This window comes from Rhinoraja longicauda, chromosome 22 (genome assembly GCF_053455715.1).
Source record: "Rhinoraja longicauda isolate Sanriku21f chromosome 22, sRhiLon1.1, whole genome shotgun sequence".
NCBI lineage: Eukaryota > Metazoa > Chordata > Chondrichthyes > Rajiformes > Arhynchobatidae > Rhinoraja > Rhinoraja longicauda.
The window spans coordinates 37,519,999-37,592,087 of NC_135974.1; the positions used below are offsets into that span (position 1 = coordinate 37,519,999).

At 46.6% G+C, this 72,089-nt stretch overlaps 1 protein-coding gene across 1 annotated transcript; it reads right to left on the reverse strand.

The window, feature by feature from the left end:
* Positions 1-26,880: 26,880 nt before the first annotated feature.
* On the reverse strand, positions 26,881-50,405 carry arhgap40 (Rho GTPase activating protein 40). The gene is made up of 15 exons (XM_078419373.1): positions 50,361-50,405; positions 47,222-47,412; positions 46,497-46,717; positions 45,752-45,845; positions 43,657-43,820; positions 41,075-41,240; positions 40,874-40,965; positions 39,296-39,373; positions 39,019-39,178; positions 37,794-37,876; positions 36,238-36,444; positions 34,853-34,978; positions 33,655-33,818; positions 31,207-31,265; positions 26,881-29,648 (listed from the first exon to the last, which is right to left on the reverse strand). The coding sequence occupies exons 2-15, from the start codon at positions 47,388-47,390 to the stop codon at positions 29,542-29,544; spliced, it is 1,890 nt and encodes a 629-aa protein (XP_078275499.1). The 5' UTR covers positions 47,391-47,412; positions 50,361-50,405; the 3' UTR covers positions 26,881-29,541.
* Between the last annotated feature and the right edge of the window lie 21,684 nt (positions 50,406-72,089).

Consider the following 72,089-nt stretch of genomic DNA (forward strand, 5'->3'; position numbering starts at 1 on the left):
GGTGAAACACGACAACACACAGATAAACCTCCTGAGGCTCAGTCTGAAGAAGGGTCTTCACCCAAAATGTCACCTAGTTCTTTTCTCCAGAGATGCTGTCTGACCTGCTAAGTTACTCCAGCATTTTGTGTCTATCTTCGTAATAAACCAACATCTGTAGTTCCCTACAGACAGAGCTAAATCTCCAATAACCAACAATACAATAAATGAGTAACAGTCATACTGAGTAGCCATAAAGCGCAAAAACAACGTGTACAGTGCAACGAAAGACACAGTCCATAGATGATCAGGTTCCGAAGTTAGTGGAAGTATCGGCAAGGCATTGGCAGGAAATTCTCACCAAGTAACGCAGTGTAGGATTCATGCCTGGCAACTGTCCTTAATTTGATTGGGCAGAAATTACAACTCCTTCCTCCAGTAGCTTCGAATCAAATTTGAAAACTAAACTTCATCTGTGGCAGTAACACCTGGCTTCACCTGGCTTCACCTGTGGCAGTCACACCTGCTTCACCTGTGGCAGTCACACCTGTCTTCACTTGTGGTAGTCACACCTGGCTTCAACTGTGACAGTAACACCTGGCTTCACCTGTGGCAGTCATAGCTGGCTGACTGCTGTGGTCCCAGTCACACCTGGCTTCACCTGTGGCAGTAACCCCCGGCTTCACCTGTGGCAGTCATAGCTGGCGGACTGCTGTGGTCCCAGTCACACCTGGCTTCACCTGTGGCAGTTACACCTGGCTGACTGCTGTGGTCACAGTAACACCTGGTTTCACCTGTGGCAGTCACACCTGGCTGGCTGCTGTGGTCAGCAAAGTTCTGCCGTCAATGGTTCACCCAGCTGAAAATCCAGCCTTACTGAAATTGCAGTTGACAGCAAATGGCGGTCGAGAGGAAAGTGCTGGAGGAGATGTGAATCCCTATTAGTTTATGCTTCAATAATGTTGCAAATGTTATCACTCGAAATGCACAGAAAATCTAAACAGAGAGACATCGGAAAAATCAGCCGGAAAATGAAACAAATGACTGAACAATCATTTACAGCAATTATGTTAAAACCATTGCAATTTTTTAAAAGGGTTTGTTTTATATTAAAAGCACTTTACATGATATTTTTGGATGAACTTTCTGAACCTAAAGGCCTGTCGTTGTTCATTTCAAAGGCAATGAAGATTTGGCAATGTCAAAATAAAAGATTGCTGTGTGATCAGGTATTATTTTCCAATTTTGTATATCTTCAATGCATCCATCAAAGGATTACATCTAGTATCTGCCTGTCGTATTCAAGAATATTAAAGTACATCAAAAACAGGGAGAGAGGCAACGAGACTGCCTTACTTCATCAGTTAATCACTAATTATTCAGGGTCCCTGCAAACTCTCTCCCCAGAGGTCTCACTGGAACTCAAGTCAAGAAATATGATCAAGCTAAAGAGCTGCCCCAAGTTTTAGTTTATTGTCCCGTGTACTGAGTGAGGTACAGTGAAATATAAGAAAATAACTGCAGATGCTGGCACAAATCGAAGGTATTTATTCACAAAATGCTGGAGTAACTCAGCAGGTCAGGCAGCATCTCAGGAGAGAAGGAATGGGTGACGTTTCGGGTCGAGACCCTTCTTCAGACACAGTGAAAAGCTTTTGTTGTGTGCTAACTAGTCAGTGGAAAGACAATACATGATTGCAATCGAGCCATTCACAGTGTATATTTGCCTCAATGAGAGTTTGTACGTTCTCCCTCTGACCCACGTGGGTTTTCTCCGGGTGCTCTGGTTTCCTCCAACACTCCAAAGATGTGCAGATTCCAAGAAGTTAATTCGCTTGGTAAAATTGTAAATTGTCCCTAGTGTGTAAGGGAATGCGGGGATCGCTGGTCGGCGCGGAATCGTTGTCCCCAGTGTGTAAGGGAATGCGGGGATCGCTGGTCGGCGCGGACTCAGTGTCCCCAGTGTGTAAGGGAATGCAGGGATCGCTGGTCGGCACGGACTCGGTGGGCCGAAGGGCCCGTTTCCGCACTGTATCCCTAAACAAAACCAAACCAAACATTGTCGGCAGAATCCAGGAAATGAATTAAAGAAACGGGAGAGGTTTTGAAGATTAAATTTAAAGAGGGGAAAATCAGCATTAAAAAGTCAATGTAATATTTTAATGTACACAGATCGTGAATGTGTTTTGCAAGTTTAATGAATTTGCATAAATGAGAAAATATTCATTAACCTTGTCTTCACCATCTCAAAAAATATACCCGGTTCATACCTTTTCTGCTGTCTCATCAATAATGGGTTTTTTTATTATAAGATCGGAATTGGGGATGATCACTGATGAAAAAGGCAGCCAGCATCATCCCTGACCCACACCACCCTGGCCCACACCACCCTGGCCACACGCTCACTGACCCACACCACCCTGACCCACACCACCCTGACCCACACCACCCTGACCCACACTCTCACTGACCCACACCACCCTGGCCACACTCTCACTGACCCATACCACCCTGACCCACGCCACCCTGACCCACACCACCCTGACCCACATCACCCTGACCCACACCACCCTGACCCACACCACCCTGACCCACACCACCCTGGCCACACTCTCATCTCGCTGCTTCCATGGGGAAGAAGGTACAGGAGCCTGAAAACCGTGACCTCAGGGTTCAGGAACAGCTTCTTCCCAGCAACCATCAGGCTGTTGACCCCTGCACAACAACAACACTGACCTCACCCCCACCTCAGCAACGATCATCTACCATAAGTCGCACTAGGGACTGCCGCTTTACACTAGTATGGTCACCTACTGTTACTCATCATTCATTTATAGAGATATTGACATTCATACCACACAACCCGAACCTCAGCAACGATGATCTTCAATGGACCATGCCCTTGGTTGCATCACGGACTTCAGTTTGACACTATTATGGTTACATAGCATTATTGTTATTAATGTATTGTATTTGTGATTACAATCGACAATGGACAATAGACAATAGGTGCAGGAGGAGGCCATTCGGCCCTTCGAGCCAGCACCGCCATTCAATGTGATCATGGCTGATCATTCTCAATCAGTACCCCGTTCCTGCCTTCTCCCCATACCCCCTGACTCCGCTATGTAACTAGTAGAGTGGATAAGGGAGAACCAGTCGATGTGTTATATCTGGACTTTCAGAAGGCCTTCGACAAGGTCCCACATAGGAGATTGGTGTACAAACTTAAAGCACACGGTATTGAGGGTTCAGTGTTGAGGTGGATAGAAAATTGGTTGGCGGACAGGAAGCAAAGAGTAGGAATAAACGGGTCCTTTTCGGAATGGCAGGCAGTGACTAGTGGGGTACCGCAAGGCTCAGTGCTGGGACCCCAGTTATTTACAGTGTATATTAATGATTTGGACGAGGGAATTGAATGCAACATCTCTAAGTTTGCGGATGACACGAAGCTGGGTGGCAGTGTTAGCTGCGAGGAGGATGCTAGGAGGCTGCAGAGTGACTTGGATAGATTAGGCGAGTGGGCAAATGCATGGCAGATGCAATATAATGTGGATAAATGTGAGGTTATCCACTTTGGCGGCAAGAACAGGAAAGCAGAGTATTACCTGAATGGTGACCGATTGGGAGAAGGGGAGATGCAACGTGACCTGGGTGTCATGGTGCAGCAGTCATTGAAAGCAAGCATGCGGATGCAGCAGGCAGTGAAGAAATCGAATGGTATGTTGGCATTCATAGCAAGAGGATTTGAGTTTAGGAGCAGGGAGGTTCTGCTGCAGTTGTACAGGGCCTTGGTGAGACCGCACCTGGAGTATTGTGTGCAGTTTTGGTCTCCTAACCTGAGGAAAGACGTTCTTGCCTTAGAGGGAGTACAGAGAAGGTTCACCAGATTGATCCCTGGGATGGCGGGACTTTCATATGAGGAAAGACTGGATAGACTGGGCTTGACCTCACTGGAATTTAGAAGACTGAGCGGAGATCTTATAGAAACATATAAAATTCTTAAGGGGTTGGAGAGGCTAGATGCGGGAAGATTGTTCCCGATGTTGGGGGAGTCCAGAACCAGGGGTCACAGCTTAAGGATAAGGGGGAAGTTTTTTAGGACCGAGATGAGAAAACATTTCTTCACACAGAGAGTGGTGAGTCTGTGGAATTCTCTGCCACAGAAGGTAGTTGAGGCCAGTTCATTGGCTATATTTAAGAGGGAGTTAGATGTGGCCCTTGTGGCTAAAGGGATCAGGGGGTATGGAGAGAAGGCAGGTATGGGATACTGAGTTGGATGATCAGCCATGATCATATTGAATGGCGGTGCAGGCTCGAAGGGCCGAATGGCCTACTCTTGCACCTATTTTCTATGTTTCTATGTTTCTATCCTTAAGAGCTCTATCTAGCTCTCTCTTGAATGCATTCAGAGAATTGGCCTTCACTGCCTTCTGAGGCAGAGAATTCCACAGATTCACAACTCTCTGACTGAAAATGTTTTTCCTCATCTCAGTTCTAAATGGCCTACCCCTTAAACTGTGGCCCCTTGTTCTGGACTCCCTCAACATTGGGAACATTACCATATGTTATCTACACCGATCAGCCAAAACATTATGACCTGATGAGCCAAAACATTATGACCACCTGCCTAATATGCTGTTGGTCCTCCGTGTGCAGCCCCATACACAGCAGGGTGCGATGCACTGTGTATTGTGACACATTCCTCCCGTGACCACCATTAACATTTTCTGTGACTTGTGCCACAGTCGACCTTCTGTCGGTTCGGACCAGACGGGATAGCCTTCGTTGCCCTCGCGCATCGATGAGCCTTGGGCGCCCAACACCCTGTCTGTCGCCGGTTTGTGGTTTGTCCCTCCTCGGACCACTGTCGGTAGGTACTCACCACTGCTGACCGGGAGCACCCCACAAGCTTTGGCGTTTCAGAGATGCTCTGACCCAGTCGTCTGGCCATAACAATTTGGCCCATGTCAAAGTCACTCAGGTCTTTACTCCTGCCCATTTCTCCTGCATCCAACACATCAACTTCAAGAACTGACTGTTCACTTGCTGCCTAATATATCCCACCCCTTGACAGGTGCCATTGTAACAAGATAATCAATGTTATTCACCGCCTGTCAGTGGTCATAATGTTTTGGCTGATCGGTGTATATGTTACTGCATATATGGGGCTGTTATGCTGCAGCAAGTAAGAATTTCAGTTCTCGGTACATACGACAATTAAACACCCTTGATTGTTGATTTGACAAAGTCCGATTCCATTTGGTGCTGTGCAGAAGATGCAGCAGTCCATGCCTCACTGGGCAATGTTTACATGCAGAGGTCCATGCCTGCACTGGGCAATGTTTACATGCAGAGCTACCTGCATGCACTGGGCAATGTTTACATGCAGAGGTCCCTGCCTGCACTGGGCAATGTTTACATGCAGAGGTCCATGCCTCACTGGGCAATGTTTACATGCAGAGGTCCCTGCTTGCACTGGGCAATGTTTACATGCAGAGGTCCATGCCTGCACTGGGCAATGTTTACATGCAGAGGTCCATGCCTGCACTGGGCAATGTTTAGATGCAGAGGTCCCTGCCTGCACTGGGCAATGTTTAGATGCAGCAGTTCATGCCTGCAGGCAATGTTTAGATGCAGCAGTCCATGCCTCACTGGGCAATGTTTAGGCTTGGGCCGGTAACAGTGAGTACCGTTCTCTCCACACGTGTCCCTGGCATCTGCTGATATTACCAACCCTGAGACACCATTACAAACCAGGGCAAGGGGTTGCTGCAGAGAGTCTAACAAGACCAGACATCCAAACACTGAGTCTAGACAATGGGTGGGAGCAGGAATATCCTGCAGCAACTGCCCCCTCTTCTGAAGCGAAACAGACTAGCAAAAGCGTGGACAGTGGATCAGTAAGTGGAGATCTGATTGCACTAATGATCATTGCTGGAGGCCAGAGTGAAGTTGGACTTTGATTCTCATCTCCAGAAAACAAGCATGCAAATGTTCCAATCTGATGTCTCGATGCAGATTGCCGTTCAGTAGTCCCAGTATCTGGGGGTCTGGTCTGATTCAACTCTCATTCGGGGGCCTGAAGAACTTTACCCAGTTGCAATGCCGAGCGGCAGAGGAAGGGGCAACGGGTGAGGAGAGAAACAAGTCTGGGAGGAGGGAGGGGGTGGAAGAATGAAGGGGGAACTGGCGCGGGGGGTGGGGGGGTTTGTAACTTTGTAAGCTCGCTTTATGGCGACTGTTTGCAAGGTGTGCAAGCAAAGAACTTCATTGAGACTTGTCACAAGTGACAATAAAGTATTCAATTCAATTCAATGATTGGGACAGAAAGATAATGACCTCAACTTTTCCAATTGTTACTTGAAGGAAATTTTTGTTCATCCAGTTGTGGATGTTGGACATTTTAGAGAGGAGGGGTCCAGAAAGTATTAGCAATGGTGGGTTCATGGAACGAGCTGCCGGAAGAGGTAGTTGAGGCAGGAACTATCGCAACGAACAATGAAAGCCTTGGATAGAGTGGATGTAGAGACGATGTTTCGACTATTGGGAGAGTTTGGGACCAGAGGTCATAGACTCAAAATAAAAGGACGTTCCGGTAGGAATGAGATGAGGAAGAATTTCTTTAGTCAGAGGGTGGTGAATCCGTGGAATTCTTTGCCACAGATGTTTGTGGAGGCCATTAGTGGATATTTTTAAGGCAGAGATTGATAGATGCTTGATTAGTATGGGTGTCAGGGGTTATGGGGAGAAGGCAGGTGAATGGGGTTGAGAGGGAGAGACAGATCAGCCATGATAGAATGGTGGAGTAGACTTGATGGGCCGAATGGCCTAATTCTGCTCCTATCACTTTTGAACTTATGAATGTTTAAGAAACATATAGACAGGTACATGGACAGGATAGGTTTAGAGGGATATGGGCCAAATGCAGGCAGGTGGTACTAGTGTAGATGGGACATGTTGGTCGGTGTGGGCAAGTTGGGCCACTGGGCCAGTTTCCATGCTGCGTGACTCTACGCATGAAAAGATTGATATGACGTAGGGCAGCTAGGTTATCTGCTAAAGATAAACATTAAATAGCACATTGACAGTGCTCATAAATCTTCCTGATAGCAGTGGGAATGTTATTAATAACGCCACAGTTTTGGACACAACGTTGGTCAAGATAGAATCAGATTAGCATTTATCATCGATAGAAAATGTGCAAATAATAAAACAAAATGACAATTAACTGTAGCACTGGCTGTGTGTCCCATCCCTACACTGGCCCGTCTCACTGTGTGTCCCATCCCTACACTGGCCCGTCTCACTGTGTGTCCCATCCCTACACTGGCCCGTCTCACTGAGCCTGAGCAACGGAGTGGCTGCTTCACCAAGAAGATTCCCATTGTTTTAATGATGACTAACTTTGGCTGGAATGCTGCGATTGGAGCCAGTCAGACAGTATAACCTGTGGTAGACACAGGGTGCTGGAGTAACTCAGCGGGACAGGCAGTGTCTCTGGGTAGAAGGAATGGGTGACGTTTCGGGTCGAAACCCTTCTTCAGACTGACCCATTCCTTCTCTCCAGAGATGCTGCCTGTCCCGCTGAGTTCCTCCAGCATTTTGTGTCTACCTTCGGTTTAAACCAGCATCTGCAGTTCTTTCCTCGTGCTGGCTCGAAGGGCTGAATAGCCTACTCCTGCACCTATTGTCTATTGTCTATTGTCTATTGTCTAACCTGTAACTCTGCTTGAAGCAGCCCGCAGCAGCTGTACGGGGTGGCGTTGTTGGTGGAGGTGGAGGTGGGTGGTTTGTGGTGCCCATGGGTGGCGGTGGATGTGCCCGCAGGGGCCCTACAGCAGCCGGGAGGGAGGGTGGGCGGGCGGGTGAGCGAGCGGATAGAGCACAGCCTGGGGCAGCCGCGCGGGGTGGCGGTGGAAGGAGCCGACGTCGGGCGTGGCGCTGGGCCGGGCCCACCCTTACTCCACCCACCCAGTGCCCCCACCACACCCGGCCTTAACGGGAGGAAATGAGAACCCGCACATCTCCTTGGGCCAAGATCAGACTCTTCAGAGACGTGGAAGTTGCAAGATGGCGCTGGGACGTGGCGACGATAGAACTTTAATTATCCCAGGAGGGAAATTAATTTGCCAACAGTCATAAAAAAAACAAAATACATGAAACATGAAATTAAAGTGATGAGTGGAAAGACTTTGGGGATGTGGTGGGGGGGAGGGGGGGGGGAGGGGGGGGGGAGGGGGGGGGGAGGGGGGGTGGACTCAGTCTCAGTCTACCCCACGACAGAAGGGGGAGGAGTTATACCGTTTGATAGCCACAGGGAAGAAGGATCTCCTGTGGCATTCTGTGCTGCATCTTGGTGGGACCAGTCTGTTGCTGAAGGTGCTCCTCAGGTTGGCCAGTGTGTCATGGAGGGGGTGAGCTGTATTGTCCAGGATGCTCCACAGTTTGAGGAGCATCCTCCCCTCCAAGACCACCTCCCACGAATCCAACTCCACCCCCAGGACGGAGCCGGCCTTCCTGATGAGTTTGTTGATCTATTGGCGTCCGCGGCCTTCGCCCTGCTGCCCCAGCGCACGGTAATGAAGCAGATGGCACTGGCTACCACCGACTAGTAGAACATCTGCAGCATCTCACTGCAGATGTTGGAGCCTTCTCAAAACGTACAGCCGGCTCTGTCCCTTCTTGTACAGGGCCTCAGCGTTCCTGGACCAGTCCAGTTTACTGTCCAGGTACACTCCAAGGTATTTGTACTCCCTGGTAAACTACACATCCACACCATTGATGGAGACAGGGGACAAGGGTGTTCCTCACCTCCTGAAGTCCTCCATCAACTCCTTAGTCTTGTTGGTGTTGAGCTGCAGGTGATTCAGCCCACACCACTCAACAAAGTGGTTGACTGCACCTCTAGATTCAGCTTCCCAATACCTTGGTACACAAGACAATAAATAAAAATAAACTCAACCTAACAGTGAAGAAACCGAATACCAACAGGAAATGTAAAGTGTTAAGGATATCTTTCTTGCAATCAACGAAGAATTTCTATCCTACATTATCCATTACTTCAGTTTCTTTAGCAGTGACAAGTCTATTAGAAACAGAATTGATTACACAGTGCAAAGCTTTCAATAGCCATGCTAATTTTTCATTTAATGTTACACCTTCAAGATGTTTAATGGAAAAGACTACCTCAGTGATGAAAATGGATGCTGTTGTACATCTGAAAGTAGTGCAGCTTTTATCGCATGCTCAGGGCAACCCTGTAAGTTGGTCTAACTCAGAAAATGAGACAATGATCATTGTTGAGATAGTCATATTTGTCAATGTGATCAGGTGGACCAATGAATCAAAACTTACAAAGAGTTAGAAAGGAAAATATGAAAGTAATCGGTCAAAGCAGACCAAAACAGATGGTAAGAGCTTGTACAGGCACATGTGAAAGAGGGAGGTATGAAGGGGACTTACATACTCGACTCGAGAGAGAGAGAGAGAGAGGGGAAGTCAGGGAACTTATTCAAAGTGGAAATTAACACGTTATTTGCAAATCACTGAACATAAACCTACTACAAACCAACAACTGTTTTAATTCATCATTTAGCTGGAAAAGTGGGCGCAGCGGTAGATTTGCTGCCTTACTGCGCCAGAGACCCGGGTTCAATTCTGACTACGGGTGCTGTCTGTATAGTGTTTGTACGTTCTCCCCCTGACCTGCGTGGGTTTTCTCCAAGATCTACGGTTTCCTCCCACACTCCAAAGACGTGCAGGTTTGTAGGTTAATTGGCTTGGTAAATCCCTAGTGTGTGTGGGATAGTGGTAATGTGCTGGGATCGCTGGTCTGCATGGACTCGGTGGGCCGAATGGCCTGTTTCCGTGTTGTATTCTCAAACTGAAAACTAAAACTAGAAAACTAGAAAGTTTTTTTTTTTAAATGTCTGAAATATTCAAGAGATTTGCAATAAATCAGCTTTGCAAATCATTACTGAATCTACACAGGCGAATACTCTGAGTTTAAATGACAGGTTGTGGTAAAGGCGTGGAATAGATGGAAGGGAGGTTGGTTTGTGTGATGGCGGCGCCTAACGGCAGCGGCTGACTAGCAGTCTGTCCGTCTTTTTTTTTCCTTTTTTTGTTGTGTGTCGGTGTTGGGATGGTTTTTATATATATTTTTTTGGTTGTGTATGTGTGGGAAGGGGTGGTGGTGTGGGTGGGTGGGTGGGTGGGGGGGGGGGGACTTTTCTCTTCCTCACGGCGCGGGGTGCGGCTCGGCTGCGGGGCCTAACATCCCCCGGTGCGGCTCGGCCGCTGGACTTTACATCCCGGTGCGGCTTGGCCGCTGGACTTTACATCCCGGTGCGGCTTGGCCGCTGGACTTAACAGTGCCCGGTGCAGCTCGGCTGCGGGGCTTAACACCGCCCGGTGCAGCTCGGCTGCGGGGCTTAACACCGCCCGGTGCAACTCGGCTGCGGGGCTTTACATCGCTGGTGCGGCTCGACCACGGGACTTTACATCGCCCGGTGCGGCTCGACCACGGGACTTAGCTGCGCAAGGCATGGTCGCGGGCCTTTCATCGCCCGGTTCGGCCGCGAGACGTTTCAGCGCCCGGTGCGGGGACTGTGCGGGTCGGTCGGGGACGAGCTGTCTGTCCGTGGGCGTGGGGAAGAGAGTGGAAGTTTTGTTGCCTCCATCACAGTGAGGGGGTGTTTGGAGTCACTGTGATGGACGTTTGTGTTGGGGTCATGTGTCTTGTGTTCTTTTTTTTCTTTCTATGACTGCTATGTAGTTTCGTTCGGTACTTCGGTACCGAACGACAAATAAAGCTCTGTTATACTGTTATACTGTTATCCATAACTCTCTGCAATTTCCTGCGGTTTTGGATGGAGCTACAACTCTAGACTAATAAATACTTGTCACAAGCATTAAATCGTGCAAATTTTTTATAATTAATTTAATCAATATGAAAGCTTTCAAAATGTACACTTTTCATTTAAAGACCTGCCAGCTATTAAAACAAATGTTCCAATTGTTAGCCCCCTCAGGCATTTCTTAAAATGCATAAAAGATAAAGTAAAGCAAAGTGTTCATGGTAGAGAAAGACCTAATATTCACAAAATAAATGACATGCAATAAAGTTCAAGGTCAGATCATGTGTTTCATGCATGATCTGCCTAAAATTGGTGTAAAATGGTTACTGTGGAAACTCGTCTCTGTAGTCACCCATTCAACATAATGAATCCAATTTGAATAAAATGCCTGCAATCAGACCTGATAATGGCCGGGTGCAGGTGACAGGCTGCTGACGCTGATAGTTGCTGTGGAAACAGGATGATTGGTGAAAACCATAAATGTTAAAAGCCCAATTACTCATCAATTAGGACTTAAGTAGCGAGATCTTCACTGTTGTGAAAGGGTGATTGAAAATGCATTACCTCCAAGTGGCAGAAACAAAACACTTTCACAAGGTGTTTTTGTAAATCTTGGAAAGACGACCACAAGCTGCTCCCACTGAAGTCCAGCATTGTAGACGTGGAGGGACAGTTTACATCAACAATAAAAACCTTGTGCCATGTGCCATGTATTCTATTCATTGCTCTGAATCCTCTAAACCTGCTCGCGTCTTGTTGTACCAGCTGGTAAAATTAACAAAAGGTTGCCTTGCAGGGTCTTCGAGTAAGATTGCACACTGATCCTCAGAAAAACAAATGGTCGCTCGAAGAATGAAGATCACAATCCGCAGATGCTGCAAACCTGAAATAAAAACACTCAGCAGGTCAGACATTGAGAAACACTGATCTGACCAATCCCACTCCTCACCTCCGCTCTGAGACACAAGAAACTGCAGATGCTGGAATCCTGAGCTCAGCACACAGTGCTGGAGGAACTCAGCCTGGCAAGCAGCATATGTATGCTATGTATTTCCGTCGGGCAGCTTACAGCCTAGTGGTATGAAGATTGTTTTCTCTCACTTCAAGCAGCCCAGGCATTCCCTCTCTCTCTCTCTATCCCTCCCCCACCCAAGTCGCACCAGCTTCTCGTTCTCACCCAACAAACAGCCAACAATGGCCTGTTCCCTTTATCATCGTTACTTTTTTGCATATCTTTCATTCATTGTTCTTTATCTCTCTACATCATTGTCTATATCTCTCGTTTCCCTATCTCCTGACTAGTCTGAAGATGGGTCTCGACCTGAAACATCACCCATTACTTCTCTCCAGAGATGCTGCCTGTCCCGCTGAGTTACTCCAGCATCTTGTGTCCATCTTCGGTTTAAACCAGCATCTGCAGTTCCTTCCTACACACTGTGATATGGTACGGGACATTATTTGTCACATGTACTGAGGTACAGTGAAATTCATGTTTGTGTACAGTTCAGTACAAGTATCTCTGTGCATTTAAGGCAGAGATAGATAGATTCTTGATTAGTGCGGGTGTCAGAGGTTATGGGGAGAAGGCAGGAGAATGGGGTTAGGAGGGTGAGATAGATCAGCCATGATTGAATGGTGGAGTAGACTTGATGGGCCAAATGGCCTAATTCTACTCCTATTCCTTATGACCTTATGACCTAAGTAATAGGTGACGTTTGGGGTCGAGACCCTTCTTCAGACATCAGATTACTGGCATGTGAGCTCAGAGAAACGTCCAACATACATCACCAGATGTTGAACAAACATCTAACTCACATTACCAGATGTTGTTGCTTCAATAATTCACATCATTATTCAGATTATTTCCATCTACGGTGAAGAAAGATATGATCTTTGGAGGTAGGCAGAATGAGGTCTTGTTTGCTAAGTCACCTTAGTCATAGTCAGAGAGAGATACAGCATGGAAGCAGGCCCTTCGACCCAACTTGCCCACGCCGGCCAACATGTCCCAGCTACACTAGTCCCACCTGCCTGCGCTTGGTCCATATCCCCCAAACCTGTCCTATCCATGTATCTGTCTAACTGCTTCTTAAACAATGGGATAGTCCCAGCCTCAACTACCTCCTCTGGCAGCTTGTTCCATACACCCACCACCCTCTGTGTGAATGAGAGTTAGTGATGAGAGTGATTATTTCAGACCACAGAATGAGAGTGGTGAACTTTGTTTGATGAGCTCCATGCATACGTTCTACTGTGGTTGAGAAGAACACTCACATTATGAGCTGCTGCAAGAATATTTGGATTATGATATAAATGCTCAAATCTATCTCTTTGTTTAAGTGTCCAGTCAAATTGATTATTTCTGTGGAAATAGTCATTTTTCAATCATTAAGGAATGCATATTACATTCTCATCGAGAGCCTGGCAGCATCCTCCTGCAAACATTTTCAAACCTATCTTCTTTTTATTGAAGAAATAATCGTTTATCAATTGATTCTCCCAAATAAATTCAAATATGGAGAGATTGGAAATTTATAGTAAGTGGCCAATCATACTTATCCAAATACCAGGTGGAGCATGGATTGTATTCTGCTATAAGATGTGTGAAACTAAACCTCACAACAACTACTTATAAGGTAATGAAATTGGAGAAGTGTGAAGACAAGTGTCTATGTGCGTCTGTGTGTCTGTGTGTCTGTCTGTGTGTGTATGTGTTTGTGTGCGTGTGCGTGTCTGTATGTATGTCTATCTATGTCTGAGTGTGTGTGGGTGTGTGTGTGTGTGTCTGTATGTATGTCTATCTGTGTCTGTGTGTGTGTGGGGGTGTGTGTGTGCGTGTGTGTGTGCGTGTCTGTATGTATGTCTATCTGTGTCTGTGTGTGTGTGGGGGTGTGTGTGTGCGTGTCTTTGTGTATGTCTGTGTGTGTGTCTGTGAGGGTGTCCGTGTCTTTGTGTGTGTGCCTATGTGTGTCTATGTGTCTATGTGTATCCGTGTGCGTGTCTGTGTACAAGTTGCGTGTGCGAGAGCGTGTACGAGTGCGAGTGTGTGTGACTGAACCCTCTCAAGATCACTGTTAATGACCCAATGGTCAGTTTACTAATGTCGTTCAAGGGATTGGCTTTGGCCTTGACCCCAGACATGATACCTCCTCTCTTCACTAAAATAGCCCACTGTCGGAGGGATCGACTGGAGGTGCTGCTCAAACAGGCAGCCAGCATCAGCAGATACCCACACCACCCTGACCACACACTTTTCTCACCTTTCCATTTGGAACAAGGTGCAGGAGCCTGAAAACTGCAACGTCCAGGTTCAGGAACAGCTCCTTCCCCACAGCCATCAGGCTGTTAAACATTACAGACTCAAGTAAGCTCTGAACTACATCGACATGGCCTTGGTTTTGTCTTTTGCAGTATTATTGTTTGTTTGTTTGTTTTAGCATCTCTGGAGAACTGGGATAGGTGACATTGTGGGTTGGGACCCTTCTTCAAACGTCGGAGCCTCTCTTTCCCATGTCCCCCAGTTGAGTTGTGGAAACATGTAACTTGGATAACATTGAGACTGCAGCCTGCTTTATCTCTCTCCTAGTTCTCGTTTTGAATGAGGAACTTCATACAGAGTGCTGGAGGATTATCCGTAAAGGATAGGGCAAACAGATGTAACACTGAGTTTTGTGAAAGGATTGCTAGTTGCACCAGTCACTGTGAGTAGTGGCATGATGTCTTCAAGAGAGAGTTGGATTTAGCTCTTAGGGCCAACGGAATCAAGGGATATGGGGAGAAAGCAGGAACGAGGTACTGATTTTAGATGATCAGCCATGATCATATTGAATGGCAGTGCTGGCTCGAAGGGCCGAATGGCCTACTCCTGCACATATTTTTCAATGTTTTAATGTTCTATGTTTCTCTGGTCGACCTCCACAGCCCCTGAAACACTAGTGAGGAGTTGGAACGGACATTTCACCAAGAAACGGATGGACTGAAGCAGCACATTTCCTGGAACAACTCAGAAAGAATTATTGTTAAAAGACAAAGTACATGTGCTACGATACCAGGGTAATGCCAGGGTACCAGAGTAATGCCCGGGTACCAGGGTAATGCCAGGGTACCAGAGTAATGCCAGGGTACCAGAGTAATGCCCGGGTACCAGGGTAATGCCAGGGTACCAGAATAATGCCAGGGTACTAGAGTAATGCCAGGGTACCAGGGTAATGCCAGGGTACCAGAGTAATGCCAGGGTACCAGGGTAATGCCAGGGTACCAGAGTAATGCCAGGGTACCAGAGTAATGCCCGGGTACCAGGGTAATGCCAGGGTACCAGGGTAATGCCAGGGTACCAGGGTAATGCCAGGGTACCAGAGTAATGCCAGGGTACCAGGGTAATGCCAGGGTACCAGGGTAATGCCAGGGTACCAGGGTAATGCCAGGGTACCAGGGTAATGCCAGGGTACCAGGGTAATGCCAGGGTACCAGGGTAATGCCAGGGTACCAGAGTAATGCCAGGGTACTAGAGTAATGCCAGGGTACCAGAGTAATGCCAGGGTACCAGAGTAATGCCAGGGTACTAGAGTAATGCCAGGGTACCAGGGTAATGCCAGAGTACCAGGGTAAGTGCTGAACCAAGCCCAATGCCAAAGTCGTATCTAAACTGTGTAGGAAGGAACTGCAGGAACGGCACGGTGGTGCAGCGGTAGAGTTGCTGCCTTACAGCGAATGCAGCGCCGGAGACTCAGGTTCGATCCTGACTACGGGTGCTGTCTGTACGGAGTTTGTACGTTCTCACCGTGACCTGCGTGGGTTTTCTCCGAGATCTTCGGTTTCCTCCCACACTTTGTAGGTTAATTGATTGGGTACATGTAAAAATTGTCCCTAGTGTGTGTAGGATAGTGTTAATGTGCGGGGATCGCTGGGCGGCGCGGATTCGGTGGGCCGAAGGGCCTGTTTCCGCGCTGTATCTCTAAAAAAATCCTGCAGATGCTGGTTTAAACCGAAGATAGACACAAAGAGCTGGATTAACTCAGCGGGTCAGGCAGCATCTCTGGAGAGAAGGAATGGGTGACGTTTCGGGTCGAGACCCTTCTTCACACCTCGACATGAAACGTCACCCATTCCTTTTCTCCAGAGATGCTGCCTGACCCGCTGAGTTACTCTAGCGCTTTGTGTTAAGTATCTAAACTACCTACGCACTTATGGTAAGAAGAAAAAGTAACTTCATATTCAGTAATAAACTATCTACATGTTAACAAACATGCCAAATGTTTAACCAAGAAACCCAATGCCAAAGCCACATGAGAATGTAAGATGGCTTTACCCAGTTAAACTATGGAAGCCTTTCACTTACTCAAGGCCACTTAACTCTAGGTTTCAGCCATCGCTCTGTTCCCTGAATGGCACCATTAACATATTTCCAATGATCTACACTATGGCTCTACTTCCTGAGGAACTTCAGCACGTCTCCAGTGACTGTCACAAACGTCTATAGATTCACCACAGGAAGCACATTGTCAGCTTGCATCACGGCTTGGTTTGGGAACAGCTCTGACCGCAAGACCACAACACATTGCAGAGAGTTGTGGATGTAGCCCAGTCCATCTCACAGACCAACCGCCCCACCATCAATGCCATCTACATTTCACGCTGCCTCGAAAAGGCAGCCGACATAATCAAAGACTTGTCCTACTACCCCTGTCATTCCTTCCTTTCCCTGCCACTGTCCGGCAGAACATACAGGAGCTTGAAAGCACGCACCACCAGACTTCTGAACTCTCCTTCCATAAGCTCGGATACTGTCCGATTCACCTCTACCCCATTGTGGACATTGGACTTTGTCTCTGGACCTGATGTGCTACAGTGCTGAGGACTATATTCTGCACTCTGTCTCATCCTCTTTGCTCCACCTATTGTACTTGAGTTGGCTTGATTGTTTTTAAGTACAGTATTATCGGCAAAACTAAGCTTTTCACTGTTCCACTGCACAGGTGACAATAATAAACACAAACCTATTTCTACATAAAAATGTAAATCCCTTACGCTTGTCAACACAACCAGATATCTTTCTCTTTCTAGGAATGGTGCAAAGGTACTTATTTCCAACTTCGTAGCAAGTATAAAAAAAGCAATTCTGAAATGAGGCCGTTTCTTGCTTGCTATCTGCTGGTAATCAGGGAGCCTTGTTGCTAGATGCAGCACCATTATTACCTCTATAAGTAGGTACGTAAGGATGACTATTATTACACCATGATGGGTACAGAGCGTGGAGCAGAATAATGAGCACTATGCGTCTAATCACTCCACACAAAAGGCTTCCAGCCAATTTTCCCCAAAATCAAAGACGGTGTGTTAATACTTCCGTGAAAATAAATCCAGACTTTGCAGTGAGGAAGATGAATTGTAAGAATCCACGCATTAACTCTGCTACAAAAGAGGGTAGGGATGAATGTTTGCAGGCCGGGGTTGTGGACTAATCTGCGTTGCTAGGCTACGGGGAACCTGCTCACTGCTGATAACACTTAAGGCATCATTTGCCCGCCTGACTGCACTGAGGCAGAATAAAGCGGAGTTAATGAAGCTTTCAGCCTCTCCGTCTGACAGCGGGCAAGGACTGCAGCCTGGGTCACACCCTGAGGCCTGCAACCTTGCAATGCTGCAATGCTGCAATGCTGTGCGTCCCCTGCAACCACTCCACCTCAGCCTTAACCCCGCAATGAGATGTGACAGTGTGACACAGGCTGACAAAAGAGTTTTCAAGTCACAACTAATAGCAATGCTAAATTGGAAAATTTACAACATTGTTAACTTAAAATCAGGTTTTTTAAAAATAAAAGTACAATCACCTCAGAGGAATCCTGTTGTAGAAATGTGAATTTTTAATTGAAATTCTTTTGAACTCACTGCTACCATCAGGGAGAAGGTACAGGAACCTAAAAACCGTGACCTCCAGGTTCAAGAACAGCTTCTTCCCAGCAACCATCAGACTCTTGAACACAGCACAACACTGACCTCAGCGAGTGTGATCTTCCATGGACTATGTCTGTGGACACACTGTGGACCTCTGCTCTGCACTGTAATGGTTGCCCAGTATTACTCATTACTATAGGCCGTGTCTTTACTTGCATCACTTTGGTGGCTTCCAACCCAAGAGCACAAACATTGAATTCTCCAAGATCAAATAACACCCCCCCCCCCTCTCTTGCCCCTGCTCCCTCCCCATCCCAGCAGCACGGTGGCGCAGCGGTAGAGTTACTGCCTTACAACACTTGCAGCGCCGGAGACCCGGGTTCGATCCCGACTACGGGGGCTGTCTGTACGGAGTTTGCACATTCTCCCCTTGAGAGGAGGTTTCCACTAGGACTAGATGTCAAAGCCTCAGAATTAAAAGACATTCTTTTAGGAAGGAGATGAAGAGGAGTTTCTTTAGACAGAGGGTGGTGAATTGGTGGAATTCTTTGCCACAGACGGCTGTGGAGGCAGTCAGTGGACATTTTTAAGGCAGAGAAAGATAAATTCTTGATTAGTATGGGTGTCAGAGATTATGGGGAGAAGGCAAGACGTTTTGGGCGACACCCTTCCTCAGATTGAAAGTAGTTTGTGCACTACTTTGAAAGTAGTTTGTGCACCAGCTTGAGTTTAGAAGAATGAGGGGGGATCTAATTGAAATATACAGAATAGTGAGCGGTTTGGATAGAGTGGATGTGGAGAGGATGTTTCCACTAGTGGGAGAGTCTAGGACTTGAGGGCACAGCCTCAGAATTAAAGAATGTTTTTTTAGGAAGGAGATGAGGAGAAATTTCTTTAGTCAGAGGGTGGTGAATCTGTAGAATTCTTTGCCACAGAAGCCCAAGGCATTGGATATTTTTAAGGCAGAGATAGATAGATTCTTGATTAGTGCGGGTGTCAGAGGTTATGGGGAGAAGGCAGGAGAATGGGGTTAGGAGGGAGAGATAGATCAGCCATGATAGAATGGTGGGGTAGACTTGAAGGGCTGAATGGCCTAATTCTGCTCCTATCACTTATGACCTTATGACCCTGTGGGATTCCTCCGGGTGCTCCTGTTTCCTTCCTCATCCTAAACACGTGCGGGTTTGTCAGTTAATCGGCCCTCGGTAAACTGCCCCTGGTGTGTAGGGAGTGGGTGAGAAAGCAGGATAATATAGAACTAGTGTGAACGGGTGATCGATGGTCAGCATGGACTCAGTGGGCCGAAGGGCCTGTTTCCATGCTGTATTTCAAACTAAACTAAATCAAAACTATACATACATGTCAAACTGTGCGAGAATGTGCAGGGAGGAACTGCAGATGCCAGTTTAAACCGAAGATAGACACAAAGTGCTGGAGTAACTCAGCGGGACAGGCAGCATCTGTGGAGAACATGGATAGGTGACGTTTCACAGAGTGCTGGAGTAACTCAGCGGGTCAGGCAGCATCTGTGGAGAACATGGATAGGTGATGTTTCAGATTGGGACTGATCTTCAATCTGAAGAAGGGATGCTGCCTGACCCGCTGAGTTACTCCAGCACTCCGTGTCTTTTGTGGTACTGTGACAGTGGTACTGTAAGTGCATCCTGAACATTAAAAGTCATAGAACACAACGGAAAATCTGAATTGTGAAATCTTTCCCTGTGCTCATGTGGAGCAGAATAATCGTCCAAACAATTGGTTTATGTTTCCCCTGAAGGGTTTGTGTTTTCCCTCTCGAGCCTTCAGATCACTTTAAGCCACGGATCACTGAGTCCAGACAATATATCACACCTCACACATCACTAGCAGAGTCCATTTCAAGGGGTCCTGAATCTGCCCTGCTTTTCTCCAGAGAATCATCACATCCGTACAAACCTTCGACCACGGGAACATCAACACAAATTATCCTTTGCCCATCTCATGTGGTTACCAAAAATGGGATGTTTTTTCATTTCAATGTTTAGTATAATAGAGTTAATGTATAACAGGTTTAATGTGTTGGATGGAACTGCAGATGCTGGTTTACATTGAAGATAGACACAAAATATCAGCGGGACAGGCAGCATCTCTGGAGAGAAGGGATGGGTGACGTTTCGGGTTGAGACCCTTCTTCAGTTTCGCCTGCAGTTCCTTCCTATACAAAAAAAACAGGTTTAAGGTGAGAGGTGAAAGATTTAATAGGAACCTGAGGGGCAATTGTTTCACTCAGAGGGTGGTGTGTACCTGGAGCTGCCAGTGGAGGTAGTTAAGGCAGGCATTATAACAACATTAAAAAGGCATTTCGACAGGTGTATGGATAGGAACGGTTTAGAGGGATACGGGCCAAACGTGGGCTGGTGGTACTAGTGTTGATGGGGTATCTTGGTCGGCATGGGCAAGTTGGACTGAAGGGCCTGTTTCCACGCTATAGAACTATGACTACAACAGTTCAAGAAAGTGGCACATCTTCCATCGGGGATGGGCATTAAATACCGGCCCTCATCTCACAAGTAATTTGGAAAAAAAACTTTCTTCTAAACAAATGAGCTTGCATTAGCTTTTCACACAAGACTGTAGTTCATAACCTTTTAAACGTTAAATGTCAACTTTGGATTATGTACTTAACATTTAAATATGAACATGGTTATGTTGCTAACTCATTGTCAAGTCATAAAATAATCAGTAATTCAGGCTGCATTAAAGCCAGCAGGTAATTATTCACTTTTGCTAATGTGGTAAATTCACATTGTTATTGATAACTTACAACAATGTCAGAAGGAAGGCATCGAGAGTTTCCTGAATCCCCATCCCTTCAAATTCCAAGTGTGGATCCCTTGCCACTTATTCCTGTGGTAGAGAATTCCTGATCCCAGCTTGACATTTAGACACAGACCCCTTAATCCACGCAGGAAATGTTAGCCAATTATCTTGACTGAAACACTCCCCACTGTAAGCATTGTTAATCCGCGGCTGAGTCTTACATGGGAACTGCAAACAGTGCATTTCACAAATCGGATGTTTCTTTGTTTAGGATGTAATGTCGGGTAATTAAACCACAGGTGAACATGAGATCGGCTCTCTGTCTCTGGTTTGTGAGGATCCTGCCTGGCAAAGATCTTCCTGGCAAATTGGTTGAGTAATTCAGCGGAACACGATACAGGTTTAGATTGTATTTTAGGTCAGTCTGAAGAAGGGTCTCGACCCGAAACGTCACCTATTCCTTCCCTCCAGAGATGCTGCCTGACCCGCTGAGTTACTCCAGCTTTTTGTGTCTATCTTCGGTTTAAACTAGCATCTGCAGTTCCTTCCTACAAGTTTAGTTTAGTTGTTTAATTTAGTTTAGAGATACAGCACAGAAATGGGTCCTTCAGCCCACTGAGTCTGCACCGACCAGCGATCCCCGCACACTAACACTATCCTACACACACTAGGGACAATTTACAAATTATACCAAGCCAAATAACCCACAAACCTGCACGTCTTTGGAGTGTGGGAGGAAACCAGAGATCCCGGAGAAAACCCACGCGGTCACGGGGAGAACGTACAAACTCCGTACAGACAGCACCCATAAACAGGATCAAACCCGGGTCTCTGGCACTGGAAGACAGCAGCTCTACCCGCTGCACCACCAAGTGTCAAGGAATCCAGCAGGTTTACTGGAGGAACAATTAAAAACAAGTGCACACACCAAAGATTTCCGCATGTATGACCACATGCTGTAGGAAGGATGTTGTTAAGCTGCTGAGAGTGCAGAAGAGATTTACCGGGATGTTGCCAGGACTTGAGGGCCTGAGCTACAGGGAGAGGTTGAACAGGCAAGAACTTTATTACTTGGAGCGCAGGAGGATGAAGGGTGATCTTATGGGGATGTACAGAATCATGAGGGGAATAGATCAGACTGAGGTTAGGGGAAATCAAGAACCAGAGGACATAGGTTCAAGATGAAGGGGAAAAGATTTGATTGGAAACTGAGGGATAACGTTTTCACACAAGAGGTGGTGGGTGTATGGATCAAGCTGCCAGAGGTTCTAGAGGTGAAGTTACTACAATTTACAACAAAATATTCCCGGAAAATTCCAATTCAAATTCTGCATGATTAATCACAATAATTTTAAGTGCCTTTTTTCAAAGGTTTCAATTTTGGATTACAGATTTAGGATTACATTTCAGGTTTTCAGCAGTTAGTTTCTTGATCAATAATGAGACACTTGTGATTTTGCAGTCCACCACTAGAGGGGGACAGCTTGCAGTCATCACTTTCTGTGCCTCTTGCATGAAGCATCTTGCATCTTGCCATAGAGGGAGTACAGAGAAGGTTCACCAGATTGATCCCTGGGATGGCAGGACTTTCATATGAAGAAAGACTGGATAGACTCAGCTTGTACTCGCTGGAATTTAGAAGATTGAGGGGGGATCTTATAGAAACTTACAAAATTCTTAAGGGGTTGGACAGGCTAGATGCAGGAAGATTGTTCCTGATGTTGGGGAAGTCCAGAACAAGGGGTCACAGTTTAAGGATAAGGGGTCTTTTAGGACTGAGATGAGAAAGTTTTTTTTCACACAGAGTGGTGAATCTGTGGAAATCTCTGCCACAGAAGGTAGTTGAGGCCAGTTCATTGGCTATATTTAAGAGGGAGTTAGATGTGGCCCTTGTGGCTAAAGGGGTCAGGGGGTATGGAGAGAAGGCAGGTACGGGATACTGCGTCGGATGATCAGCCATGATCATATTGAATGGCGGTGCAGGCTCAAAGGGCCGAATGGCCTATTCCAGCATCTATTTTCTATGTTTCTATGTTTCTTTTTTATAAAAAAAATTTTAAAAATATATTTGTATTTTTGAAAAGCATATGTACAGATAGAAATAAAAGACAAATTTGTTACAAAGTTCTTACATAGCTTCAATTTTTAAAGAGAGAAAATAAAAAATAAAGAAGAAAGAAAAAAAAAACTATAAACTATTGGGAAGAGAGAATAAAAAAAAAAGGTATAACTATAAAAATTAAAGGTCCAGGAAACAATGACCACAGTTGTACATCCAACCCTAAACTCAAGTTTCAACTTTTAATTTTAAATTTTATTTTAGTCCTGTGTCAAACCCATTTACTTTTCTAAAAATTCAATAAATGGAGACCATATTTTAAAAAATAAATCAGGTTTGTCAATTAAGGCAAATCTTATTTTTTCCAAATGCAGGGTCTCTGTCATTTCCGTAGTCCACATTTTAATTGTGGGGGTTATTGGATTTTTCCAAAATTTAAGTATTAATTTTTTCGCAGTTATTAAACTGTAATCAAGAAAATGTACCTGACTTGTTGGAAAGTTTGTAATATGTTCTGATAATCCTAATATAATTAATTTTGGATCCATATCCAATTGCTTGTCGATAACTTTAGAAACTATTTTAAAAATATCCAACCAGGAATTTTGCATTTTTATGCAAGTTACGAAAATATGAGTTAAATTAGCTTCTTGAAATTGACATTTATCACAAATAGGAGAGATACTAGGAAAAATCCTATTTAATTTCGTCTTCGAATAATGTAATCTATGTATTATTTTAAATTGTATTAAGGAATGTCTAGTATTTAATGAACATTGGTGTATATGTTGTAAACTTTCATCCCATATATCTTGCATTATGAGTTGGTTCAATTCGTCCTCCCATGCTCGTCTATATGATTCTGATGACGGAATGTCAGTATCTAGGAGAGTATTATAAATAAAGGATATTAATTTATTTGAATTATAATGTCGATTCAGGCATACATCAAGAGTTTCTGGACCTCTAAATTTATATTCTTGCATGTGTAATTTTACATAATCTCTAAGTTGTAAATATCTAAAATAATTATTAACGTGTAATCTGTACTTCTGCTGTAAATCCTGAAAAGAAAGAAAAGTTCCCTTATGATAAAGATCTCCCACCCTTTTAATTCCATAACTTTTCCATTGAGCAAATCCTCTATCTAAGACAGACGGTTTAAAAGAAGGGTTATTCGCAATAGGGAGGAAAGCAGATAATTTACTCAGTTTTAAAGTAAGTTTTAATTGTTTCCAGGTACGGATAACACTGTGTATAATGGGATTACCTCCATATGTTTTTTTATTTAAATTTATTGGAGCTAAGAGGATCGCACCAATATCAAATGGTAAACAATCCTCTTTCTCCATCTTTAACCAATCCGGTTGTTGATCAGTGTCATCCAACCAGCAGGTTATATTTTTAATATTAACCGCCCAATAATAAAATAAGAAGTTAGGTAAGGCAATTCTCCATTAGTTTTAGACTTACATAGATGTCTTTTATTTATTCTATGAGTCTTGTAGTCCCAAATAAAATTAGTAATAATTGAATCGATTTAAAAAAAAAACTTTTTTGGAAGATAGATCGGAATTGCTTGAAATAAATATAGTAGCTGTGGAAGAAAGATCATCTTTATAGCATTACTACGACCAACTAATGATATAGGGAGTGTTTTCCAAAATTGGGCATTTCTGTGTAATTTAGTAAGTAAAGGAGGAAAATTTAATTTAAATAAAGAAGTATATTTCCTAGTCACGTAAATTCCAAGATATTTAAACTTTTCATAGGCAATTTTAAAAGGAAATTGTTGAAGTATGGCCGGATTTTGCTCCATTATTGGCATAATTTCACTTTTATACCAGTTAATTCTATAACCTGAAAATGAACCAAATTAAGTTATGAGATTTAATAAATTCGGAATGCTAATTTCAGGATTTGTAATGTATATTAATACATCATCCGCATATAAAGAAATTTTATTGGTTGTATGTTTAGTGTTATAACCGTGAATATCTGAATTTGATCTAATACTCTCAGCAAGTGGTTCTATAACGAGGGCAAATAGAAGCGTAGATAGTGGGCATCCTTGTCTACAACCCCTAGATAAATGAAATTTGGATGGCAGCATTTGATTAGTTAATATTCTAGCTGTTGGGGATGTATATAAAAGTTTCACCCATGAACAAACATTTTCACCTAATTGAAATTTTTCCATCACTGAGAAAAGATAGGGCCATTCTACTTGATCAAATGCTTTTTCAGCATCTAGCGAAATGATTGCTAAATCTTCGTTTAATAGTCTATTTGAATATATTATATTGAACAAGCGTCTCAAATTGAAAAATGAATATCGTTTAGCTATAAAGCCTGATTGGTCGGGGTGTATCAATTTATCTATAACTAGACTTAATCTATGAGCTAAGATTTTCGCTAATATCTTCTGATCAGTATTTAAAAGAGCTATCGCTCTGTACGAACCAGGGTCTTCAGAATCCTTATCTTTTTTAGGAATAAGTATTATTGTTGATTCAGTCAGTTTGTGGTAATCTCTGTTGTTTAAAGGCGTAACTATATACAGTTTGCAAACGTGGAGAGATCAAATCACTAAATTTTTTATAAAATTCATTATTTTAGCCGTCAGGGCCAGGAGTCTTCCCATTTTTCATGGATTTAATGGTCTCTTCAACGTCTTTCATAGTTATTTCTGCACCCAGTAAGTTTCTGTCACTCTCATTCAAACCAGGGAGGTTACATTCCTGCAAAACGTTTTGCAGTTGCGCAGAGCTATCTGTTATTTTTGATGAATATAATGTCTGATAAAATTGCAAAAATCTCTGATTAATATCCTTGGGTAGTTTAAGCAAATCTCCGTTATCTGATCTAATTTTATGAATTGTAGATTCATCTTCTAATTTACGGAGTTGACGTGCTAGCAATTTCTGTGGTTTATCTCCAAATTCAAAATGTTTTTGTTTAGTATATGAAAAAGCCTTAAAATGTGAGCTGAGAGTATATAATTTAACTTATATTTGAGAGCAGTGATTTTATTATGTATTTCAATTGAGGGAGCGATGGCATTTGTTATGTCTAACTGATTTATCTGACTTTCTAGCTCATGTTGTTCAACCCGCTTCTTCTTGTTTTGAGACGCTTGAAAGGCAATAATACATCCTCTCACAAACGCTTTAAATGTTTCCCAAAGCAGGGACGCAGGTGTTTCAGGGAGGTCATTTGCGTAAAAAAAGGTTTCAATTTGCGATTTAAGATAGTCATAACATGCTGTTTCATTTAAAATTGAGGATTAAATCTCCAATTGGTCTGTTTCCCCGTTACTCCTTGGAGTTTTACCCTAAATGTTAAAGGGGTTCTAAGCCACAGCTGGGAATTAAAGTGCAGGTCCTCCCGAACTCACCCCCATACCCACCCCCAGAACACACTCAGTAAACCCTGACGCAAGTCTGGTTTTACGTAAATCAGAATCACCCAGGGGATGACCGTGTAACTTTCCTTATGTGAATGGGAGACGTTCTCTACACTTGCCCTCAACCCCCTGATAGGCAGCATGTCGTCTGTGGATAGACACAAAATGCTGCAGTAACTCAGTGGGACAGGCAGCACCTCGGGAGAGAAGGAATGGGTGACGTTTCGGGTCAAGACCCTTCTTCCGTCTGCTGCCTGTCCCACTGAGTTACTGCAGCTTTCTGTGTCTATCTTCAGTTTAAACCAGCACGTTCAGTTCCTTCCCACACACGTGGAATGTGGATGTGTTCCCCCACACTACAGTGGCCATCAATGTGGTGTGTCTATTCTGGTAACAGTCGTAGTTGTTGGAGATTCCTCAACAGTGCCACCCATCCACACCAACCCATCCCCAGCGAAGGTCCGTTCATGTTGCCCAGAGTTGCCAACTGTCCCGTATTAGCCGGGACATCCTGTATTTTGGGCTAAATTGGTTTGTCCCGTACAGGACCGCCCTTGTGCTGTATTCGGCCCGGGGGCCGCTGTTGGCCTGGACAGTGTAGCAACCCACCTCCTGGCCCGGGCGGCCGCCATTGGTGGAGCGGGCCGCTGGCTGGGTGAGGTCACGTGAGGCGCGTGACAATCGGGGAAGTTTCCATTTTGGGTTCGATGCTTTTTTTCTCTCGTGATGTAGTGGCTCAAAATTCAACTCAAACTTACTCACATGATCAGAAATATTAAATTTTCCAACAAACAGCTTAATAGAACATATTTTTTTATTTTTTTGCATCAAAAGTTTGTATTTAAGATTGTTAACCTGAGGAAATGTTATTGGTACAGATGGAAATGGAGTTGTCACAAAATCTCATTGTAACATTCATGTAAGTAATAGCATTAAATATTATAATGAACCACTTCCTTTACAATACAATTGTCAGTTATTTTAGCAAATTAACTACTTTTAATGTATATAAAACATTTAAAATGTGCAGAATATCAAAGACCAACACTCTCATCTTGCTGCTACCATCGGGGAGAAGGTACAGGAGCCTGAAAACCCTGACCTCCAGGTTCAAGGCCAGCTTCTTCCCAGCAACCATCAGGCTCTTGAACACACAACACTAACCTCAGCGAGTGTGGTCCACCATGGACTGTGTTTGGTTGCAATACAGACTTCAGTTTACACTATTATGGGCTTGGTACCTAGCATTACTGATAATTTATTGTATTATTATATATTTATCTTTGTGTTATTGTATTATTGGGTCTGTTAAGTTGCAGTAAGTAAGAATCTCATTGTTCAATTGTTGGTATATATGACGATTATATACACCGGACTCTTGACTATTGGTGACCATGAACCACAGTTGGTGCAGCTTTCTGCTCAGCCCGCCAGCAGATGCTATTACTTCCACTAACCCTTCTCTCCACCCATACCTCTGGAATGTGGGAGGAGGCCAGAGCCCCTGGAGAATACCCATGTGGTAACAGGCAGAGCGTACAAACTCCATACAGACGGCACCCGTGGTCAGGATCAAGCCCTGTTCTTTGGTGCTGTGAGGCAGCTGCCTTCCCTCCAATGCCACCTGCGGCAACTTTAGACCACGACAAGAGTGCAGATACAGCCTCACATTCAACAGCAGCACGGTGGTGCAGCGGGTAGAGCTGCTGCCTCACAGCGCCAGCTACCCGGGTTCCATCCTGACTACGGGTGCTGTCTGTATGGAGTTTGTATGTTCTCCCTGAGATCTTCGGTTTCCTCCCACACTCCAAAGACGTACGGGTTTGTAGGTTAATTGGCTTGGTGTAAATGTAAAATTGTCCCTCATGTGTGTAGGATAGTGTTAGTGTGCTGGTCGGTACAGACTCGGTGGGCCGAAGGGCCTGTTTCTGCGCTGTATCTCTAAACTAAACAATGGATCAACTTTCAAGGTTTCTACTCATCCTATACTGAACACCAAAGCACAAGAAGTAATCTCCAATAGTGGTTATATTATATCTGTACTTGTTTTAAGAATAAGCCAAATGTTTAAAAACACTATATATTTTTTTCACAGTATCTGACACTAACATTTACCAGCCGTTGCCAATTGCTTCGAACAAGGGGGCAGTTTGTTGGTTGCTGTGTCTGGGGTTACATTTACTGGGGAAATGACAGAGTTTCTCTTCTGAAGAATATCAGTGAACCAGGTGGGATTTCATAACGACTAATGTTAGTTGTTGCAAAATACCTTAGAAACTAGAAACTAAAATCTCTTGGAAACTAAGAGATTAGTTTATTTGACCAATTATCTATCCCAGATTTATACGATTTTGTGAGTTTAGAATCCCAGCATGAAGTTCACAGTGTTGTCTGTTTTCCAGCACCCTGGTTATAGGATAAACTCAGTGACAGAAATTCCTGGAATCTGTGGCCATCTCTTTAAATCAAACGTGTTAATTCCAACATTAATAAGCCGGCAAAGTTCCAACATTTCTCATATTGTTTGTTAATTAATTCTTGCGAACATTAGCATCAAAAATATGATAAAGATTATATCTTTAATCCTTTTCTTAAAATAACCACCACCTCAGCAGACTCAAATAACAGATTTTAAATAGTTATTTAAACAGAACATCAAAAATTCCGGTAGTAAGCATATGTAGAAAATACAAATGTAAACGTAACAACATTTTCAGCAGGAAAGTTTCATCCAACTACAAGTAGGCTAAGTGCTTCAGCAAAACATCCAGTCACAGGTTTCAAATAAAATTGTACAGCATAAAACCTGCAACTTTATCAGTGTTTCATCATACTTTAGTCAAGACTTCGTTGTCCGTACCAAGCCCACAAGTGTGAGACGATTCAGGCTGGTTGTCCCAGACTACAGAGACAGTAGCTTTGCAGACACTGATATGTGCAATTACAAATGGCCTTGTCACCAATGTGTGGAGGCTCAGAGTCTTGCTCACTCCCCCCTCTGCATTAAACAGCGATGGGCAGGACAGTTTGGCACAAGCCAAGCATTTTCTCTTCGATTTTCTTCACCTTCGTCTTTTCTCCAAACATGTTCCCAAAGTTTTGCGAAATAAATTTTAAAAACTAAATTCCAAGAAAATATATATATTTCTTCACGAGGGAAACTTATTTTTCTCGTCCAGAATGTTAAATGTTCCTGGTGATATTTGGCAGCTCTAAACCAACTCCACGCAATAAAAAGCCATGATTAAATATGTCACATATAAAATTCAAGTTCTCACCTTCACATGCCGAGGTCTACAAATAAAACAGCTGATCTATTTTACCTTGAATCAGTGGTAAATACCCTTTGCTCAATGAAAGTGCTGTACGTACTCTGCGAGATTAATTGCTCCTTGGATTGCCTTAAGAGACACATCTTGCAGCCGTTCCTACCATCACCTTACTCTGGTCACAAACTGTTAACTACAATCCAAAGTACAGATGTTATTTACTTATTTAGCCACCAAGTTCAGTGGATGTCGATGGTGAAGGTTTAGAGGAAGTTAGCTTTTGTTTGACAATGCAAGGCATTGTTTAATGATCCACTCTGCCTGAGGGTTAACCTTGTACAGGTCCCACATGCGGGTGTCCGGATCAAGGCAGCGTTCACCTGGCAAAAGAAAGCAAAGTGAAATAATTTTAAATGCTTGAAAAGCCACAAGTTACTTTTAAGTGTAACGTAGAAATGATAAGAGTGGCACGGTGGCGCAGCGGTAGAGTTGCTGCCTTATAGCGCCACGGACCCAGGTTTGATCCTGACTGCGGGTGCAGTCCGTGCAGAGTTTGTACGTTCTCCCCATGATCTCGTGGGCTTTCTCCGGGTGCTCCGGTTTCCATCTACACACCAAAGACATGCTGGTTTGTAGGGTCATTGGTCGGGAAAGTTGTAAAACTGTCTCTAGTGTGTGGGATAGTGCTGGTCAGCACAGACTCAGTGGGCCGAAGGGCCTGTTTTGCTCTGTATCTCTAAGTCCAAGTCTAAAGATAAATGTAATGGTACGGTGCAATTTTACATTGAACTCAAGGAACATGGAAGATTTCAGTTGAACTTGGTGTGTTAATGTGGATTTCTAGTAGTGTTAGATGTTAGTGATCAATGAAACACATCTCACACGTGAGCACCGAATACTGATACTCAGCAACGGATAAAACAGGACGGATTCTCACAGAATTGATCCCAACTGATAAAGTTCACATCAACTTAAATGGAAGAATAAACCAAGGAAAAAGTGTAATTCAAACGTTACCTGAATCAAACTTACATAAATCATAATTAGATTCATCTAGAAAATTACTTGGAAAATTGCACATCTAAGTTTTAAATATATCATTTTTAGATTTTTTTTTAGATTTAGAGATACAGCGCGGAAACAGGCCCTTCGGCCCACCGGGTCTGTGCCGCCCAGCGATCCCCGCACATTAACACTATCCTACACAGCCAATTAACCTACATACCTGTACGTCTTTGGAGTGTGGGAGGAAACCGAAGTTCTTGGAGAAAACCCACGCGGGTCACGGGGAGAACGTACAAACTCCGTACAGACGGCGCCCGTAGTCAGGATCGAACCTGAGTCTAACTTCAGTTTAAACCAGCATCTGCAGTTCCTTCCTACACTTATGCACTGAGTACTGTGTCGGTGTACATATCTTTCTATAATGAAAGCACTATTATTTCTGCATTGTATCCAGATTGTTGTTTTCTTGTATAAGCATATTTGTTTGTTTTATTTTAACTTGTATATTAGTCAAAATATGACCAATACTTGAAGCTGGGAACTTGCATATGGAATGCTGTGTCATGTGCTTGATACTTCTAGTTCTCACTATGCTGCACCTTTTATTACTGTGTGGTGTAAGAGGTTGTGGGCACCTGTTCAATCTCCTCTGTGTGTTAGTGCCCTCAGCAGATGGTGGAGGGAGGACTTCATGGAACTCAGAAGAGGCCAGGATCTGACTTTGCAATCATTTAAAAATTGTAAACGGAATCACCTTCTACACAAAATCTGTTAACCTACAGCATCCAATTTATAGCCCCCCATGTTTTTTCTGACAAGCGACCATTTATAAATAGATTCAATTTTGTCCATCAAGATTTCAAAAATCACGGCAACTTTATTAAATTTGACCCCAAATGTCAGAAACACATTAATATCTGGTGCATCACCTACCGATATTACCTCCCACTTCATACAAGTAGAACTCTGAGCACTCTGTGGAGTCGTTACTTCTGAAAGAGGAAGAAAATAACATAATGTTCAATGATGTTGGATTTCATAAAGTCATAAGTGATAGGAGCAGAATCAGTCCATTCAGCCCATCCAGTCTACTCTGCGATTCACTCATGGTTGGTCTATCTCTCCCTTCTAACCCCATTCTCCTGCCTTCTCCCCATAAACTCTGACACCCGCACTAATCCAATGATGGATTTCTTCTGCCTGAACAAGGATTCCTGAGCTGGGATGGATCGTGTCCAAGATTTCATTCTGCATGATATCCATGCTGAAGCTGCATCACTGGAACTGGCAACCTGGGATGAGAGTTGGATAGGTGCAGGACCAACACTTTGTACCACACGTCACCCAGCGACCACTTCAATGGGGCAGATTCTCACAGAATTGATCCTCACCAATAAAGTTCACACGAAGGGAAGAATAAACCAAGAAAACAAAAATGTGATTCAAAAGTTACTCGAATAAAACTTACCTCATTCATAATTAAATTAATCTTGAAAATTACTCGGAAAAATGGACATCCAAGTTTTAAAAATACCATGTTAAATAAAATGAATATAAAGGAGCCCACATCAGGGCAGAGTGTGCAGATACCGTTAGGTGGGATCACTAGAGACAGCACTATTCAAAGGAACTGAGTCCGCAGCAGATAAGGGCATGCCTTGTGCATTTACCATGCAGAATATTTTAAATATACAATCACTTGTATGAATTATTGCTGGGTATTTATCGGCAAGATATGGTTCTGTGTCAGTGTAAATATCTTTCTCTTATGAAAGAACTTGCTGCTAAACCCCAGCAGCATCACATCCAAAGCAAAAGTGCATCATGGGAGATCCGATGGCGTATTGAGTAGTAACCTCAACTCTTTGACAACCGCCACACGATGACTCTTGGACCTGATACATTCAGAATGGATCCTCTGTGTAGTTCAGATAGAAACAAAAAGCTGGAGTAACTCAGCGGGTCAGGCAGCATCTCTGGAGAGAAGGAATGGGTGACGTTTCGGGTCGAGACCCTTCTTCAGACTGGTTAGGGATAAGGGAAACGAGAGATATAGACGATGATGTAGAGATAAAGAACAATGAATGAAAGATATGCAAAAACGTAACGATGATAAAGGGAACAGGCCGTTGTTGGCTGTTTGTGGGGAGAAAACGAGAAGCTGGTATTAGTTGTTTTTTGGTGAAAGGTTAGTTTATTGTCATCTGTACAGTGAAAAGCTTTTGTTGCGTGCTAACCAGACAGTGGAAAGACAATACATGATTACAATCCAGCCATTCACAGTGTACAGATGCAGGATAAGCAAATAACGTTTAGTGCAATTTCATGCAATCAAATTGTTCTCCAAAATAACTCTGCTGCGCTGGTTGTGTCAGGAATTGGGAGCACATTGAAGTTAAACTCCTGCTTCAGGAACTGTTTGATGTCATAGAGCATTGGAGATGAATTGGATGCCTTTCTGTTCTCAGGCTATGAAACAATGACCACTTTACTTGTCGAGATGTGGAATGATGTAACGGCAGCTTTCTCGGTGACGGGTGTATGAGGGCATTGGGCGCTGGCACCTCTACAATGTTAGAGCTAGATCTTCACATGTTCATACCATTGAGTGTGGCCACAGGTAGCTGCACATCATATTGCCCTTGCATAGCTTCCAACCCAACTGTATGAACATTGAATTCTCCAATTTTAGGTAACTAAATGGCAAACAGCCCACCACTCCCCCCCCCCCCCATTCCCATTAATCCTCTCTCCTCCCTGTGTCCCACCTGGATGACACCCTTTTACCCTTTCCCCTCCGCCCCTTTCCTTCCTCTGGCTTCACACTTCATGTCCCTTTTCTCTTGATGTCAGTACCTTTTGTTTTTTCGTCTCTGGCATTTGTCCAACCACCTACTATCAAAACCTTCCCTCAGCTGTATCCACCTATCACTGCCCAGTTTTGTCTCGCCCCCCACCTCTCTCCCAGTTTTCTCTCCACCCCAACCCCTCTCGAATCAGTCTGAGGAAGGGGCCCGACCTGAAACGTCACCTATCCGTGTTCTCCAGAGATGCCGCCTAACCCCCTGAGTTACTCCAGCACTCTGTGTCTTTTTTTGTAAACCAGCATCTGCAATTCCTTGCATCTACTAACTATGATCATCTGTGTAGTGTCTTTGGTTATATTACAGAGTTCGGATTTGCACTATTATGGTCACCTAGTATTATGGATGTTAATGGTTAATATTGATTACTATCTATTTATCTGTGTGTTATTGAGTTTATGGGCCTATGAAGCTACAGCAAGTAAGAATTTAATTGTTCCATAGCCAGTCCACATAGCAATTAAACAGTTATGACTCTGGACATTAATTTTCGTGCCGTGATAGGAAGGTCAGTTACCGTTTTGTAAGTTCGGTGTTTGCAGCAGTCCAGTTACTGCACTCCAATTTCTTCCGAAACTGCTCCACAAGATCCCGAGTTGTGATATCGGGATCCAACTGGATATCCAAATTTCCCTTCAGTAGATGTGGGGCTTGGATTTTAATTGTCCTGTTACACTGGTGCTAGAGTTGGAAACAATAATATTCCATTTAGTCCCACTGTTTGAGAATCTGCAGGGAATGGGGGGGTTTGTGTTTGACACCTGACTGTGCCTGCACCCTGCCCCAAGATGCCAATGCCCACTCCAACCGTCCCACACCCTGCCCCAAGATGCCCGCTCCAACCATCCCGCACCCTGCCCCAAGATGCCCGCTCCAACCGTCCCACACCCTGCCCCAAGATGCCTGCTCCAACCGCCCCACACCCTGCCCCAAGATGCCCGCTCCAACCATCCCGCACCCTGCCCCAAGATGCCCGCTCCAACCGCCCCACACCCTGCCCCAAGATGCCCGCTCCAACCATCCCACACCCTGCCCCAAGATGCCTGCTCCAACCGCCCCACACCCTGCCCCAAGATGCCCATGCCCGCTCCAACTGTCTGGGCACCATGGACCCAACTAAAGTGGAGAGCTGACTGCCACAGCCACTGGGCAGCACAGCTCTTTAATCAGAGGGTGGTGAATCTGTGGAATTCTTTGTCACAGACGGCTGTGGAGGCCAAGTCAATGGATATTTCTAAGACAGAGATAGATAGATTATTGATTAGTACGGATGTCAGGGGTTATGGGGAGAATGGGGTTAGGAGGGAGAGATAGATCAGCCATGCTTGAAAGGTGGAATAGACTTGATGGACCAAATGGCCTAATTCTGTTCCTATCACTTCAGACTTTATGACCTTCTGACAGTGGTGGAACTGCTGACTCACTGCGCCAGAAACCCGGGTTCGATCCTGACTACGGGTGCTGTCTGTACGGAGTTTGTACGTTCTCCCCGTGACCTGCGTGGGTTTTCTCCGGGTGCTCTGGTTTCCTACCACACTCCAAAGACGTACAGGTTAATTGTAGGTTCATTGGTTTCTGTAAATTGCAAGTTGTCCCTAGTGTGTAGGATAGTGCTAGTGTACGGGGATCGCTGGTCGGTGCGGGCCTGGTGGGCCAAAGGGCCTGTTTCCACCCTGTATCTCTAAAGGCTGAAGACTCAAACTGTACATACGCACCTCTGAAAGTTGCCTGCCATGCTTGTCGGTGTGAATCTTCCTCAGCAGGTTCTTTATACGTTTATCATGCTTCTTACCGCTGTGTTCATTCAGCTTTCTCACCTGCGCTACAAGGAAGCATGGAACCTAACGGACATGATAATTGGGAGAACAGAGTCAGAAAGCTGTACAGCATGGAAACAGGCCATTCGGCCCACCTTGTCCATGCTAGCCGTGGGCATACTGGGCTAGTCCCATTTACCTGCATTAGGCCCACATCACTAAAGCCCATCCATATAACTGTCCATAAATGTGTTTTAAACGTCAACATTGTAATCCGCTTCTACAGCTTGCTCTGGCAGCCCATTCCTGACATGGACTACCCTCTGAGTGGAAAAGATGCCTCTTAAATCTCTCTCCTCGCACCTGAAAGCTATGCCCTCTAGTTTTCCAACCTCTACCCTCTAGTTTTCCGATCTTCGATGCTGGGAAACAGACTGTGAGTGTTCACTTTATTCTCATGATCTTGTACACCTCAATAAGGTCGCCTTCAGCCTCCCACACTCCAAAGAACAAAGTCCCAGGCAATCCAACCGCTCCCTGTAACTCAAGATGTCTGTGTCTCTCTCCCATGTTCCATTTACACTCTAAACAAACATGGGCAATCTCTCAAATTTGGCCCAATCACAAATGCAATCGCTATGTATTTAATTTCCAAAATAATCTGATTCTAAAACAATAAAATAAACTTGTATTTATCTGGAGCTGTATTTATCAGTCACGTTTCAGTTGGAATATTTGCACCTATTCATCTGCACTTGACTCACGGCCCCCAGTGAACTCACGGCCCCCAGGTGGAATATTTGCACCTATTCATCTGCACTTGACTCACGGCCCCCAGTGCTTTATCTGACCACCAGCTTCAGGGACAGCTCTCCACTCCCACGATATAGATACATGCACAAGTTTCCCTTCAATCCGGGAAGTGTCCAGGTCACTGGACTACGGGGCTGAATGTTATTCAAGTTAGAAATAAACGTACAAAGTGCTGGAGTAACTCAGCGGGTGAAGCAGCATCCTTGGATAATTCTGAAGAAAATTCCTGACCCTATCCATGTTCTCCTAAAGTGCTGCTTGACCCATTGAGTTACTCCAGCACTTTGTGTGTTGTTTGGTAAGCAGTTCCTCGAGTCTCTATTATCAGAGTTAGGTGTGGCACACCTAATTGAGTGTGCGTGTGAAGTGTTGCAGGAACACTTGTCTTAGTGGCACGCTGCAGTATGGGGAGCCTTTGTAACCAGACTTGGAAACAGTCCAGATAAACAAGCAATTAACACTTCTCCTGGAACAAAACAAGCTGTAAATGAAATGGTTAGTGGGTTTTCTATCCAACAAACTGAGCGTACGGTCCACAGCAGGTCCTGGTAGTGGATGAGCATGCGGACAACATTTGCTGCTTGCTCCGCTTGCTGTTTCTCATTCCCCTCTGGCAGTTTGTGAGCGATTCCTTTGTGCATGAAGAGGTTGGGGGCGATGATGGTGGAAACGTTCCACAGGTTCATCTTGTTTTCCTGTTCCTTCTCAATCACTTTGCGAAGGAACTCCAGCAGCAACTAGAAAAGGAGGAAGGGATGGACATTTATGGAACAGTCGCTGGTTGGGTCGACGATACGATACGATAAGATAGAACTTTATTTATCCCAGGAGGGAACCACTGCTAATAAACTCCACACAAAGGCACGGTGGAGGAACGACACTGTTATTGTACGAGTCATCTGCTGAAACGCCAGGGGATCTGTATCAGCCCACTCATCTTCTGCAGATAAACAGCATCTACTCTTTATTAACCCGCTATCTGCAGAGGTCATTTCTCCCAATTCCCATTCTCAGGATGAACAACTAAGTACTTTTAAAGTTTAAATAATACAGGAAACTCTACAACACTCTTCAGACATGCCCCAGGCACTGCCTTTCACAACATATAACACTAATATAGCCATTTCCCCATACCCTGTATCTCATGATTTCATACACCTGTTCTTGTAAAAGTTCACAGATCATTACTCTGGGGTTAAAACAAATACTTGCAGATGGGGCGGCATTTAATAAACGGTTGCCTTTGTACGTTTGCGTGGTGAACTATGTGTTTATCTGCTGGTGTTTTGCAACTTTATATATCACCTTACTAATGAGCAAGATTGAAGGTGTACCATTTTAAACCATGTCATTGACAGGGATCAATATTCATTGAAAATTCACAATTGCCCCTCTACTCCCCAAGTTACTGCAATGAGCCTCTGCCAACTCATCTCCACTCCCTACTCTGAAAAAGGGTCTCAACCTGAAACGTCACCTATCCATGTTCTCCACAGATGCTGCCTGACCCGCTGAGTTACTCCAGCACTCTGTGAAACGTCACCTATCCATGTTCTCCACAGATGCTGCCTGACCCGCTGAGTTACTCCAGCACTCGGTGAAACGTCACCTATCCATGTTCTCCACAGATGCTGCCTGACCCGCTGAGTTACTCCAGCACTTTCTATCTACTCCCTAATCTACTGTGCTCCTTTCCCTCAATTTACAGAATGCAGAACAGTGTAGCACAAAATTCAAAAAGGTTACTGGAATTAGTCAGAGGATGGTGAATCTGTGGAATTCTTTGCCACAGACAGCTCAGGGGATATGTAGCCAAGAAATCTGATGTAGGTGTCAGTCCACATCGGCGTGACCATCTTCCTGTTCAGGACCCTACATTTGCCTCATGACACCATCATTTTATGTAATTCCATTCCTTGTGTCCGTTACAATGTTGATAAAGTCATTTTCTTTCGAAGGTGACAAGTATAGTTTTATTAATTTACTTCATAACTGACCAAGTTGTACACAATACTGTATTATCGACAGCAGGCGACCAAGGTCATGGTTTGGGTATGGAATCCTTTACTTCCATAATAAATCCTACCTTTAACGTGGCTCGATATACATCTGGCAGAATGACCACCAGGAGGTTCAGTGCGTGTATCATCTGTACCCGATCAGTGAAATCTGTGGAAAAGAAAAAGGCATTGACAGATCTATCAATCATATTACCGAAACAAGGAATGAGATATCAACTTTTTTTCGATGTGGTGTTCCTTTATTTAATGGAAGCACGTGTATAGACAATTGTTCCACACAGTCCAGGGCCACGAAGGGCCGAATGGCCTACTCCTGCACCTATTGTCTATTGTCCAGACCCGTTTAGCCCAGCATGTCCATCTCAGCAACTTGGTAGAGCATCCGTTCATTCTCATTCATTCCCTCTCTACTTAAAGTCCTGCATTTTTATGTCGCCTGTTGGAAGTGACACCTGTGCCTGCATTTGATTTGGTTCAGCCCAGGTGAGGTCTACTGCTGGTGAAGTGGGAGCAAAGGAGGAGAGAGCTGGGAGCCCAGCAGAGACGTTGTGTCAAGGACCAGAACATTGAATGATGGCTAATGTTGGGGGAAGCTGGGACACTCCACGCCAGAGAGCCTTCTGTCATTCGTGGGGAAACTATTGGAGAAAATTCTTGTACACCGCAATAAAGGTGGTGCCAGGTTTAGAACAGCTGCCACACAGCGCCCGAGACCCAGGATCGATCCTGACTATGGGTGCTGTCTGTCCGGAGTTTGTACGTTCCCCCTGTGACCTGCGTGGGTTTTCTCCAGTAGCTCCGATTTCCTCCCACAATCCAAAGACGCACAGGTGTGAGGGTTGAAGATAGACACAAAATGCTGGAGTAACTCAGCAGGACAGGCAGCATCTCTGGAGAGAAGGAATGGGTGACGTATCGGGTCGAGACCCTTCTTCAGGTCTGCACGTTAATTGGCTTGGTACATATATGTAAATATTGTCCCTGGTGTGGGATAGTGTTAATGTGAGGGGTCGCTGGTCGGCCTGTAGCTCTGTATCTTTAAACAAAACTAAAGGTCACCCTCAGCCTCCTATGCCCCAAAGATAAAGGTCCCAGCATATGCAACCTCCCTACAGCTCAAGCCCGCAAGCCCAGGTAACATCAGGTAACAAGCCCAGGTAACATCAGGTAACAAGCCCAGGTAACATCAGGTAACAAGCCCAGGTAACATCCTTTAACGAATGAGTCTTGAATTCTACGATTTGCCTCACATGGATGGTCTTTACAGAAATAAAATGAGAAAGGACATACTCCTGACGGTTGCAAAGGCAGCCACATACTCTGTCGTTAACAAGGGACAAGGCATCTCACGGATAAACATCTTCAACAAGCCCGCTCCGTCATTTTGCTGAACTTTCTTCCAGTCAAAATTATTTTGGTAAAAATTTGATTCAAGTTCTTGTTGCAAGTTCTGTGGGCAAAGCAGAACTAGATCAATACTTGTGCAAAGCAACAGCTGAATGGTACTCATGGAAACATGACTTATGAGTTGGTAATTCAGACCGTTTCCCCTGTTCAACAACAGTACCTTTATTCTTGCAAGAGAGCCTGAAATGCGAAGAATTCCTTCAGTTTCCAAACCGTTATCTTCCAAACAACACAGCAGCTGTGGGGAAAGTGGAATTAGCTTTGTATTGTTAAAGACCGTACGCATGCATTACCCACTCGTTGCAAAAAAGGGAATTAACCCAACCACATGTTAACATGCTGTTAGTTTTCCAGATGTTTAAAATTCAGGCAAATACTTCAAACTTTTCTAAGTTAGAACTTCATGGCAAAATGTGTAGGAAGGAACTGCAGACGCTGGTTTACACCGAAGATAGACACAAAATGCTGGAGTAACTCAGCGGGACAGGCAGCATCTCTGGAGAGAAGGAATGGGTGACGTTTTGGGTCGAGACCCTTCTTCAGACTCTGAGGAGTCTCAACGCGAAACGTCACCCATTCCTTCTCTGCAGAGATGCTGCCTGACCCACTGAGTTACTCCAGCACTCTGTGAAACGTCACCTATCCATGTTCTCCACAGATGCTGCCTGACCCACTGAGTTACTCCAGCACTCTGTGAAACGTCACCTATCCATGTTCTCCACAGATGCTGCCTGACCCACTGAGTTACTCCAGCACTCTGTGAAACGTCACCTATCCATGTTCTCCACAGATGCTGCCTGACCCACTGAGTTACTCCGGCATTCTGTGAAATGTCACCTATCCATGTTCTCCACAGATGCTGCCTGACCCACTGAGTTACTCCAGCACTCTGTGTCTACTTCATGGCATAATTTAGTTTAGTTTAGTTTAGAGACACAGCATGGAAACAGGCCCTTCGGCCCACTGAGTCCGCACTGACCAGCGATCCATACTATCCTACATACCAGGGACAATTACAATTATACTAAGCCAATTGACCTACAATCCTGTACGTCTTTGGAGTGTGGGAGGAAACCGGAGCGCCACCATGCAGGTCACGGGGAGGAAACCGGAGCGCCACCATGCAGGTCACGGGGAGAAAGTACAAACTCCGTACAGACAGCACCCGTGGTCAGGATGAAACCTGGTTTGAGGCAGCAACTCTACCGCTGCGCCACCGTGCCATTCTTTATCGTGGGACAGCATAGAAACATAGAAAATTGGTGCAGGAGTAGCCTATTTGGCCATTCAACCCAACACTGCCATTCACTATGATCATGGCTGATCATTCACAATCTGTACCCCATTCCTGCTTTCCCCCCATATCCCTCAATTCCATTAGCCCTAAGAGCTAAATCTAACTCTCTCTTGAAAACATCCAGTGAATTGGCCTCCACTGCCATCTGTGGCAGTGAATTCCACAGATTCACAACTCTCTGGGTGAAAAAGCTTTTCCTCATCTTAGTTCTAAATGGCTGACCCCTTATTCTTAAACTGTGGCCCCTGGTTCTGGACTCCCCCAACATCGGGGACATTTTTCCTGCATCTAGCCTGTCCAATCCTCTATGAATTTTATATGTTTCAAGTCAGTTTCTTGTCCGCCGGATACACAAGGCCCTTCACTTGGAACTTTAGAATTCCATCAAAAGATAAAGTGGTTATTTATTTTTGAAATACACAATCTGACAGTGGGACCCACCTGTTTAAGAAAGAGAGGAACCTTGGTACTGGGGGCAATTTTCTGATCGTTCTCAATCAACTGGGCGAGGGGGACACCAAAGAGTTTATTTTCTGTCGGAAACATAAGCTGCATTAGTGCTGTGGTCGAGTTAGACCCTCTGATGATAACTCAGCCAGACAATACGATGAATGTTCATCTCCATTTTCACCTGTGACCTACCCTGTACTTTCACCTTTGTGGTTTTCTGCCGCTTCACCTCAATGTCCAGGACATCGAAGAGGGCAGTCAGCTCGATCAGCGCCAAGGTGCGGACTTTCTTCATGTCCAGCTCCGACAGGTCCACCATTCTGGTCGTTCCCAGTTTGTTCCTGTGTATTCTGTATTGCTATTAAAAGCAGCATCACAGTGTACATTAGCAGAGGCAGCGCAATGAAAGAGAATTCACATCGGGTCTGTCAATATAGTGTCACACAGCATCGAAACAGGCCCTTCCCACGTCGGCCAACATGCATCATCTACACGAATCCACCTGCCCGCGTTTGGCCCATATACCTCCAAAGCTAAACTGGTGACAGGAGACCAGCGATGAAGAACAGTGCTCAGTGGGGTCATAAGGTCATAAGGAATACGAGCAGAATCAGGCAATTCGGCCCATCAAGTCCACTCCACCATTCAATCATGGCTGATCTATCTCTCCCTCCTAACCCCATTCTCCTGCCTTCTCCCTACAACCCCTGACACCTGTACTGATCAAGAATCTATCTATCTCTGCCTTAAAAATATCCACTGACTTGGACTCCTGTGGCAACGAATTCCACAGATTCACTACCCTCCGACTAAAGAAGTTTCTCCTCATCTCCTTCCTAAAAAAACATTCTTTAATTCTGAGGCTGTGACCTCTAGTCCTGGACTCTGCCACTAGTGGAAACATCCTCTCCACATCCACTCTATCCAAACCGCTCACTATTCTGTATATTTCAATTAGATCCCCCCTCATTCTTCTAAACTCAAGCTGGTGCACAAACTACTTTCAATCTGAGGAAGGGTCTCGACCCGAAACGTCACCTATCCATGTTCTCCACAGATGCTGCCTGACCCGCTGAGTTACTCCAGCACTCTGTGAAACGTCACCTATCCATGTTCTCCACAGATGCTGCCTGACCCACTGAGTTACTCCAGCACTCTGTGAAACGTCACCTATCCATGTTCTCCACAGATGCTGCCTGACCCACTGAGTTACTCCAGCACTCTGTGAAACGTCACCTATCCATGTTCTCCACAGATGCTGCCTGACCCACTGAGTTACTCCAGCACTCTGTGAAACGTCACCTATCCATGTTCTCCACAGATGCTGCCTGACCCACTGAGTTACTCCAGCATTATGTGTCTGCTGCGGGTATTTCACCTCGGCCTTTCACCTTATCCTTTGGAAAGAATGCTTTTCAACAAGTTCCTTACAGATGGATGAGGAAATAATAGCTGCGTGGCAATGTCCAAATTCATTAAATTCAATAACAGCTTCTTCCCAACAACCATCAGGCTCTTGAACACTGCACAACACCAACCTCAGCAACTGTGATCTATGGATGAGATAGATATAAAAAGCTGAAGTAACTCAGCGTGTGCTTGGACTGGTGCACTGAAGACTGCACTTTGCACTATTATGTTTAGCTCGTATTATGGCCACCAATCTATCGTATTATTGATCAACACATACTTCTCTATGTGCTTTTGCCTTAATAGGTGTCCATGACCCCGTGTTCACGATTGTCAACATTTAGACCTGGTGAAATACGACTCAGAAATGGGAAACCAGAAGTGTGACCAGGATTCAACGAGGATACAATCATTTGCTCGCATTAATCCCTTCTTTAGGCATTAAACAATGTTCAGCCTCACAGTACAGCAGTGATAACATCAAACGTGTAGGAAGGAACTGCAGGTGCTGGTTTAAACCCAAGCTAGATACCACCAGGTGGCGCCGTCAGCGATGGCAGCGTCTCCTACGGTCTGTCTGTCGTTTCGTCTTTGTTGTTATTTTGAGTGTGTTTTAAAAGTATGTGTTAATGTTCTCTGGTTTGTTTTATGTGGGGGTGGGGGGGGGGGGGGGGAGGGGGAAACTTTTTCTCAATCTCTTACTTGCGGGAGCTTGATCGGCCCGACGCGGAGGGCCCGACTGCTGGCTACAGGAGCCAAGATCATCCGGTCAACGGAAGGCTCGAGGCCCCCGACCGCAGGAGGACAAAGAAGGAAGAGATTGAACTTTTGTTTCGCCTTCCAGCACAGTAAGGAATTTGGAGGAGTCACTGTGGTGGATGTTAAAATGTATCTTGTGTGTCTTGTTGCTTTTTATTGGTATGACTGCATGGCAAATCAAATTCCTGGTAGGTTGCAAAACATGCTTGGCTAATAAAGTATGATTATAAATATGAGTAAAAGCTGGATTAACTCAACGGGACAGGCAGCATCTCTGGAGAGAAGGAATGGGTGACGTTTCAGGTCGAGACCCTTCTTCAGACTGGTGAGGGAAGAGGGAAATGGGAGATATAGATGATGATGTCAAGCGAGAAAGCAATGAATGATCTCGTTGTACCCCTGTACAATGACAATAAAGATGTATTGTATTGTATTGTATTGTATTGTATTGTATTGTATTGTATTGTATTGTATTGAAAGATGTGCAAAAAAGTGCCGACGATGAAGGAAACAGGCCTTTGGTAGTTGTTTTTTGGGTGAAAACGAGAAGGTCTAAGTTTAGCCTGATTTCTGAAGGGAAATGGCAAATTACAAAGAATACCTACCGGCAAAACCCCATCGTCATTTTGCTTTTGTGACATTTTCTGTCGCCAGAGGCCGTCTCGTAAGAGTTGTGCTTGTTCAGAATAAGAAACATGAAATAGCACAATTTCTTCTTTGGAAAGGTTGCATTGAGTTGGTGATGGAATCTCATGTTCATCAGAGCACGCTGCAGACAGAAACAAGCACTCATTCCATGTCAAAAACAACCGTTTTTTGCATTGTAACATTGGAAGAAAAGACGGGTGAGCAGCAGAACAAGGTCTGGTGTGCTTTCTCAATCACCCTTACTTGTTTTGGAGAAGGGGATTAACGTATGAATGTGAGAACAGGTAAGTAGCCACTCCTGTTCCAATCATGGCTTATCCAACTGCAAACTCAATGCCACGTTCTAGTCTAACTACAGTAACCACTCCCACCAAACTCGTTCCCATCCAGCTACAGATAATTCAGAAGATCATCCTGGGTCAGTAACACTATCGCTTATCCATGTTCTCCACAGATGCTGCCTGACCCGCTGAGTTACTCCAGCACTCTGTGAAACGTCACCTATCCATGTTCTCCAGACATGCTGCCTGACCCGCTGAGTTACTCCAGCACTCTGTGAAACGTCACCTATCCATGTTCTCCAGACATGCTGCCTGACCCGCTGAGTTACTCCAGCACATTGTGTTTATCTTTGGTGTAAACCAGCATCTACAGTCCTTTGTTTCAACACTCTATGTGGCTCAGTGTAGTGATAGCCCTTTGCCTGACTCCAACGGTCACTTCTATTGAAGACAGTGGCACTCTTTGAGAGACAGAGAGCTGTACTGCGCTGCTACCACCAGGGTCGTCACCACTTTCACCTGAGGTTGAATCTGCTCAGTGGCAATACAGTGACAGAAGGTGGGTGAAAGGACATGCACCAAGATCAACAGAAACGGCCAAGCATAACCTGAGGAATCTTCACTGGCTGGCCAAAGTGGGACAAATCGTCAGAAAATGTAAACTACACGACAGTCCTGCTGTCTCCCTCCACCCACCCTTCAGGTCAGTGGTTTATCAGTGGACTTAAACGTATAAGATTATTAAGGGGTTGGACATGTTAGAGGCAGGAAACATGTTCCCAATGTTGGGGGAGTCCAGAACCAGGGGCCACAGTTTAAGAATAAGGGGTAGGCCATTTAGAACTGAGATGAGGAAAAACTTTTTCAGTCAGAGAGTTGTGAATCTGTGGAATTCTCTGCCTCAGAAGGCAGTGGAGGCCAATTCTCTGAATGCATTCAAGAGAGAGCTAGATAGAGCTCTTAATGATAGCGGAGTCAGGGGGTATGGGGAGAAGGCAGGAACGGGGTACTGATTGAGAATGATCAGCCATGAACACATTGAATGGCGGTGCGTACAGGCTCGAAGGGCCGAATGGCCTCCTCCTGCACCTATTGTGTAAATGTGCGGGCACACATGATAGATAAACAAGTGTGTCGTGGACCCTCAGACTATCTGTCATCAGACTTTACTGGCTTTATCTTGCACTAAACGCCATTCACGTTGTCCTGCATCTGTACACTGTGGACAGCTCGATTGTAATCGTGTGTTGTCTTTCCGCTGACTGGATAGCACGCAACAACAAAGCTTTTCACTGTACCTCACTCAGTACACGTGACAATAAACTAAACTCCAACTCACGCGGCAAAGAAAACAAACCCCTGACATTTCGAGCTGCTTACAAACCCCTGACATTAACTGTTTAGAGCTGCTTCTACACCATTTATTGAGGGGGTTTTTTTGTATCAAAATAAATTTATTCTAGTACATTCTAAAATAATACTTACAAAACAAAACCGTGGTGACACACCCATCACCATAGTACAAAATCACCAAATTATCTAAGACACTAAATTTTCAAATAACTAACACAATCCTTGCTGAGGAAGAATTCCCCCCTCCCCCCCCCCCCCTCCCCCCCCAGCGGTCCCGGAAATCCCCCAGGGTTCTCGTGGACAGCGTGTGGTCCCTCTCTAACCCCACCTGGGCACGGACGTGACCGCGGCCTGTACACAGTCACGGATAAAGCACCGCTTCCCGGTCACCTGCGGACTGAACGAAAGGCAGACGTACCTTCCCCTTTACCTTCCCCTGGGACAAGACGCCGTTTCTGTTGCAATGAGTCATTAATGGAGCCGTGCTGGTCGTGTTGTTCCGTCTCCCGGCTCTGAAATAGACAATCCCAGACACAATGTGTAGGAAGGAACTGCACCGAGGACAGGCACATAATGATGGGGGTAACTCAGCGGGTCAGGATGGGAGTAATGGGTCAGTGGGTCAGGCACAGAGTGATGGGGTAACTCAGCGGGTCAGGCGGCATCTGTGGAGAACATGGATAGGTGACGTTTCACAGAGTGCTGGAGTAACTCAGCGGGTCAGGCAGCATCTGTGGAGAACATGGATAGGTGACGTTTCACAGAGTGCTGGAGTAACTCAGCGGGTCAGGCAGCATCTGTGGAGAACATGGATAGGTGACGTTTCACAGAGTGCTGGAGTAACTCAGCGGGACTGGCAGCATCTCTGGAGAACTGGAGAATCTGATTCCAGAAAGACACCGAGTTTGTGAAATAAATAAGAAGTACAAAAGCATTTTGTGTGTTAGCCCTGGTCGGTTCTGTCAGTAAAGCACGGACAGAAGCTGTGGCTGGGGAGATACTGGGAAACATTCTGAGGGAGAGGATGAAAGACCCTTTGGCCCAGGCAGGCATATAGGGTTGAGAGTGAACGACAGATCAGCCATGATAGAATGGCGGAGTACACTTGATGGGCCGAATGACCTTATTCTGCACCTGGAACTTGTGAACTTGTTTCCACTTACCGAAAACCTTGGCCCAGCAAAGATGTCCCTGACGTCTCGTACCGGCTGTTTGTTCTTGACTCGCAAGGACAAGGTGTAGCTGTCCAGTCTGCGCTGCACTGCGGCCGACTGCGTGCGGGTCAAGGTGGACAGCAGGTCCAGGCTGTCATCATCCTGGCTGTTGTCATTGATGAGAGTGGACAAGCCCATGTCATGAAGCCAATCTGCCTCCACATCTCCATCTACATAGGAGCAACAAGAGTGAGTAACATTCAGCTGTGAAACAGATCACGATTCACCGCACAGTACGGTTACTCCCATCCAGAGGCCCAGCTACTGTGGGACAGGTACTTCCCAGCTGTTCTCAGGCAACTGAACCATCCGACCACAACCAGAGAGCAGTGCTGGACTACTATCTACCTCATTGGAGACCCTCGGACTATCCTTGATCGGAATTTACTGTACTTTACCTTGCACTAAACGTTATTCCCTTTATCCTGTATCTGTACACTGTAAATAGTTCGATTGTAATCATGTGTTGTCTTTCCGCTGACTGGTTAGCACGCAACAAAACTCAGCGGGTCAGCCAGCATCTGTGGAGAACACAGATAGGTGACGTTTCACAGAGTGCTGGAGTAACTCAGCGGGTCAGGCAGCATCTGTGGAGATCGTGGATAGGTGGTGTTTCGGGTAGGAACCCATCTTCAGACTCTCTACCACAGGTCGGCTCCATCGTTACAACGTACCATCGGGGGTTCTGACGTCGCTGCCCTCGTCAGCCTCACTCGCACGGCTCTCCTTGATGTGCTTCACCTCCGACCAGAAGTCATCCAGTGACTGGTTGTCCAGGGAATCCTGAGAGCCAGAGGAGTGGGGGAGGGGCTCCTGGGACCTCTGCCCCTGAAGCCTGCTCATGATGGACGGGCTCAGGTCCCTCCTGCAGTGCAGAGAAGCAGAAAGAAGTGACTCAGACAGAAGCATTGAATGGAATGCAATACGTTACTGCCACGCGTGACAAGCCACAGTGAAACACTTCGCTTTCATACCCAAGGTATGCAAATAGACGCCCATGAAGGGCACTGGTAGCCCATGACAGATGATGGGGGAATATTCGATGTCCAGGCCTCTCTGTTCACAGCACTTTTCTCAGGAAGTTAAAAAATCAAACCAGAAGTTGTTGTGGTAACTAAAAGTTTCCAAATAAAAGTTCATAGGTTTCAGGAGCAGAATTAGACCATTCGGCCCATCAAGCCTGCTCCACCATTCAATCATGGCTGGTCTATTGCTCCCTTCAAACCACATTCTCCTCCCCATGACCCCTGCCTCCACTTGAATTTCTACATTGGTTTTGTCTTTCTACACTATTAGTGTGTGTGTGTGTGTGTGTGTGTGTGTGTCTGTGCGTGTGTGTCTGTGCGTGTGTGTGTGTGTGTGTGTCCGTGTGTGTGCTTCTGTGTGTGTGTGTGTGTGTGTGTGTGTGTCCGTGTGTATGTGTGTGTATGTGTGTGCTTCTCTGTGTGTCTGTGTGTGTGTCAGTGTGTGTGTGTGTGTGTGTGTGTGTGTGTGTGTGTGTGTGTGTGTGTGTGTGTGTTTTGTGTGTGTCCGTGTGTGTGTGTGTGTGCTTCTGTGTGTGTGTGTGTGTGTGTGTGTGTGTGTGTCCGTGTGTATGTGTGTATGTGTGTGCTTCTCTGTGTGTCTGTGTGTGTGACAGTGTGTGTGTGTGTGTGTGTGTGTGTGTTTTGTGTGTGTGCTTCTGTGTGTGTGTGTGTGTGTGTGTGCTTCTGTGTCCGTGTCCGTGTGTGCGTGTGTGCGTGTGTGTGTGTGTGTGTGTGTGTGTGTGTGTGTGTCCGTGTGTGCGTGTGTGTGGCTTTGCATTTCACTCCTCCTATTCTCTGTGTCTCTGACAGGCTTTGTCTCCTGTTCACGTCCAGCAGTGGAACGTGTGTGGAGCTGCTAGTCCACTAGAGGGTGATGATATACAGCAGGATGCAGGAAACAAAATAGTTGCGATACCAGGAATCTGAAACAAAAACCCAGCAGCAACCCGGAGACAGAAGAGCAGGGAGATGATTTCATCGCAGGCAAAGGCAAGTTGTTTCCAGTTCACAGAGCAATGCCTGATCTCCCAACACACCCCCCCCTTCTCCCCCTCCCCCAGGGGAATAGATGTATTCAGGGATCAGACGACTATACGGGCGGCACGGTGGTGCAGCGGTAGAGTTGCTGCCTTACAGCGCTTGCAGCGCCAGAGACCCGGGTTCCATCCCGACTACGGGTGCTGTCTGTGCGGAGTTCGCACGTTCTCCCCGTGACCACGTGGGTTTTTTCCGGGATCTTCGGTTTCCTCCCACACTCCAAAGACAGGCGGGTTTGTAGGTTAATTGGCTTGGTGTAAATGTAAATTGTCCCTAGTGTGTGTATGTGTGTGCAGGATAGTGTTAATGCGCGGGGATCGCTGGTCAGCATGGACTCAGTGGGCCGAAGGGCCTGTTTCCACTCTGTATCTCTAAAACTAAAAACTAAACTAAAATCTTTTCACCGTATACCACCAAGAAGTTCTTTTAAACGTTATACCTGAAGCTGATGTTACTTGATGTAATTGGCAGTGTGGGACTGTGGTCTGATTACCCTCCCTCCTCCCCCCGCCTGCTTAGTGTTAAACTGTTCTGTGGGTTTAAATTACATTATTTTCATATCATAAATTATCAAACAGATATTTCCTAGTTTCTCCATCCTTCTCTCACTCACCCTTTATCAGATGGGATCATAAAAAATCTCTGGCAAAAAGATAACCCACTTCTTTCCAGTTGTAGGTATTAGCCTGACCTGCCTGGACATTTGTTCTTTCCAGACATTTTGGTCTACAATCCCCATGGATCCATAACAAAGATTAAACAAAACATGAGGGCAAAGCAAAAGCAACCAATAGGGAAGTGAAAGTAAGGTTCATTCAGATAATAGATGCTGATGCTTGTCTGCACTAAAAATAGACACAAAGCGCTGGAGTGACTCAGTGGGTCAGGCAGCATCTGTGGAGAACATGGATAGGTGACGTTTCCAGTCCCACTCTGAAACGTCACCTATCCATGTCCTCCAGAGATGCTGCCTGACCCGCTGAGTTACTCCAGCACTCTGTGAAACGTCACCTATCCATGTCCTCCAGAGATGCTGCCTGACCCGCTGAGTTACTCCAGCACTGTGTCTGTCTAAGGTTCATTAATGTTACATGTTCCAATCGGCTGGAATCCAGAGAGGAACTTAGAGCTGAGAGGGTAGGCACAAAAAGCTGGAGTAACTCAGCGGGACAGGCAGCATCTCTGGAGAGAAGGAATGGGTGACGTTTCGGGTCGAGACCCTTCTTCAGACTGGTTAGGGATAAGGGAAAGGAGAGAGATAAACATTGCACAAAAAGTAAGGAAATTTGTGTTTGGTAGATTATTTCTTTGTTGTAACAATGCTTCTTGGCAATAAATCTTATACCGTTGGAAAGCCTGTTTATTTCCCTTTTAAATGGTGCCACATTTGTAAGGAACATGCATTTGTGGGATGAGCAGCAGAGCTGAGTATATGGGTTGCGCCCATGAAAAATTTGCCAAATCTTCTCTGCCAATGCCAAACAGCTTATTCTGCTGTTGCTATTGACTCTTGTTTTGAGCTTCTGGTACCCCCAGGTGCTGACAATCAGGTGCCTGATCTGGATAGGGCCCGTGCGATAGGGCAACTTCAAGCTGGTGTTCCGCAAAACCAAGTTGCGGCATTATTTGGAGTGAGCCCTAGTACCATCTCCAAAGTGAAGGCCAAGTTCCATATAACGGGGGATGTCAGAGACAGGCCGCGAAGTGGGCGTCCCAAGAAGACGACACCCGAAGAAGACCGTTTCCTCACCCTGTCAGCACTTAGGAACCGTAGGCTGTCTTCTACAGATTTGCAGTCAAGGTTTGCAGGACGATATGGCCGACGGCTCTCTTCCCAGACAATTCGGAACAGACTGCACGCAGCCGATCTCCGGTCTCATAGGGCTGCCAGGAGGCCTGCCATGACTGCCCTTCACCGTCAGGCCCGTTTGCGCTGGTGTCGGCAACACGTGCACTGGAACCTGAACATGTGGAGGAACGTTATGTTCAGCGATGAGTCCAGATTCTGCCTACGGCAGTTGGATCATAGGGTCAAAGTGTGGAGAAGACGCGGAGAACGCTATGCTGATTGCTGCACCGATAGAGTAACATCTTTTGGTGGAGGCAGTGTGATGGTGTGGGGCGGCATCTCCCTCACTGGAAAAACGAGGCTTGTCATCATTGGAGGCAATCTCAATGCAGAGAGATATCGAGATGAGATTCTGCAACCAGTGGCAATCCCATATCTCCACAGTCTGGGACCGAACTCTATCCTCCAAGATGACAATGCTCGCCCCCACAGAGCAGGGTTTCTCAGAGACTACCTCCAGAATTTCGGAGTGGAGAGGATGGAATGGCCTGCCAGCAGTCCTGACCTCAACCCCATTGAACACTTGTGGGATCAGCTTGGGCGTGCTGTTCGTGCCAGAGTGACCAACACAACCACGTTGGCTGACTTGCGACAAATGCTGGTTGAAGAATGGGATGCCATCCCACAACAGTGTGTGACCAGGCTGGTGACCAGCATGAGGAGGAGGTGCCAGGCTGTTGTGGCTGTGTTTGGTTCTTCCACACGCTACTGAGGCTCCTGTTTATTAAATGAATAAATTGTTAAATTGCCAATATGTCTTGTTTCTTCAGACTTCAATCATCCAATCCACCAAACAACACCGAACAAGAGTCAACGGCAGAATAAGCTGTTTTGCATTGGCAGAGAAGATTTGGATGATTTTTCATGGGCGCAACCCATATACTCAGCTCTGCTGCTCATCCCACAAATGCATGTTCCTTACAAATGTGGCACCATTTAAAAGGGAAATAAACAGGCTTTCCAACGGTATAAGATTTATTGCCAAGAAGCATTGTTACAACTAAGAAATAATCTACCAAACACAAATTCCCTTACTTTTTGTGCTATGTTTAGATGGTGATGTAGAGAGATGGAGAACAATGAATGAAAGATATGCAAAACAGTAACGATGGTATAGGAGATTAGAGGTGAGGGGTTTGAAGGTTAGGGATGGGCCAAGCTCTCCTTCTGTTGTATAAACATTGATTATTCTGTTTAGTTCAGTTTAGAGATGCAGCACAGAAACAGGCCATTCGGCCCACCGAGTCCATGCCGACCAGCGATCCCCCGTACACTACCACTACCCCACACAGCAGGGACAATGTACAATTTTTACATTGGGGCTGGGTGCTGGGGCTGGGGGCTGGGTGCTGGGGCTGGGTGCTGGGCTGGGGGTGGGGGCTGGGTGCTGGGGCTGGGGGCTGTGGCTGGGTGCTGGGGCTGGGTGCTGGGCTGGGGGTGGTGCTGGGGGCTGGGTGCTGGGGCTGGGGGCTGGGGCTGGGTGCTGGGCTGGGGGCTGGGCTGTGCTGGGTGCTGGGGCTGGGGGCTGGGTGCTGGGGCTGGGGCTGGGGCTGGGGGCTGGGAGCTGGGGCTGGGGGCTGGGGCTGGGGCTGGGGCCTGGGGCTGGGACCTGGGGCTGGGGGCTGGGGCTGGGGGCCGGGGGCTGGGGGCTGGGGCTGGGCGTACACTCAACACCAAGCACCAGATCCAGAATACGCTGAAGAAAAATGCAATGACTTAACCAGAGGGGTCAAGGAAAGAACGTTCATGTCACGACCCTGTTTCCACCAATCCTTCCACCACCACACACAAGAGGCACAAGACGCCATTGTCTGCAGATGCTGAGATGTGTGTTCAGCTCTGGCGGAACAATCTCTAATCTTGTGATGTGGACTCAATAAGTAGAAGATTTAACCAGAGAGCAAAGCACAACGTGCTGGAGGAACTCACCGGGTCAGGCAGCATCTGTGGAGGGAATGAATAGGTGTCATTCGGGTCGGGACCCTTCTTCAAACTACTGGAGCTGGGGGAAGAACGCAGGTAAAGAGAGGTGGAGGTGGGGGTGGGGCAAAACCTGGCAAGTGATTGATCGGCAAGTGGATGGAGTAAAGTGACAAAGTCTGGAGGGAAAGGAGGCAAGTGGATGTCGGATAAGGATGGAAGCAGTGAGAGGATATAGGGTGGAAGGGGCAGGGGGGGGAAGGAAAGTGGAGGGATAAAAGAACTGTGGAACTAACGGATGGGAGAGGAATGGTGGGGAGGAATAACTTAGCTAGAATGAACAAGTTGAAGCATCATCTACAATGACAATACCAATCTGACAAGTATCGCCGTATATTTGGGGATTTTGGGTTGGAAACACGTTTCGGCATTTGTTTAGGGGTCCGTGTGGTCAGCTTGAAGCTGCCTCATTTTCATGCAAGATAACAAAACAATAGTGAATGGTTCGACTGTTTGGCCGCTGTTCAGAGCGGGTTAAATCACTGACCCAGCAGGGACTTTCACAGCCACAAAGCAGGAAGCAGATATATATGTTTAATTCAAAATAAAACTTTGCATAATCCGTCCAGATCAGTAACCTCTGGCTCTGCTCACCTCATTCACCCTGTTCAGCTGCAGAATACTGTATGCTGAGCGTGTCCCAAAGTCATATAGCACAGAAACAGGCCCTTCAGCACAACACGTCAATAGACAATAGGTGCAGGAGGAGGCCATTCGGCCCCTCAAGTCCGCACCACCATTCAATGTGATCATGGCTGATCATTCTCAATCAGTACCCCGTTCCTGCCTTCTCCCCATACCCCCTGACCCCGCTATCCTTAAGAGCTCTATCCAGCTCTCTCTTGAATGCATTCAGAGAATTGGCCTCCACTGCCTTCTGAGGCAGAGAATTCCACAGATTTACAACTCTCTGACTGAAAAAGTTTTTCCTCATCTCCGTTCTAAATGGGCTACCCCTTACTCTTAAACTGTGGCCCCTGGTTCTGGACTCCCCCAACATTGGGAACATGTTTCCTGCCTCTAACGTGTCCAACCCCCCTAATAATCTTATATGTTTCAATACGATCCCCTCTCATCCTTCTAAATTCCATCCTTCTAACGTCCATGCCTGACCAAGTCCCACCTGCCCGCGTTCAGACCACGTTCACAGCCTCAGAACCGAAGGACGTTCCGTTATGAAGGAGGTGAGGAGGAATTTAGTTAGTCAGAGGGTGGTGAACCTGTGGAACTTGTTGCCAGATGTCTGTCGAATCCACGTTATTGTGTATTTTTAAGGCAGAAATTGACAGATTCTTGCTTAGTGCGGCTGTGGAGGCCAAGTCAGTGGATATTTCTGAGGCAGAGATAGATAGATTCTTGATTAATGCGGGTGTCAGAGGTTATGGGGAGAAGGCAAGAGAATGGGGTTAGGACGGAGAGATAGATCAGCCATGATTGAATGGCGGAATAGACTTGATGGGCCGAATGGCCTCATTCTGCTCCTATCACTGATGAACTCATGAATTTATACCTCTTAACCTTTCCTGTCGTGTACCTGTCCGTGTCTTTCCAATGCTGCAATTGCCCCTGCCTTCACCACTGCATCTGTAGGTTTGTTCCACCAACTGACCAACATCTGTGTGATAAACATTAGCCCTGGGTGTAAGATGGCACCCAAGCTAGGATACTGTGTGTGCGTGACCTGACGTGGTCTGCAGTCACACATTACAATCACTCTGTTTTAAATATCTGTACACTGTGGACGCTCTCGAGTGCAATCATGCATTGCCTTTCCGCTGACTGTTTAGCACGCAAGAAAAACCTTTTCACTGTACCTCGGTATACGTGACAATGGACGAAAGTTTTAAACCTTAAAATGAATCACCTTCAGTCTCTGCTCTCTAATTTTACACACCGTGTTCCTGGGAAAAGGCTTGTGAACATGCATCGTCTCCTGTGTTGCTCATGGGCTGATACACCTCTCCAGAGGTCATCTCCCAGCCTCCTACACTCTGGGAAAGAGAGCCCAGCCTATTCAGTCGCTGCTTGGAACCACAGCACTCCAGATCCGGTATCATCCTTTGGAATCTTTTCTGCACCCTCTCCAGATTAATGGCATCCTTCCTCTTGTTAGGTGACGGCACGGTGGCGCAGCGGGTAGAGCAGCTGCCTCACAGCGTCAGAGACCCGGGGTCGATTCTGACCTTGGGTGCTGTCTGTGTGGACTTTGCACGTTCTCCCTGTGACTGTGTGGGTTTCCTACGGGTGCTCTGGTTTCCTCCCATGTCTCAAAGACGTGCAGGTTTATAAATTAATTGGCCTCAGTGTGCAGGGCAAGGATGAGGTGGGATAACATGGAACTAGTGTGAACAGGTGATCGATCGCTGGGCGGCGTGGATCTAGTGGCTTGGACTTGTTTCCTTGCTGTATCTCTAACCTAAACAAAACGTGGCCTCAACTGCACAGAATGTGTGATCTCACCAACACTTTGAACAGTTGTAACGTGATGTCCCAACTACTGTGGTCAATGCCCAGACCAATGAAGGCAAACTTGCCAAACGCCATCTTCATCATCCCGTCTACCTGTGTCAGAGAACTATGTAGCTATACACCCATTCCTTCTCTCCAGAGATGCTGCCTGTCCCGCTGAGTTTAGTTTAGTTTACAGATACACCGCGCTGAACAGCGATCCCCACACACTAACACTATCCTACACACACTAGGGACAATGTTTACATTTACCCAGCCAATTAACCTACAAACCTGCACGTCTTTGGAGTGTGGGAGGAAACCGAAGATCTCGGAGAAAACCCACGCAGGTCACGGGGAGAACGTACAAACTCTGGTCCACCACACACTGCCCCCCACCACACACTGCCCCCCCACCACACACTGCCCCCCCACCACACACTGCCCCCCGCACACACTGCCCCCCGCACACACTGCCCCCCCCACCACACACTGCCCCCCCACCACACACTGCCCCCCCACCACACACTGCCCCCCCCACCACACACTGCCCCCCTCCACACACTGCCCCCCCACCACACACTGCCCCCCCACCACACACTGCCCCCCACCACACACTGCCCCCCCGCACACACTGCCCCCCGCACACTGCCCCCCCACCACACACTGCCCCCCCACCACACTGCCCCCCACCACACACTGCCCCCCCACACACTGCCCCCCCACCACACACTGCCCCCCCTCCACGCTACCCCCCCCACCACACACTGCCCCCCTACCACACACTGCCCCCCCACCACACACTGCCCCCCCCACCACACACTGCCCCCCCCACCACACACTGCCCCCCCACCACACACTGCCCCCCCCACCACACACTGCCCTCCCCACCACACACTGCCCCCCCACCACACACTGCCCCCCCACCACACACTGCCCCCCCCCACCACACACTGCCCCCCCACCACACACTGCCCCCCCCACCACACACTGCCCCCCCCACCACACACTGCCCTCCCCACCACACACTGCCCCCCCACCACACACTGCCCCCCCCACCACACACTGCCCCCCCCACCACACACTGCCCCCCCCCACCACACACTGCCCTCCCCACCACACACTGCCCCCCCCACCACACACTGCCCTCCCCACCACACACTGCCCCCCCACCACACACTGCCCCCCCCCACCACACACTGCCCCCCCCACCACACACTGCCCCCCCACCACACACTGCCCCCCCCACCACACACTGCCCCACCCCACACTGCCCCCCCACCACACACTGCCCCCTCCCCACCACACACTGCCCCCCCACCACACACTGCCTCCCCGCCACACACTGCCCCCCCCACCACACACTGCCCCCCCCCACCACACACTGCCCCCCCACCACACACTGCCCCCCCCACCACACACTGCCCCCCCCACCACACACTGCCCTCCCCACCACACACTGCCCCCCCACCACACACTGCCCCCCCCACCACACACTGCCCCCCCCACCACACACTGCCCCCCCCCACCACACACTGCCCTCCCCACCACACACTGCCCCCCCCACCACACACTGCCCTCCCCACCACACACTGCCCCCCCACCACACACTGCCCCCCCCCACCACACACTGCCCCCCCCACCACACACTGCCCCCCCACCACACACTGCCCCCCCCACCACACACTGCCCCACCCCACACTGCCCCCCCACCACACACTGCCCCCTCCCCACCACACACTGCCCCCCCACCACACACTGCCTCCCCGCCACACACTGCCCCCCCCACCACACACTGCCCCCCCACCACACACTGCCCCCCCCCCCACCACACACTGCCCCCCACCACACTGCCCAGTCCACCACACACTGCCCCCCCCACCACACACTGCCCCCCCAACCACACACTGCCCCCCCCCACCACACACTGCCCCCACCACACACTGCCCCCCCCATCACACACTGCCCCCCCCCACCACACACAGCCCCCCCCACCACACTGCCCCCCCCACCACACACTGCCCCCCCACCACACACTGCCCCCCCCCACCACACACTGCCCAGTCCACCACACACTGCCCGGTCCATCACGGTACTGACCTCCCCACCATCGAAGGTCCATCTACGGGAGGCGCTGCCTCAAAAAGGCAGCCAGCATCATCAGAGACGCACACCACCCTGGCCACACTCTCACTGACCCACACCACCCTGGCCACACTCTCACTGACCCACACCACCCTGGCCACACTCTCACTGACCCACACCACCCTGGCCACACTCTCACTGACCCACACCACCCTGGCCACACTCTCACTGACCCACACCACCCTGACCCACACCACCCTGGCCACACTCTCACTGACCCACACCACCCTGGCCACACTCTCACTGACCCACACCACCCCGGCCACACTCTCACTGACCCACACCACCCTGGCCACACTCTCACTGACCCACACCACCCTGGCCACACTCTCACTGACCCACACCACCCTGACCCACACCACCCTGGCCACACTCTCACTGACCCACACCACCCTGGCCACACTCTCACTGACCCACACCACCCTGGCCACACTCTCACTGACCCACACCACCCTGACCCACACTCTCACTGACCCACACTCTCACTGACCCACACCACCCTGACCCACACCACCCTGGCCACACTCTCACTGACCCACACTCTCACTTACCCACACCACCCTGGCCACACTCTCACTGACCCACACCACCCTGGCCACACTCTCACTGACCCACACCACCCTGGCCACACTCTCATTGACCCACACCACCCTGGCCACACTCTCATTGACCCACACCACCCTGGCCACACTCTCACTGACCCACACCACCCTGGCCACACTCTCACTGACCCACACCACCCTGACCCACACTCTCACTGACCCACACTCTCACTGACCCACACCACCCTGGCCACACTCTCATCTCGCCCCTGCCATCAGGGAGAAGGTCCAGGAGCCTGAAAACTGTAACGTCCATGCTCAGGAACAGCTTCTTCCCAGCAACCACCAGGCTATTAAACACCAACTCATAAACTATGATCTGGCTTTGGTGGCTTCTGGCATTTTGCAATAATATAGGTGTTTTTAATTTGTTGAATGTTTATGTTGATCATGTTATTGATGAGACTGTGCTTACAGGCCTCTACGCTGCTGCAAGTAAGAATGTCATAGTTCCGTTGATGGTACACATGACAATTAAGGGCACTACACCCTGGCTTTAGATTATAGAACTGCTTAAATCAGTCTGAAGAAGGGTCTCGACACGATACGTCACCCATTCCTTCTCTCCAGAGATGCTGCCTGTCCCGCTGAGTTACTCCAGCATTTTGTGTCTATCTTCGGTTTAAACCAGCATCTGCAGTTCCATCCCACACACCGTACAATCTCAATACCGAGCCACAGAGCCTCACTGTGGTGACTTGTACTGCAGTATCTGGTTCAATGTGTGAGAAGGTACTGCCGATACCAAGAGAACTTCACTCCTGAACGTTAAACTCTGCTCTGTTTGTATAAAAATCCTTGAAAGGTTACATAGAAACATAGGTGCAGGAGTAGGCCATTCGGCCCTTCGAGCCATAAAGCTGATCATCTAAAATCAGTGCCCCGTTCCTGCTTTTTCCCCATATTGCTCGATCCCTTGACAAGAATATAAAGTGTACAAACACATCTAAATAGTGTGCATCATATCATATCATATCATATCATCATATCATATATATACAGCCGGAAACAGGCCTTTTCGACCCACCAAGTCCGTGCCGCCCAGCGATCCCCGTACATTAACACTATCCTACACCCACTAGGGACAATTTTTATTTTTTTTACATTTACCCAGCCAATTAACCTACATACCTGTACGTCTTTGGAGTATCGTCCTCACTGTTATTCTGCTGAACTAATCTCTGATCGAAAATTAAATGGCTCTGTAAACAAGAATTTTTAAAGCTCCATCCATCTGAATCTGACCAAAGTAATGGTCTGATGTCTCCTCGAAGCCCAGTTTCATTCCAGTACCGGGTCGAGACCTTTCTTCAGTCTGAAGAAGGGGCTCGACCCGAAACATCGCCCATTCCTTCTCTCCAGAGATGCTGCCTGACCTGCTGAGTTACTCCAGCACTTTGTGTCTACCTTCCATTTAAACCTGCATCATTCCAATACCTTTATCTGTTGCTCAACACAACACTCAGGACTCAAGATTATAACCAAGACAATAAACAGTGCTCAAGACTGCAAACACAACATAGCACACCACTCTCTCAAGAGAGAGCTAGATAGAGCTTTTAAAGATAGCGGAGTCAGGGGGTAAGGGGAGAAGGCAGGAACGGGGTACTGATTGAGAATGATCAGCCATGATCACATTGAATGGCGGTGCAGGCTCGAAGGGCCGAATGGCCTCCTCCTGCACCTATTGTCTATTATCTCATCTTATATTACTTATCATACAGTGATGGCAAAGTTCCAACATGAGTATCTACCTGTGGTGTATGTACCCGCGCACGGTCGCCGGCATCGAATTCACGTAGAGTTTGGGTCTTGGGATACGAGAGGTTGTTTTGGAAATCATGCCCACGTTCTTCTTGTCCATGTTGAGCTGCTCGGCTGTCTGAAGGTCGCCACCCACAACTCAGAAGGGGGAGACTCGATGAAAGGAAAGGTAGCGACCTGCCACTTTCTGTTGTCCGGTGGGTGAGGGGTGGGTGAGGGGTGGGTGGGGAGTGAGCTCAGGAGAGAGGCACTGGCCAGATAGCCACAGGAGCAGCTCCGACCGTCTGCTCGGTAACTATAACCCCACCCCGTGCTCACGGCTCTCACCACAACATTTCACTATCTGTTTAGCCATCTCGCATATTCCAACGCGTTCCTGCACAAGAGTCGCTTGTTTCCCGGCTCCACTTTCCACAGAAATCAGAAACTATTCTACTTTTTAAAAAGGAAATGCTGCTTTGAAATGTCGCTGGTCACAGACACGGAGCTGGGTTGGTTGGTTGCCGGCCGTGCTCAGCAGGTTTGACTTCATTCTTGTTAAGGAGTGAATCACTGTACAGCACTAGCATGCACTCAACCCAATCACATCAGCCTCCTACATCGCTCCACGCAGCTGTGGCACAGATGAGAGCATGGAACTGCAGGTGCTGGAATCCTCAGCAAAGCGCAAAGTGCTGGAGGAACTCAGCAGGATCAGGCAGCATCTGTGGTGGGAATGCACAGACGACCTTTGGGGTGAGGACCCTTCTTCAGACCGATGGAGGGGGGAGGGGGGAAGTTGGAAAAGAGAGGCGGAGGCGGGACAAAGCTTGGGGAGTGAGCGGTGGGTACAGGCGAGGGGGGGGTCAGCAGATGGGTGGACTGTGGATACAGGCGGGGGGGGGTCGGCAGATGGGTGGACGGTGGATACAGGCGAGGGGGGGGTCGGCAGATGGGTGGACGGTGGATACAGGCGGGGGGGGGGGGGGGGGGGTCGGCAGATGGGTGGAGGAAGCCACAAAGGCTGCAGGTGAAAAGGAGACAAAAGGTCACAAGGGATAGGAGAAGACGTAGGCCATTCAGCCCATCGAGTCTACTCCACCATTCAACCATGGCTGATCTATCTCTCCCTCCTAACCCCATTCTCCTGACTTCTCCCCATAGTTAAAAAAATTATAGGAATCTGAGGGGTAACTTTTTCACACGAAGAGTGGTGGGTGTATGGAACAAGCTGCCAGAGGAGGTAGTTGAGGCAGGGACTATCCCAACATTTAAGAAACAGTTAGATAGGTACATGGATAGGGCAGGTTTGGAGGGATAGGACAGGTTTGGATTACTCTTGGACAAATCCTGTTTGTCTCGACTTCACCATTGCACAATCATTGCCGTGTTTCCATTCTAATCCCACCCCCCACTCATCGATTGTAGATGGTTCACCAATAACCAGATCCCTCTTCAGTCCAGTGGTCTTGAGAATGGATAGTTTGTGTGAACTTAAAGCAAGTAGGCAAATTCACATTTCATTATATTTTGGATTTTAGCCAATGAAAACATTGATCTATTTATAGAGCTGTTCACTTTCGACTTTAGAGAGTGTAAGGAAATAACTGCAGATGCTGGTACAAATGGAAGGTATTTATTCACAAAATGCTGGAGTAACTCAGCAGGTCAGGCAGCATCTCAGGAGAGAAGGAATGGGTGACGTTTCGGGTCGAGACCCTTCTTCAGACTGATCGACTTTAGAGATACAGTTGAAGACCAGCAATCACCCCTTGCACTAAACTGTCCTAAACTTTTTCAGTCAGAGAGTTGTAAATCTGTGGAATTCTCTGCCTCAGAAGGCAGTGGAGGCCAGTTCCCTGAATGCTTTCAAGAGAGAGTTAGATAGAGCTCTTAATGGTAGTGGAGTCAGGGGGTATGGGGAGAAGGCAGGAACGGGGTACTGATTGAGAATGATCAGCCATGATCACATTGAATGGTGGTGCTGGCTCGAAGGGCCGAATGGCCTCCTCCTGCACCTATTGTCTATTGTGTAATGTCTATTGTCTATAGTCTACACATTCGGGACAATTTTACCAAAGCCAATTAACCTTCGGCGTGTGGGAGGAAACCAGAGCACCCCGGAGAAATCCTACACAGTTACTGGGAGAGCGTACAAACTCCGCACAGACAGCACCCGGGGTCAGGATCGTACCCGGGTCTTTGGCACTAAGGCATGGACTCTACCCACTGCACCACCTTCCCAACCCAATTTGAAAGTTTTAATTTTATTTTAGTTAGAAACATAGAAAATAGGTGCTGGGGAGGCCATTTGGCCCTTCGAGCCAGCACCGCCATTCAACATGATGCACAATCAGTGCCCCGTTCCTGCTTTCTCCCCATTCTAAGGCCAAGTGCAGAGAAACATCCCAGTGTTGACATCGCCAAGAAGCATCATGGTTCTCATAGATAGACACAACTGTTTGACAGCACAGCGTGGATCTGCGCATTTTCCATAAAAACTACTTTTTAAAAGTGGCAGCGTGCTGCTGTAATTCACTAGTAAAATACATTCACAATAAGTTTGCCAAATTGCCAAATCTAGTCTAAAATTCACACCCCCAAGACCCCATGAGTTAATACAGTGACTCACAGACACAGTATCCCCCACCACTAAAACATCAGCAAAATCAGCTACGGGGAATGTAACCAAACCAACACAAGTTCCACAATCTACACAGTTTATAATTGACTCAGGTATTCATATCTTGCTAATGACACCATAAAACCTGTGACGCAGCAGTAGAGTTGCTGCCTCAGCGCAAGAGCCCCGGGTTCAATCCTGACCTCGGGTGCTGTCTATGTGGAGTTTGCAAGTTCTTCCCTTGACCGGGTGTTTCAGCCCAAAGACGTGCGGGTTTGTAGGTTAATTGGCTCTCTGTAAATTGCCCCTGGTGTGTAGGGAGTGGATGGGAAAGTGGGATAACGTGGAACTAGTACGAGGTGATCATCGATAGTCAGCATGGACCTGGTGGGCCGAAGGGCCTGTTTCTACACTGTATCTCCAAACTAAAATTATTATTTTTTAATCTTTTAATTTTACTTTTTCCCCCTCACCTTTCCTGAATGTATATTTCACTGAATAACTTTTACAATCAAATTCAGCAATGAGTATAATGAGATGCTGCTGATTACCACCATGAAGTGTGCTCTAGATCTACTTTCGTACTTTTAATCAAATCCTGCAGTTTCCAATGATTGCTTTTCCCTGAGAGGCATCAGGTTAAGACGTTGGCATCAGAAGGGGAATGTCACCAATCTCAGTGGAGGCCAACATCCCCAGTGTTGACATCGCCAAGAAGCATCATGGTTCTAATAGATAGACACAAAATGCTGGAGTAACTCAGCAGGTCAGGCAGCACCTCTGGAGAGAAGGAATGGGTGAGGTTTCGGGTCAAGACCCTTCTTCAGACTGGTTAGGGATAAGGGAAACGAGAGATATAGGCGATGATGTGGAGAGATAAAGAACAATGAATGAAAAATATGCAAAAAAGTAACGATGATAAAGGAAACGCCATTGTTAGCTGTTTGTGGGTGAAAACGAGAAGCTGGTGTGACTTGGGTGGGGGGGGGGGATAGAGAGAGAGAGAGGGAATGCCGGGGCTGCCTGAAGTTAGAGAAATCAATATTCATACCACGGGTCTTGCACACTGGCTGCAGAGAGTCAGAGAGAAAATGGAGGAATCTGGTCTGAGTGGCGTCTGCATTTCCACAAGAGGGAACCACACAAACATCTCCTCTCCATCAACATGCAGCTCAGAATTGCTCAGAGTTGTGCAGAATTGTTCAGAGTTGTACAGTGTCTGGGGTAAAGGCACTAAACACTGGGCACAGTGTGATAATGCAAGGAATGTTTACAATGTGAACTGGAGATTACTTACAAGAATATGGATCAATAGAAAGACTTTTATTGAAGTGACTCTTGGATAGGCATCTGGAGATGCAGGGAATGGGGGGTTGTGGAGCGAACAATGATCCATTCTACATTTTCCTTGATCTCCATTCCCTTTGTCCTATTTTCACACCCTACACTTCCTTATCTATGTATCTTCCATCAGTCTGAAGAAGGGTCTTGACCCGAAACATCATGTTTTTATTGCGTGCTAATCCGTCAGCAGAAAGACAATACAATGTGAGGTAAGCGAAACAAGTAGAGTAGTGATGGAAATTAGGAGGATTAAAGAAGAGGAGGTACGGACACTTTTGAAGAATATAAAAGTGGATAAGTCCTGATAGGATATTCCCTAGGACATTGAGGGAAGTTAGTGCAGAAATAGCAGGGGCTATGACGGAAATATTTCAAACGTCATTAGAAACAGGGATGGTGCCGGAAGATTGGCGCATTGCGCATGTTGTGCCTTTGTTTAAAAAAGGTTCTAAAAGTAAACCTAGCAATTATAGACCTATTAGTTTGACGTCTGTGGTGGGAAAATTAATGGAAAAGATACTTAGGGACAATATATATAATTATTTGGATAATCAAGGCCTGATTAGAAACAGTCAACATGGATTTGTGCCTGGAAGGTCATGTTTGACTAATCTTCTTGAATTTTTTGAAGAGGTTACCAGGGAAATTGATAAGGGCAAGGCTGTGGATGTTGTCTATATGGACTTCAGTAAGGCATTTGACAAGGTTCCACATGGAAGGTTGATTAAGAAGGTTAAATCGTTGGGTATTAATAGTGAGGTTGCAAGATGGATTCAACAATGGCTGAATGGGAGATACCAGAGGGTAATGGTTGACAATTGTATGTCAGGTTGGAGGCCAGTGTCTAGTGGAGTGCCCCAAGGATCTGTGTTGGGTCCACTGTTGTTTGTCATTTACATTAATGATCTGGATGATGGTGTGGCAAATTGGATTAGTAAATATGCAGATGATACTAAGATAGGTGGAGTAGTTGATAGTGAGGTAGATTTTCAAAGTCTACAGAGAGACTTGGGCCTTTTGGAAGGGTGGGCTGAAAGATGGCAGATGGAGTTTAATGCTGATAAGTGTGAGGTGCTGCATTTTGGTAGGACAAATCAAAATAGGACGTACAGGGTAAATGGTAGGGAATTGAGGAATGCAGTGGAACAGAGGGATCTGGGAATAACTGTGCATTGTTCCCTGAAGGTGGAATCTCATGTGGATAGGGTGGTGAAGAAGGCGTTTGGTATGCTTGCCTTTATAAATCAGAGCATCGAGTATAGAAGTTGGGATGTAATGTTGAAATTGTACAGGGCATTGGTGAGGCCGAATCTGGAGTATGGTGTGCAGTTCTGGTCGCCAAATTATAGGAAGGATGTCGACAAAATGGAGAGGGTACAGAGGAGATTTACTAGAATGTTGCCTGGGTTTCAGCACTTAGGCTACAGAGAGAGGTTGAATAGGTTGGGTCTTTATTCTTTGGAGCGTAGAAGGTTGAGGGGGGACTTGATAGAGGTTTTTAAAATTTTGAGAGGGACGGACAGAGTTGACGTGGGTAGGCTTTTCCCTTTGAGAGTGGGGAAGATTCCAACAAGGGGACATAGCTTCAGAATTGAGGGACAAAGGTTTAGGGGTAACATGAGGGGGAACTTCTTTACTCAGAGGGTTGTGGCTGTATGGAATGGGCTTCCGGTGGAAGTGGTGGAGGCTGGCTCGATTTTATTATTTAAGAGTAAATTGGATAGGTATATGGATAGGAGGGGATTGGAGGGTTATGGTCTGAGTGCAGGTAGATGAGACTAGGTCAGGGAGAATGGTCGGCGTGGACTGGTAGGGCCGGACAGGCCTGTTTCCATGCTGTAGTTGTTATATGTTGTTATATGTTATATGATCCAGGTTACAAACCGTTAAATGCTGGTACTTGTCGGTGTAATATTATAAACGCTGGTGCTATCAATCCACAAAGATTCATTCCAATAGTTAATTCTCATCAATAATAATTTGCAACCATTGCAGCCACTTGAATGAGTTCACAGCATGACCAAACCGTTAACGAGGGGATCAGTACTGCTGCAATTGGCTATGTGTTTTGTGGTGAGTTCAAGAGTCAGATGTTGATGTCGAGACGAGGTCACTGTAAGCACTTTCAATGGGTTTCACCCTGAACCCCAACACTTCAACCAACCTGAAATATTCAAACTCAGCAGCAAGCGAATTATTGACATAAAAATGAGGTGGAGAGTATTGTTGAGGTTAATGTTTGCATTAACATTAACACCTTAATTGCCAACACATTGGAGTTCCTTTGCAATCTCTCACAGTCAGAGAGAGGTACAGCACAGAAACAGGCCCTTCGGCCCATCTTGTCCATGCCGACCAAGTTGGCATATTGGTTTAGAAACATAGAAAATAGATGCAGGAGTAGGCCATTCGGCCCTTCGAGCCTGCACCGCCATTCAATATGATCATGGCTGATCATCCAGCTCAGTAACCTGTACCTGCCTTCTCTCCACACCCCCTGATCCCTTTAGCCACAAGGGCCACATCTAACTCCCTCTTAAATATAGCCCATGAACTGGCCTCAACTACCTTCTGTGGCAGAGAATTCCACAGACTCACCACTCTCTGTGTGAAGAAATGTTTTCTCATCTCGGTCCTAAAAGACTTCCCCCTTATCCTTAAGCTGTGACCCCTGGTTCTGGACTTCCCCAACATCGGGAACAATCTTCCCGCATCTAGCCTCTCCCTTAAGAATTTTATATGTTTCAATAAGATCCCCCCTGAGTCTTCTAAATTCCAGCAAGTATAAGCCCAGCCTATCCAGTCTTTCTTCATATGAAAGTCCTGCCATCTCAGGGATCAATCTTGTGAACCTTCTCTGTACTCCCTCTAAGGCTAGAATGTCTTTCCTCAGATTAGGAGACCAAAACTGTACACAATACTCCAGGTGCGGTCTCTCCAAGGCTCTATACAACTGCAGCAGAACCTCCCTGCTCCTATACTCAAATCCTCTTGCTATGAATGCTAACATACCATTCGCTTTCTTCACTGCCTGCTGCACCTGCATGCCTACTTTCAATGACTGGTACACCATGACACCCAGGTCACGTTGCATCTCCCCTTTTCCTAATTGGCCACCATTCAGGTAATACTCTGCTTTCCTGTTCTTGCCGCCAAAGTGGATAACCTCACATTTATCCACATTATATTGCATCTGCCATGCATTTGCCCACTCGCCTAATCTATCCAAGTTTGGTCCCATTTGCCTGCATTTGGCCCGTCTTCCTCCAAACCATTCCTGTCCATATATCTGTCTAAAGGTCTTTTCACAGTTGTCATTGTATTTGCTTCTACAGCTTCCTCTGTCGGTTGCTCAAGTCCCTTCTTGCATCCATTCTGCCCCCTAAAAGTAGCAGGTCCGTGTTGTACAGGGTGCTGAACCAATAATGCACATCACTAGCACAGCTAAACGGGTGTCAAGGGTTATGGGGAGAAGGCAGGAAAATGGGATTACGAGGCAGTGATCAGCCATGATTGAATGACGGAATGGACTCGATGGGCCGAATGGCCTAATTCTGCTCCTACAACTTGTGAACTTGTAAACCACAAAAGGACTTGATGAACCATCATCTACAATTCTCCTCCCAATAAACAAATCCCACCAAAACATATTTTCCAGAGATCCCTTCATTTTGAGATAAAGTTCCCAAATTTATGGTTGATGCACAGTGATGGCAACAAGAATGGAACATCAAAATATTCCTTTCATCTCAAATTGTCAAGAGTGTTAAATGCTGATATGGTCTGGCAATGGAACAGTGGAATTCTTTACTGCAGTTTACATACCTGTTCACCCAATAACACACAGATAATATATAATCAATAATAGAATCAACTCATAACAGTAATATTAGGTCATCATAACAGTGCATAGAGCAACCCAAAGCACAGTCCATAGCACATCACAGTTACTGAGGTTAATGTTCAATAGCCTGATGGTGCTAGGCGTTGTTAAGAACCTCTGCTGATTTACAGGGCATTTAAAAATATAAAGTATGGTCCTGAATTGAAAAATATTTTGTGGGATTAGTGGAGAGCAGAAGAAACAAATGTAGAAATGGTCTGTAGTTAAGGACAACTGTATTCATTGGTTGATCACAAGGTAAAATGTAAAATGTATTGCAAGCGGTGGGTGGGTGTGCAAGTCCTTGCTGCCGGTTTCACTGCCGTGGATATTCTCATCCCAGAGTGCCTGCTACCTGAAGTTTCATTGTTGGGTCATGTGTAAAATCCGCCGTCTGCAAGAGGCGTGTGGTTAGAATGGAACATCCAGAGACCCGTGGCATGAGATCCACACAATACACAGCAACACACAGACGATGGAGAGGTGAATGAGGAAATGGCAGCTGTTTATTACGAAGTAGTTCCAGGCAACTTAAATACAATGGAGGGTCTTCTGGTCAACAATGAGGCTGTTTGTTGCAGATCAGTTCAGGACTACACTGTCATATAAATGTGTGTTCATGCACGCTCATTTCCGAAGATAGATGACGTTTCAGGTCCCAACCCAAATCGTCACCTATCCATGTTCTCCACAGATGCTGCCTGACCCACTGAGTTACTCCAGCGCTCTGTGAAACATCACCTATCCATGTTCTCCTGGGCAGCTGCCTGACCTGCTGAGTTACTCCAGCACTTTGTGTCTTCTTTTTGTAAACCAGCATCTGCAGTTCCTGGTGTGTTATTTTTAAAGATCTGTCCTGTTGAGCAGAGAGCTCAACAGTCAGGGATTCAGACGTTTCTGCCTCACACTCTGTCCCAGTGTGAGCACGTTGCAGAATAATCTCATCCAGATGGAAACAGGAAGAGATCCTAATTTAACAGTAAAATGAATATGAATGTAAAACCAGAACATGCTGGAAACAATGCACAACTGGACACTGTGTGTGCTCAGAGAGTCACAATAAGCTGCTCGTGTAAACCACATTTCAAGCAGGTGTGGAGGTGAGGAAGTAGGAATGCAGGAAAGATGCGTGTGGAATGGAAAGCAGAAGGAATTAACAGACAAAGTGAGGATGGTAGAAAACTAAAGAAGTTGTATGGATTTGTGGTGTGAAAATAAATTGCAGAGTCGTGACACCTGCTGCTGTTGGTGAGGATCAGAGTTGCTGACTCAGTGTTGAGGCCACAGACTGTAAACAGAAAGATGAGCTCCTGTTGCTATGGCCCAGCTATATTTGAACAGTGTAAAGGGCAAGAGAGCTGGAAGGGCAAGCAAAGAATATTACACTAAACGATCACCACATCTACCCCCCTTTCCCCAGCAGAAAGGAATCGAGGACCAGAGGACAGAGGTTTAAAGGTGATGGGAATAGGGATAACCTTTTCACACAGAGGGTGGTGGGTGTATGGAACAAGCTGCCGGAGGAGGTAGTTGAGGCTGGGACTATCCCGACGTTTAAGAAACAGTTAGACAGGTACATGGATAGGACAGGTTTGGAGGGATATGGGCCAAGCGCAGGCAGGTGGGACGAGTGTAGCTGGGACATGTTGGCCGGTGTGGGCAAGTTGGGCCTGTTCCCAAGCTGTATCACTCTCTGACTCTATGACTGTGACATGAACAGCAAACACCGCAAGGATAGCGTGGAGCCATGGCGGCGTGTGACTCTGACCACCATGTCCAGGACCAGCTTCTTCATGAAGACCAGCAGGCTGTTCAACGCCACACAACACCAACCTCAACTACAAACCTGCCACTGTCTTTGGTGGCAGCACAGACAATGGGTGTTTCCATGAGTTTGGTGGTCATTCAGTTATGGATTTTAAATCTTATATATTTATTTATTTATGTGTTATTGTATTTACAGGCCATTTGTGCAGCTGCAAGTTAGAATTTCATTGTCGGTACACTGTCGTGGGGCAGCACGGTGGGTCAGCACGGTGGCGCAGCGGTAGAGTTGCTGCTTTACAGCACCAGGGACCCAGGTTCAATCCTGACTACGGGTGCTGTCTGCACAGAGTTTGCACGTTCTCCCCGTGACCGCGTGGGTTTTCTCCAGGGCCTCCGGTTTCCTTCCACTCTCCAAAGACATACAGGTTTGTAGGTTAATTGGCTTTAGTAAAATTACAAATTGTCCCCGGTGTGTAGGATACTGCTGGTGTGCGCAGAATGCTGGTCAGCACGGTGTCGGTGGGCCGAAGGGCCTGTTTCCAAGTTGTATCTCTAAACTAAACACATGACAATTAAACACTCTTGACTCTTAGACAGGTGGTAGGGAAGTAATACAAAAGCCTAGTCCCACAGCAGGTGCCCAGGCCAGGAGCTCGTGTGTGGAGGGGTGATGACAGGAAGATGCCTGGGGCTATTTTACGCCTGTCTGCTGCTTCATGTCCTTCACAAGTCCACCAGTGGAAACATCCTCTCCACATCCACTCGAGCGATGCCTTTCATTATTCTGTAAATGTCCACTCTTCCACTTCCAAGCACAGGTCCCATTTCTCTGTCCACATTTACACCAGTTGATACGAATCATTTGCCACTAATCCCAATGGTGTGTGGTCTGTAACCTTCAACACACACACTGCACTATTTCTCTCTCCAAATGAAACTTATAAACAACACTGGGGACGGAGTTGGATTCACGGGAGGTGGTCTTGGAGGGTGGTCCTCAAACTGAGGAGCTTCTTGGACAATACAGCTCACCCCCATGACACACTGGTCAATCTGAGGAGCATCTTCAGCAACAGACTATAGAAAGCATAGAAACATAGAAAATAGGTGCAGGAGGAGGCCATTCGGCCCTTCGAGCCAGCACTGCCATTCATTGTGATCATGGCTGATCGTCCCCAATCAGTAACCCGTGCCTGCCTTCTCCCCATATCCCTTGATTCCACTGGCCCCTAGAGCTCTATCTAACTCTCTCATAAATCCATCCAGTGATTTGGCCTCCACATCCCTCTGTGGCAGAGAATTCCACAAATTCACAACTCTCTGGGTGAAAAAGTTTTTTCTCACCTCAGTTTTAAATGGCCTCCCCTTTATTCTAAGACTGTGGCCCCTGGTTCTGGACTCGCCCAACATTGGGTACATTTTTCCTGCATCTAGCTTGTCCAGTCCTTTTATAATTTTATATGTTTCTATAAGATCCCCTCTCATGCTTCTGAACTCCAGTGAATACAAGCCTAGTCTTTTCAATCTTTCCTCATATGACAGTCCCGCCATCCCAGGGATCAATCTCGTGAACCTACGCTGCACTGCCTCAATGTCCTTCCTCAAATTAGGAGACCAAAACTGTACACAATACTCCAGATGTGGTCTTACCAGGGCCCTATACAACTGCAGGAGAACCTCTTTACTCCTATACTGTTCCACCAAGATGCCCCTCAATCTTTGCACATCCACAATCCTTTCCACTCGTCACTCTAATTTCATGTTTCGTGTATCTTGTGTTTTATGACTGTTGGCAGATCAATTTCCCTCCTGGAATAAGTAAAGTTCTATTGTATGGTATTGTCAAGTCAAGTCAAGTCAATTTTATTTGTACAGCACATTTAAAAACAACCCACATTGACCAAAGTGCTGTACATCTGATTAGGTACTAAGGAAAAAAATGAAACTTACAGTAGCACGCAAACAGTTCACAGCGCCTCCTCAATGAGCCTCAAACGCTAGGGAGTAGAAATAGGTTTTGAGCCTGGACTTAAAGGAGACGATGGAGGGGACAGTTCTGTGTGCAACAGTAGACTATGTGGAAGTCCATCAGAAGCTGTGGTCAAGCAGAACGTTCCTGCATTGTTACACTGTGCAGTCTCTGAATGAAACACTGCACAGTTCAAAAGAAAACAGAAGCAGCACAGAATACGGTGAGTCCACAATGAGATGGGACACACACACACACATCTAGTCTCCACACACTGTCGGAGACCACACCAACTTTCACCTCATTCACTCACGTTCACATTCAGTTACAGCTGAATAACAAGCAGAAATCTTTCAGAACCTCCATGCACAAGGGTTGGTTCCACCCAATATTTATCATTAAAACATACAGAGAATAAAATATTCAAAACGGAAACACAAGGCTGAATGTAAAGCAAACTCATCAAAGACAACGTCTCGATCTAGTAGGTGAGAAATAGTAATTCAGCAAACTGGTAAACTTCAGTCTGAAGAAGGGTCTCGACACAAATGTCACCTGTTCCTTTTCTCCAGAGAAGCTGTTTGACCCACTGACCTGGGTCTACACCACAACTGAGGAGTTGTACAGTCTGATCACCACAGGGAAGAGTACAAAGCTCTAGTCTTTTGTATGTTTCTTTGGTGAAGTTCACTATTGCTATCCCACATCCTAGCTACAGGTGCCCACCACAGCATGGAGACGAGTGTGGGCAGTAGGGCCAGAGTCGGGTGTTTTGGGTATCGACTCCACAGTCTGGTGGGCAGGGCTGCAGCTGTGCAGAGAAACAGAGTTCCCTCTCACGACACACTCACACTTACAGCTCAGTTCCTACAGTTCTGAATAATGGAAGTAAAAAACAGAAGGCAAGCAAGGCAATTGTGGAATATTTTTAGATGTCTTTATAAATTCCAATCCAGAACTTCAAGGTGTGTATGAAGGAGATTCTCTTTGATAAGTGTAAATTCAGCAGTCCTGAAGATTCAATATTTCAGTAGTAAAGTGAAACACAAAGTGCCTGTGGAGAGAATAGACAGACAACGTTTCAGTTTGGGACACTTCTTCAGACAGATTGTTTTTAGCTCAGGAT

Coding starts and splice junctions, on each gene's coding strand:
- arhgap40 (XM_078419373.1), bottom strand. CDS start 47,390: ATGAGCAGGCTTCAGGGGCAGAGGTCCCAGGAGCCCCTCCCCCACTCC. Junction 43,821..45,751: donor AGGGGAAGGTAAAGGGGAAG/GTACGTCTGCCT, acceptor TTCTGTCTGCAG/CGTGCTCTGATGAACATGAG. Junction 31,266..33,654: donor AACACCGAACTTACAAAACG/GTAACTGACCTT, acceptor TTCCTCTTTCAG/AAGTAACGACTCCACAGAGT.